We start from the raw sequence: 72,089 nt of genomic DNA on the forward strand, positions 1-72,089 counted from the left end.
TTCGGTTTTGGTTTGGTAAGTTGTGTTTCAGTTTCCTGCGGTTAGTTTGTGTTGATGTGTTTTCCTGTACTATAAGTGTTGTTGTAATATTTATGTTTGTAAGACTTATGTTTATGTAATATAGCTCCCGTTTATGCGAAAAAAAAAAAAATTATTATGCACTTAACAAAATTTTGGTTTATAAACTCAGAGGTCATCTTCATTATATGATACTTCCATCTGTTCAGTTTATGCTGAGTAGAGGGTTTGAAAGGAGGACTAAGAGGCTAACTAAAGTTTTATGCAAGTGCTCTGTAATCATCATGCTCAAGGCATTTTTGATTTTGAAAAAAATGAAATAAATAAACATTACAAATGGTATGAATAAAATTAAGTCATCAAAATTCAAAAGCCTTAACAGAGCTTCAAAAAGACTAAGCTAGCTTGTGCCTCTCTCTGACATGTCCACATTTAGCCAAATATTTGGTGATCTCCATATGGTGCAAGGTCAAGAGATCTCAAAGACTCTTTCACGTTTTTGCATGTCATTTCAATTATTCTGTACTGGAAATTGAGATCTTCTATATCTGTTGCTCCTGTGAAGTTTAATTTGTATTGGAGATATCTTACGTGAAACTGCTTCCCAAATCATATTCACAGCATCACCAGGTTGTGATGGATACTGATATTCAAAATGATGTGCAATCTCCTTCAATTTTCCCCACATTTTAGTCCACTTTTCTTGCTTGATTCCTCGAAGAAGATTCAGTAGGTAACCCTTCTTCACAGCATCAGATGCAGGGACAAATAAGCAAAACTGTGTGTAGTCTATGACATCTTCAAATGGTAGCTCAATCTGATCACTAATAATCACAGGAACACAATGACTTGCAATGGCATCAAAGAGGCGATTTGAGGAAGGGGTGTCTCCGGCAATATTCAGGCAGAACTTGGATGATGCCATCCCTTTGCCTGCGGTCCTAACCCCATTCCCTCCGATGCTGCCAAATGTGAAGTGTACATCTTTCTCATCTTTGAGAAGGTAATACAGTTCCTGGCGAATGATTCCTCCCTGAAAAAAAATTTAAGATGGAGATTAGATTGATCAATATGGAGCAAAAATCATCAAGCAATTAAACAATAACTATCCTCAAAACTATATGGTCAGACATTGCAAAGAGAGAAGGAAAGCACCACAAACAGCTTGTTTGTTGAAAGATGAGCAATGATGACAAAAAGAGAGCATCATAACTAAAACAAAAAAAATATAGCATTTGAAGTTTATTATGTTAATCATATCTCCCGCAACTGATAAAGGGCATTTTCCATATGTGGTATGTAATTGGGAGGAAAAAAAGTAATTAGGATAACTTGTACGCATCAACATATGAAAGTAAACTAAAGCAAAAATTGGTCATTGCCAATAGATTTTTTCCCTCTCCAGATGATGAAGTGTAAGCCAAATACAAACTGCCATTGCTTGGGAACCTAGAAACATAGTAACCAAAAGGACCAAAACACTGCCTCTGCTGAGGGATATGCGATCTGCAAATAGTAGCCATCCTTTTCTTCTTTGGCTAGGAAGTATGCATCTCACATGAGCTATAATAACAGTACAGTTGCTAAATCTACTTCAATACCTACTGTTGCCAAGAGCCTTATTGCTCAGTGGCATTTCTCAGTCTCCCATGGGGGAAAACCTGTGCTCAATTCTCCCCCCTTCCCCCAACTTGTTATAAGCAAAAAAATCAATTCCCGGTGCCAACTGCCTGTTAACCATTTGATATGGGAGATTATATGCCAAGTAAAATTTTAATGGTGTTTATTTATGAAGTTATGACTAAATTGATTAGTAATACCAAGAATACCAACCCCCCCCCCCCCCCCCCCCCCCTTTTTTTCTTCTCATTTTTGGTATTTCACAATAACTAAAACCAACTAGGAGAAAAGTGTACGCAAATGGTAGCTTGAACGTGAATCAACAAATACATTTTTTACTGTCTTCTTTTCAACTTATTACCAAAATTTGACACTTCACTGTTACTTTATCATAAAAAAAAGGACAATTTAAGTTCTTTGCTTTGAGCTGCAGTTAGTCTGAAACACATTTAAAGTCATTCCAATTCCACATTCAGGATGGAATCAGCAAATCATAAAGCATTTCATCATACCATTGCATCCTTATCAACTGATTCCACAGGAATAAAATACATAAATGCATGTGGTAATTAATTCCAAAGCTGGGGGATAGCATAAGGCAAAGAAGAGAAGTAAATATATGAAGCATTTTTCCCCAGAATGAACGCAATAATTCACATTTCATAGAAAGAGGGAAAAGAAGAATAACTCACATCTTTCCTATATATTGCCCCTTGGAAATACACCAATATAGGACGTTTGTCAAATGGAGCTGATTCACCATTGGAAATGGTCCTCACTAAATGCCTGTAAGGAGCAATTATATCCTTCCCAATATTTGCAATTTCAACTGGGTATCTTCCAAAATCTGCAAGCACAAACATGGCTGAACCCAACTTGCTTCTTGCATCTAACATGCTGTTTGGATGGTGAGCAATAATTAAATGATCCTTCCCACCCAATCGCTTCCATTCCAACTGACCCCACAAAAACTGTACCAATTTGTTCTGCAACATGCGGTTAACACTAACTTTCCCCTTTCCAGAAACCTTAGAATGCCTGTTGTAACTCAGAGATGAGAAGAATGGCACAAAAATGACGTCTGCTTGGCTTGAATTCTTCACTCTTATGGCACTGCATGGTCTTACCACATCTGGGGCATTTGACGACAGAAGATCAAGGGTGAGCCAGTATTCTATACTGTGTTGTAAATTCAGCCCACCTGGGTGTGGTGGGATTCTACCTGAGCTACTAACATTTGGCCATGTTTGCTTCTCACTCCCCTTCCAACCCAATAATCCAAAGTGAAATTCAGGAGGCAAGTCATACATAAACACCCTCAAGAGTGCCTTAGTCGGGTCACAGTCCATCTTTCTACGCTTTCCTAAAGATTGCATTTTCCTACTCGAATTGTTTACTTGACATGCCAACTTCCCACTTCTCACAGTTCTGTCAGCATTAATTTGTGTATCCACAGAAGGGAGCGAAGGAAGTGTAATTTGTTCACTTCTGGGTTTTAAGTAAACTGAAGTGCTATTAGAGAGAATAATCTTATATACTGATTTGGGTATAATCGAAGTGTTGGTAAATTCAAGAAGGAACACAGATGAAAGAATCAAAATGAACATAGAAAGGGTTCCTAAGTAGAAAAGAAACCTTGAAGGAAGCATGCTCTTTTCCGACATTGGTGAGATTCAGGCAAAACTTTTCTGATTTAAGAAAAGTTAAACAAGAGAGCAACAGCTTCTACACTAAAACGAAGTATTTAAATTATACTAATAATCTCTCTCCTTAAGATCAAATTGCAGTATTAAAATACTACAAATCCAAGCCAATGGATAGTTAGCTTCTACAAGCATCAATTTAGAGGGAATCGCATGAAAGAAGAAGACTTAGCTTCTACCCACTTACAAAATCAACTTGATTTCCAGAAACTCTAAAAGAATTTTGAAAACCACAAGGTTTTCTATGCTATTCTAGTACCACATAAAGTCTCATAAACAACACCTTTGATAATCTCCAAAAGATAATCTTGGACTACATCTATGGTTACCTTGCTATAACAGAAACTTAAGCTTCTCTTCTTGGATTCATCATCAAAAATCTAGTGATAAATCTGCACAAACAAAGTAAGAAAATTTTAGTATACTTTTTTCCCAGCTGAAAAAACAAGCACATATTTTTTGATTCATTGCTAGAGCTAAAACAAAGATTCTAGAAAAACCTCCCAGGAAATAAAAGAAAAACTAAAAATAGCAAGATTAAATTAATATAGTGAACAATTAAGATTTTTGTTATCTGGGTTCTGAAACATGTACAAATTGATCACAAACTGGGTTGATGAGTACCTGATCAGCTGAGCTTGGACTCTGAGACTCCCCATGTACAGAACACACACTGATGTACAGCAAATGACTTTTACAATGCGCATGGACTACCAATTCCAAAGGGTCTTTCCCTTTTTTTTCACGTCAGTGACTCATTGCACGCTTAAACATTTTCTTGAGCTTTCTTAAGGAACTAAACTATGTATTAAAAGTTTCTCAAAAAAAAAAAAAAGAAGGCAATTTTTATATATTTTTCTTGTGGCTGTTCATGTAGAGAAAGAGAGAAGAGACAAAGAGAGAGCAGAGTCAGCTTTCAGCAGTTACAATGCAACTTTCTCGTAATGCAATCACTATCTTAGACTTTCTAAAAAGTAGTATTAAAAAAAAAAAGTATAACTCATTTGGGATTTTATTAATATCCTATAAATTAGCTCAAGAACAGTTCAAGGAGAAAACTTATGTGGAGTGGGAAACGTTTTAATAATGAACAATAATTAATTATTAAAAAAATTAATTAGATAATTTATTATTAAAAAAAAGACTTAGATCTATTAAAAAAAAAAAAAAAAAAGACTTAGATGAAGTCAAGTAACAAACAAAGTCATGGATAAGTTTCAATAGTTGAATTTTACTTATATGTTCTCCTTGTTATTTTTCATAAAAGACTTTTTAACTATTTAATAAGACATTTAAAAAAAAAAGTTTAATAAGACTAATTTTGGTGCGTGATAGTCGTTCACACACACATATGCTTAGATTAAACTTTGTATAAAAAAAAAAAAGACTAATTTTTGAAAAAAAAAAGAAAAAATGAATACTAAGAATATCACCCCTATTTAAATAAGAGAAGTTAAAAAAAGATATGGAGTTTATTTTAAAAAAAGATTTCTATTTAAATAAGAGAAGTTATAAAAAAGATATGGAGTTTATTTTAAAAAAAGATTTGCATAATTTGCATAAAAAAGATATGGAGTTTTGATCAAAGATTTTTATCTCTCTCTCTCTCTCACACACATATATATATATATATATATACTAAGAAAATTAATATTTGAAAGGTACACAATTATTTCATGAGGGTGTCACGCAGTGAAAGTGGGGCCATATAAAGACAGCGGCAAGGACTTTTTTAATGGAAAATGTTCTCAAGAGCTGATTGTTAAAGTTGCACTAATACGAGTCTCATTTAAAAAAAAAAATTAAAAAAAAAAAAAATACAATGAAGTGTAGTTAACATTTAACAGACATCTTACCCGTTAACACAACTCATTGTAATAAATGTCCCCATTTTAGTCCCGTTAACATAACCATTATTATTACTGTTGTCCTTACCGAATACTTATGGTGCAGTTTTTCAAAAAGAAAAGAAAAATGGTGCAGAAATGGTCCCATTCAACTGAAGAGAAATGTCAAAAAGCTTTACCATTCCATCTGTGGTTGGTGAGTTCATGCATGCAGAAGATAAACTAGACACGTGTAAAAGTTTTTGTCCTAAAAGGACAGAATCTCTTTGCCAAAGGCCGAAAGAAATGATGCCATTTTTCACGAGAAATTTATTGCATACTCTTCACGTGAAAGAAAGAGCATACTCTCATTTTCTTGTTCAAAATTTAGGATGATAAAAAAGGATTTGAGACAAGAAAACACTTATTATTTTCCTTTTTTTTTTAAGTATCATATAACCAATCTTGTTAGTAAGCATTGCTTTGAAGTTCCAATCTTGTTAGTAAGCATTGCTTTGAAGTTATTTTAAATAAGAATTTTATTTGAAATATATGTATTTTGAGTCTTTGACTTAATTTGTAATTTCCTTTTGAGTGAAGACTTGATTCTTAATTGATTGTAATTTCCTTTTGAGTGAAGACTTGATTCTTAATTGACATAAATGGTCGTAAGGTGTGATCTATAATTTTTTTTTTTTTTTTTTTTAATGGGAAAGAAGTATTTATTAAAGAAAAAGAAAAATTGCAAAGAAGCAAGATTGTTTGCCTCAACCTTGATAATAGACTCTAAGGAGGAACAACCTATATCAAAATAACCAAATACATTTTGATTGAGAGACTATTTGGCCAGGGTATGGGCAGCACCTGAGTTTCTAGGAACCCAGTTTACATAAATGATTGAGGATTGGGAGACCAAATAAGACATATTAGAGCAGGTGTTAAGAATTCTCTATGGGATTTTAAGCTCTAGCTTAGAAAATATGAAATATGATAGCTTTATGGTCTAGTTTATAGCTCTAGCTTCCAATTGGAGATAAGAGGTTGGTCTTTACCTTCTGGGAGATCGCAAATACCGACTCTCCTCTCTAGTCGGCTAAAAGTTGTATTATTAGATGAGTCCGGTTAATATATGCCCTTAGAGCATATATTGACAAATTCATTTTTGAAAAAAAATTTATCGGAAATTGAAAAAGCTATCAAAACTTTTTCAATTCTTGATAAATTTTTTTTTCCAAAAATGGTATACTATTGTGTGCCCTTAGGGCACACGTTAGTAAAATCCTTGTTAGATTCTAGATAATATATCTCTTAGATGACTTGATAACATTGTGTCATATAAGCTTTTGAGGCTCCATAGTTTTACACATCATTATTTCAATATATATATTTTAATTAAATTAAAATTTTATTCCATATTTATACCTTCCATTAAAATCTTACCATCTCATATTTTCTTTAGATGGTAGAATATATAATTTTATATACAAATACAGTCATAATAAATGCATAATAATATAGTTCCATATACATTCACAATCATAATAAATATATATTAATGACAACCATAATTTTTTTTTTTGGATACAAGATAGAAATTCTACTTTAGCATAATTTAAATATATATGTATGTGAAACTCTCTCCTAAAAACTTGAACCCCGGCCCTTGCCCCACACACCCCATAATAAATATATATTAATGACAACCATAATTTTTTTTTTTAAATTTTTTATACAAGATAGAAATTCTACTCTAACCTAATTTAAATGTATATGTATGTGAAGCTCTCTCCTAGAGACTTGAACCCCGACCCTTGTCCCCCACACCCCATAATAAATATATATTAATAACAACCATAATTTTTTTAAATTTTTTTTATACAAGATAGAAATTCTACTCTAACCTAATTTAAGTGTATATGTGTATGAAACTCCCTCCTGGAGACTTGAACCCCGACCCTTGCCCCCTACACTTCACAAGCACTTATACTTATGGAGTGACTACTGCACCAAGATTTTGCGGTGATATGACAAACATAATCTAAAAAATACTGTTCTTATTTTCATTTGTTTGGTTGCAACCTTGAAAATGTAAATCTTTACTTTTTTTTTTATATAAAAAAAAAAAATTTCACATGGTGTGAGATATAGTTCTTTTTAAAAAATTTTAACAAAAAAGAAGCTATAAAATATATACTTTCAAGTACAAATACAATTATAATAAATGTATAATGCTGGAATATATAGCTTATCATAAATAAATTTCTAATAATAGTTACTATAATTATCAAATTTTATATTTAAACAAAAAAAATCATATATATTAAAATTTTCGATGCATTTGCACATGTTACCCGCTAATTTATTATATAAACTTAAACCCCAGGAGGCAGAATGTCATTTACAAAAATATAAGGGGTTTATGATATTTCCCCAAATCTTGAGATAAATTATTGTAATTCCCTATTTTATATAAATCACACTATAAACACTACTTTTATTACATTAATAACAATATGTCATTTTAATAACTGTGAAATTTTTTGTCAAAACATGGATTTTTCGTGACAAACTAAATCTAACTTTTTAATTTTGATGTTTTATAATTTATACCTCGGACTTATTAGTGAGTCATGACAATTTACACTCTCTATCCATATATGTTAAAACTTAAAAACCACTAATGGACAACTTCAGTTGGTACTCTTCAATTATCTTCTCTTAAACATCATTTTCATTCTTCTTATTTGTCAAATTTTGAACTGTTATGACCCGGCATCACATTACAGGTGTTGTCTTCTCTCTATTAATTGTGTTTTGTGCTTGCTTCCTCTCTCTCGGAGTTTCTCTCTCTAATATGATGAATATAAGACAACTACTTACATCAAATGGTGTCACTTAAAGTATAAAAGCACCAATCAATCAAAATTTCACTTCCCCCAAATAAATTGTTTCGTCGGTAGTTTTTAAACAATATGGGTGAAATGTTTAGATTGTCATGTTTACCCAAAAAAAAAAAATTAATATATATACCCCGCTCAATTACTTGTTATGAAATTAATATTTTGAAAATCTCTTCATTAAATTACATGTTTTATATATTCTTAACATTAATACCAATTTTCATGTTAATTTGATTTTATTTATCATTTAATCCATAAACTCATTTTTTATGCATTATTTTAAATTATAAAAACTTGATTTTAAACAATTGATTGATGACATTGTTATTGATCTTTGATCACCTTGAAATTTTGCAAGAATGAAGAATATATGAAGATAATATAATCTAATGGAGGATTTGTCAAAATTGTATCCAATTAAAAAATATTGAGTAGTGTAACACTACTTAAAGTTACACTAAGTGTAACTTGAACTCAACCCATATATATATATATATATATATAAAGACATTTGTATTAACCTTTTTTTTTCACGGTATTTGGTCTGTTATTGGAATAAAACTACAAGATGGTGTTTGGTTCGTGCCATCTTATAAGATTGTTTGGAATGTTAAAATTTTGGAAATTTTTAATTTTAAAAATTACCCCCAACATTTAAAATTTTTACAAATTAAACTTAAAATTTTTGTAAGTTTCAAAGAAAACCTTGTACTTTTAAAATCATATTCATTTAAACATGATTTTTTTTTGTAGTTTTGATTTTTAAATCGGATAAGGTTTAAATTGACACATATTTAAAAATAATGAAACTATAGGATTTAATTTGTAACAATTTTAAATTTAGGATTTAATTTGAAAATTTTGAAGCTATAGGCATTAATTTGAAACCATCCATTAAGTACACTAGAGTAACCCTATGCATATGCACATGTACGTTTAAAAACAATGGCAATTACATATATTTATACTACTATTTAAGGAGTTTTATTTGTTTGGGAGCTTTTTTTTTTTTGTTAAAAAATGCCCTTATAGTCTTATGTTTAAGTAGAGACAAAAGTAAAAGACAATTTGATAAAAATACAATTCTAATTCTTACTAAAACATTGTCTAAAAAATAGGGCCACTCTCCTATTGATTTTGAAATTGCTTTATCTACTTATAAATTAGATTTTCTGTGAGGATACGATTTGTAACGACCCGTAACAGTGTTGGGTTCGTACGTAAAAAGGCCCAAACAATATCATTTGTAGAGCGTGGGTTTGAAAGTTATCCACTTATAAATTAGATTTTCTGTGAGGACACGATTTGTAACGACCCGTAACAGTGTTGGGTTCGTACGTAAAAAGGTCCAAACAATATCATTTGTAGAGCGTTGGGTTTGAAAGGATAAGCCTTGGACACCAGACGGTGGTTTTTCGTAGTGTTCATACATAGTTAAATGGTGTTCGCCCTAGGAGTTTTTCTCCTGGAGGCGGGCTGGGAGGCTCTGGTTTTTGGCCATTTTTCCCAGCCCCCTTTTTGGTGTATTAACCTTTTCATTATATAGCACTTCTTGGTTGATCTTAGCCCTCCACTTGTTAGTCAGGTAGGTGCCTGCTTTTGTACCTGTCCCATCAGCTGTCCCTCCTTGCTTTCTGTTAGTTGTGATGATTGAAACCATCCTGTCCAGGAGTCTTTTTTCATTAACATGGTCAGGACGCTGGCGAGTGCATTTAATGTGGAGGGGATGTATTTACCCTGAACCAGTTTTGCACCGTGCCCCACGTGGGTCCCACTCCACTCGTATCTCCTTCAAGGAGCTTTTTTGGGGCGCCCTTCGTCGAGAAGTTGCACTTCCCCTTGAAGTCTTGGAGTGCCGAGGATAGGGTCATCCTCAGCTGTTCCCTTTGACACCTCGGCCTTTCACCACTTGTCCTCGGCACACACCCTCCCCAGCATGGGCCCTGAGCCTTAATAGAGTGTGGGCTGGATCACAAGTTCCCCGGCCTCACATTTTCAAAATAAAAATTATATGTGTAAAATAAAAACATAGGTTTTTTTTTTTTTTTTTTTGGTTTTGTTTTTTTTTTTGTTTTTTTTTTTTTGTTTTGGCTACAAAATAGGATCACTAAAACTCGTGACATTCCTGATTGTATTAGTAGTTTTGAATGCGTAATATTAATGAGAAAACATGTAAACTTCAAATTGGAATGAATGAAAAATGATGACACAAATTTTAAAAAAAAAGCCTCATCGCACCCGCGAAGCGTGTGTGATGAGGCTAGTGTGTGTGTGTGTATATGATTTAAAATCTTATCGGATCTAAACTCTTCGTTTTTTCACCCAATAATTCACTAGCCACAAAAATTAAAAAAATTATATGGGATATATGGCGCAAAATTGAACTTCAATTTAGAATCTAATTGATATTTTTTTTTTGGCAAACAATCTAATTAAATTTAGATTCTTTGATTTTTGCACCTAATAATTCACTTGATACGCAAATTTAAAAATTAAATGAGACACGTGGTGTAAAATTAAACTCCAATTTAGAATTTAATTAGATTTTATGATTTAAAATTTAATTAGATCTAGACTTTTTGGTTTTTGCACCCAATAATTCACTCGTCACAAAAATTAAAAAATTAGATAGGACATATGGCACAAAATTAAACTTCAATTTAGAATCTAATTGAATTTATATTTTTTGATTTTTGCACCTAGTAATTCACTTGACACATAAATTTAAAAATTAGATTAGATACGTGACACAAAATTAGACTTTAATTTAAAATTTAATAAGATTTTATGATTTAAAATTTAATTGGATTTAGACTTTTTAGTATTTGCACTCAAAAATTCACTTGCCACAAAAATTAAAAAATTAGATGGGATGCATAATGCAAAATTAAACTTGAATTTATAATCTAATTGAATTTAGACTCTTTAATTTTTGCACCTAATAATTCACTTGACACATAAATTTAAAAATTAGATGAGACACGTGACACAAAATTAGACTCAAATTTAGAATTTAATTAGATTTTCTCTTAACTTTGCCTATTAATATATATATATATATATAGATGATTAAAAATATAATTTTCCCAACTATAAAAGAATATAAGTGATTTTATTTTATGATAAATTGATGTGCCTTTGTATTAAAACTCATTTCTTTCTCTCTTGTGTGTGTGTTTGTTTATCAAAAAGAATATAAGTGATTTTATTTTATGATAAATTGGTCATATTAGGAGAAAAAAAAGGATATTGACCAATTATACTTCTTTTGAAAATGTATGAGGTTGGAGAAAATAATAGGAGTACAAGGAAGAAAGTACATGAACATTTTCCCTTCTTTCTATTAACATTATTTAATATTTTAATTTAAAAAAAATTCCATTTAAAGTTTATTGTCGCTTGTCAACATGATCATGAGAAAAGTCATCTAAAGACTAATAAAAGTAAAAAAAAAAATGATCACGAGAAAGTTTCGCTTGGAAGAGATTATAAATTAATGGGGCCTTTTTTTTTTTTTTTGGTAGACAATGGGCTTCAAGTAATGGTGGAAAAAAAAGGGGGAAATGTTTGTGGGCTACTTTAACAAATGAAATATGGGCCAGCCAGCCCACTTATTTCATTTATATTATTAGTCAAACTACCCATACCATATCATCTAATTTAGGCTTATGAATGGTGATCAAGAATATGTAACCTTAATGAGTTAAATGTCCCTGAATGGCCCAGCACAGCCCAAAATAAGTTGTGATTTGATCTTCTTGATGCATCACTATTTAGCAAGTATAGAACCTCAGAGAAGGGGTTTGAGAAAGTCCAATGGGTCTTCAATGGACCAAAAAGAAAAAGAAAGAGAAGATTCTCTCACTTTTTATTTTCAGCGAAAGACTTGTAATTTCATTAACCAGAAACTGAAGTACAACATCAGAACAGTCCATTATGCAGAAATACATTGAGCGCTAACATTTAGGAGTGGATGTTTATATTTGTGGATATAACCTTGGTACAGTTGTTTAAGTGCATTAAATTATGATTTTCAATTAAATTCAAATATATAATCATATTGAATTTAATTGTTCTTGGAAAAGAATGTCTATTTGTGCTTCATTGGGTAATGCAGTCGTACATTTGAATTTAATTGAAAAATCTAATGTACTATGCCCAAATAGTTGTTTTGTTATGAACCTACATTTTGCCCTATATTTATTAGTATTGATTATTGATTGAAGGCATGTAGCCAACATCAAACCACACACTTTTTTAAGGATTTAAGTTTTCACTAATCTTTGAACCTGGAGTTAAGGAGTTCTTATTATATAGTGTTTTAGATGATGCAATATCATACTCGTAATATGTGGGTTCATCCACATTTTGTGAGTATAATGTTACATGCATCCGAAACATTATATACTTTTTTGTAGCCAAAATTTTTGTTTTTAAATGATATTGCCGAATGCTTCTCGAGAAGCTGGATTTTAATCCCCCTCCCCCATTAGTTGTAAAATAAAAAATTGCACATTTACATTCTTTTCTCCCCCTACATCATATGCATTTAATAGAATCAACCACCTATAATTTTTCATTATTATTGATAAATTAATGCACATTTCATTCATGAAAGAAATGGACAAAAGTACATTGACTAAGTTTGGTCATGCTGCCCTCATAGTCACATGGGGTTTACAAATGACAAAACCCCTTGGAGCAGTGAAATAAATTTCACATGGGGGAGAATAACTAGGTCAATAAATTAATGACCTGATTATAAAGTATAAATAAAACCAACAATAAAACTCGTACTAATTCTTGGTGGGAATAAATTAAGAACATAAATTAAAAAGCTAGAGTTTAAGGGCATTTGGGGCCTCCACTCTTGGTCTTCCAGTTGTTGTAGCAAGGGCACACAGCCTTGTTTCCGTAGTAGCCAGGAGGAACACACAGGCACTTGGCACAACATTTTTGGCAGTAGAACATGCATGGTTTGTGGTACTGTGTCTGGCTACATCTTCTTGAGCATTGTGATGGGCATTCTGGTTATTTAATTTACACAAGGTTAAAAAAAAAAAAAAAAAATCAGAAAAGAAATTACTGAGTGCAAAATTACACTTAACAGTGCTAAAAGAAGACCACATATAGGGGTAAAAATAAAACATTTTGTCGGTGATTACTTACGGTAACTCTTAAGACTCCCTTGTCCATTTTGCCCCTGAAGAACACAAATATTTTGTCAAAAATATGGTACAATGTAAAGTAAAACCATTACTTACAAAAGAAATTGCAAAAATTTCCCAAATGAATTATCATGCAAAAGTGATGAAAAAACTTACACTTTGAAGGTGGTACTGAGCTTCTTTTGCCATGACCTATACGAGAGAAATAAAAGGGGTAGACAATTACAACCAGATTATGAATAGTATATATTATGAAATTTTCTCATTCTAGGACCAGAATCATGGCACATTTTCAAAGTGTGTACTGTGTAGAATGGGAACTCACCTGGGTTGCAACCATGGAAATGCCAAGGAGAGCTAGAAGCAGAATGCAGAGAAGCTTAGCCATGGCCATAAGTACTAGGCAAAAGAGAGAGAGAGAGCTGGTTCAAGTGGTCTAGGTAGTGTGGTGTGTGGCTTAGTTCCCAGAGCAAAGTAGTCCTGGCCTTAAATAGACTTGGTTGAAGAGGGACTGACATATTGCAACATTTGCACGATCTAATCTACTGGTACTATAGTATTATTTTGCCTTAGAAAAAGACATTAGCTGATCTATGTTTAGGGTATATTCCCAAAATGTCCATTAGCTAATAATGCACTAGAGATTTGTGCCTTTACTGGTTTTATTAGCCTTAATTCGAAAATGTTGGAAAGAATAAAGAACACCATAATTTGTAAATATCCTTCTTATTATATTAGTTATTGATTCCTAATTCTAAGTTTGGTACATTATTAGATTAGACCTGATGATTGCATGTGGGAGTTTTACTTTGATTTTATTGGTTATATTTAGGTTTGATGACCACCGTGTATTATATCGATGCACAAAAGGTGGAAAATGGTACATTAGAATTTACTCAATTTAGATATAAAAATCATCAACATATATGCAATTTGTTTATAATGTGGACTTAAACCCAATTGGTCAAATCCTTTGCTGAGTTCGGATCAACCCGGATCCAACTAGTGACACTAAAAAAGAAAAGAAAAAAGAAATCATGTTAAGAAAGCAAACTAACAAAAGTTTATATATATATATATATTATTTTGAATGAATTTAAATGGATTGGCAGGTTCAATTGGACTTTGCCAAGTCTAGTAGTTCCTTAAAAATGCATAACACATCCACGTTAATAATAAAAAAACCAAATTGAATAAATTATGCCTTAGTAAACTTACACTATTTTACAGAATTAGGTCAGTTTAGTTAGGTATTTTGGGAGTTTAAAAGTGCATTTTAAAAAAATGAAAATTATGTTTTGCAATAGCAACTCCTCATAATTTTTTATTTATTTTACAAATACTCGTTTTAAACTAAAAATACTGTTTTGCAACCGCTTATACAAATGCACCTTTAGTTTATTATCTTAAACAACAAAATTAAACAAGTAATTTATATTATCTCTTGTCAAGTTGTCATCAACTATGGACTTTTACAATTAACATGATATCATTTTTCTCTTAGAATTACAAAGAGTTGACTCTTGGGTAAGGATTTGTGATATCACCGAAGGATGATTATATCAAATTAACAATTAATATTGGAATAAAATCTAACTAATTGTGATCTAAATCAAATCTACAAAATGTTAATAAACTTATTAAAAGGGTAGAACTGTAATAGAAATAGCCAGTGCACTGTTGTCTATAACATGGGTAAGTTAGTTTTAATAGTTATGGAGTGGGGCCCCACTAATCCAGAAATCAGATCACATTAATCATAGTTCCAAAAAGTCTTCAACGTCCAGCATTAATCATATACTTCATATAAGAAACTGATTACTCTACTCTACAATTGAGTGCACACAAAATCTCACTCCATCAATCACCAAATAAGCTAATGTCATACGTGGACAGGAAATCAACCATATAGAAACTTGGTAGAGTGACGTGGCGAGATCTTAGGTAGCCTGAGTAGAAGAGCTGTATGTACAAGAAAAGTAGGAGATTAGGGCTAAGGAAAAATAATTGATTGGGGATCTAATAATTGATTGGGGGACCATGGATTGTTCATCATCCATGTGCACCTAACTGAACCAAGCACATGACCAAAAGTTGCGCCAAAACGACAGCACTGCGCTCCTTGCGCTGTAAACCCATCTCCCTTTGTCCATTGTCTATTTTGTGTTTCCCATCACGAGCTTTGGGCTCTTTGTATCTGAGTTTATGGTGGGCGGTGGGCCTTTTCTTTCCCCTCTATATTTATTATCATAAGTGATTGATAGGGTTTGTGTGCTTCAACAAATGTACAAAAAAAACATTGTTAGTGTGTGGACAACAGAGAATTCATGCCTACAATTTCGGCTGAATGAATATCTTTTTGTTGAATTGAGAGGAGAGGGAAGGGCCATGACCATGTGAGCTTTCTATTATTTTTGTAGAAATGTTTTGTGATCTAATATGATGACAAGGAATTGCATTATAAGACAAACTGAACTGAGTGTGAAGTGCTTGATCTTATATTTTTAAGTAGATAAATTATTAAAACGTATAGTGATCATCCTGAATCTTGTGATTGTGCAAGTACGGAAGACCATAGAAGTAACTCATGACCCCCCGCATACGAATGTTGCTTTTGTGAAAATGGATTTTGATGTAATCCATTAGATAGAAGAAGGCATGTCTAGCTACCGTAGGTAGCAACCAAAAAAAGAGAGATCTTTTTTGGGGAAAAACCACAATTCGACTCTCTATAATCACTTTAAAAACAGGCTCCTGGGGTGCAATGTCGAATATCATAAAAGACTTGAATATGTTTTCTTTATTACCAATTGGTTTTGAGGTGAAATGACATAATTCATAATCCAACAAATAGTATCAAAGCTAAGATCATGAGTTCAAGTCATAAGAGCGTCATTGTGAGGGGGCGATTGTTGGAGGGATCATAATTTGACTCTCTAAAACCGCTTTAAAAATAAACTTTTAAGGTACGATGTCAAGTACCATAAAAAAAAAAAAAACATGAGTACATTTTCCTCATCACCAATTAAAATTGAGGTGGAGTAGCACAGTTTACCGTCCGATAATCTTTGCATAGACAGTGCTGACATACAAGACCAAGTTCTACTAAAAGCGGCCAAGCTAGTAGCATCAAAAGCATTACAATTAGGGTGCAAACATGTAATTTGAGAATGAGTTGCTTTAAATGTGATTCTACCGCTACTGAAAGACTTTTCCTTCTCTCATTGGTCGATCAACGTATTATAGATGAAACAAAATTAATTTTGAATTTCTTCTCAGAATGGTTTGTAAATCATACATTTAAGGAGGCTAATTTTATGGCCCATAATGTAACTAAAGGGCACTTTTGAATTGACATAAAGGAATTTATCCACATTTCTTCCTTATCAAATTTTTGTCTTGGGTTCTAAGATAGAGATGAGACTGATTCCTTCCTTTTGTAAGTTGTTTGTTCTTTGAATTTGAATTTGAAGTCTACTTATAGCAGAAAAGGAAAAAGTCTGAGAAGTGAGTTATTACAAAAATAAGCCCATTCCTAAGAATATAAGAAGCTCTATTTGATTCTCTGTACACAGAATTAACATTGTAGCTGCTAATTAAAACTATTACGGTAAAAAAAGAAAAAGAAAAAGAAAAAGACAAAGAAAGGATTACTGTACAAAATAGTGTCACCAATGATGGGTTGTATGGACCATTGAGACGGGCCTTCAAATTGTTTTGGATCTTCAATAAAGTTAAATAGCAAGCATGTGATAATTGCATAACAAATGCTAAGAAGTTAGATGGAGAAACAATCACACATTATATTACCAAAATAAAAGTCACACATAACATAAGAGACAAAAGCCCCCAAAATTAAGAAAAACCAGGAACCTAATCCACCAAAGGTATGCATTATAAGGAAAAAGATTACAAAGAGTGTGTAGACCATTTCCTAACCTTACAAAATTTCATTTTTGAGCAAATTAGTACCCATTGGCAAAATATTAATTTACTCATTCTGAAAATTCCAAAATTGACCTAGGGATTTAAAATTTTCATTGGTCATAAGATGGTATTAAAATGAGAATGCTTGAACTTGGTTAATTTTGATTGGTTCTCAAATGATTGTTTAAATTCAATCAAAAATTTAATTCCCACTAGTCCAAACAAAAAATAATAATGGCTCTTTTGAATATATACCCACTGTTAGTTTTTTTAAGACATTTTTTCTTTCTCCGTGTGTGTGTTAAAATATTTAGTATTTTTTTTTAAAAGGACATTCAAGCACAGGATAATCCTACTAGATAATAAAGAATTTCTTGAATTATTAAAACAATCATTTATCCATCCTTCCATAAATGTTTTATAATTTTAACAATTTTGAAAATTAGTCTTAAAAAGGGCTAATCTAATCATTAAAAGAAACTATCAAAACTTTAAAACTTGAGTTATCTCTTAAAAATATTTTTTAAAGGAACAAAATCGGATAAAAACTCAAAAAAAAAAAAAAGAAAAGAAAAGAAAAAGAAAGAAAGCTAAAAGCTCTCACCATCCTGTAGAGTGCCAATTGGCAGTCTACTCTAAATCAACAACAAATATATATTGGGGACAAAAGATAAGGATCAATTCTCTAAAAGGCACAACCCCTAAGACTTGAAAACTCTAAAAATTACTTTTCATAATCAGGAGAAAGTCATTCAACAAAAGGGGTCCTTTAATTTTTATTTTTTTCCATCTTCTCACTTACTAGTCAATATTGTAGCATTCAATTTCAGCAAACAAACACTTCAAAACACATCCAACAACAATAGCAACACAACTACTCCATGCCATGAAGTGAGTAACAATGGTGGTGGTAATCGTTACAGTGATTGTGAGGCTCGGGTGATCAAGCCATCAACAAGGAAGGTCTATCACTCAAACTCATATGCAAGGGATCATGTGTGTAAGTAATCCCTAAGCCTTAGATAATTAGGCCTTTTCTCATTGTTCACATGATTTTCCATGATTCATCTTAGCCATACCTGAATCAGATTGTTATTAAATCAAAAATGGGGAAAAAAAGAAGAAGAATTGGTTTGTCTTGAATTTAATCTTTCCCTCATCATAGCCCGCCTTTTTTGTAGTGATGGGGAACATGACACTTGTGTTTTAGGTCTTTTAGGATGTCAAAAAGTTATTTTCTCTTGTTGTTATACCTCCAAATCTTGCATTTTATTATGTCTTTTTATCAAGTAGAATTATGATTGTGACAACCGTAATTTGAGGGGGCCAAAATTTTAAGTACACCTAGTTGTTCTTATGAATATAAATAATTAATAGAAAAATGAATTTCATAATTTACAAAATAATGATTTAAATAATTGATATTTCACAAAAGACAAAGTTTGACTACAAGTTTGATTGTAGCTTAAAACTATAACTTTCACTCAAAAAATTAACATTATTATATATTTTAAAAATTAAATCGTTGAATTGCATGTTTTTTATATTTTTAACACACATGTCAAATTTTGTATTAATTTGATATTATTTACTATTCGATCCAAAACTTACTTTTTATGCCTAATTTTAGACTAAAAAAACATGAAATTTAAACATTAGATTGATGATATAATTATAATCTTTGATCTTCTGAAAATTTTACAAGCATGAAGGATTTAAGAAAAAAATATAATCCAATGGTGAATTTGTCAAAGTTCACATAAATTTACAAAATAAGGGTTCCTTTGTTTAGGTGTTTGTGCAGCCTTATATGCATTTTTAAAGACACATAAAATGCGGTTTCAAATATGTAGGGGAGTCTATATTTTTTTTTACAAATGCGCATTTTAAAGGTTTTTGAAATAACTTAAACATATGGGGTCAAGATGTATCTCTAAACATGTTTATGATATTTAGGTAAGAATGCAATATACTTATTTTAGTGAATGTGGTTTTACAAATTAAGGGTGCGTTTGTTTAGGTGTTTGTGCAATTTAAACACACATTTTTAAATCAATTTGAATTTTTAAAAATGTGTAAAACGCCGTTTCAAATACACAAGGAGTCCAGGTTTTTTTATTTATTTTTTATTTCTTACAAACACTCATTTTAAAGGTTTTTGCAACAGCTTAAACAAACAGGCTCAAGATCTGTTTACTATATGTGTATTTTATTTTTGCTAAACTTGTTTATGACATTTAGGTAAGAATTCAATATGCTTCTTTTAGTGAATGTAGCTTTACAAATTAAGGGTGCATTTGTTTAGGTGTTTGTGCAATTTAAACAATCATTTTAAAATTAATTTGAATTTTTAAAAATGTATAAAATGCCGTTTCAAATATGCAAGGAGTCTAGATTTTTTACAAACACCTTTTTAAAAGGTTTTTGCAACAGTTTAAACAAACGGGCTCAAGATCTGTTTTTGAGATTTAGGTATTCGTACATGTGCATCAATATTGTTTTTGCTAGACTTGTTTCTGACATTTAGGTAAGAATATTGCAATGTGCTTCTTTCTTATTCAGCATTATTCTGACCTAATGAAAATGATTAACCTATGAGCTATAGCCTATATATAATTCAAACTTGAGAATGAGACCACTCAAACTGAACTGAGGCATGTCAGTACCAGCTAGTGAGTGTGAAGTAAAAAAGAAAAAGAAAAAAAGAAAGTCACTCTAAAAGTGGGCTGTGGCCTAGGACAGTCCCAAAGTACATCCACATGCACTTACTCACATGTTGATGATGTTACATGCAGGCTGTAATTTTGGTGTATCTGGTTTTGGTAAGACGTAACATTGCAAGGACATAATTCTATTATGGACTTCTTGTACAGCACAGCAATAATTGGATCCAGATTTTTTTATTGGAATTATTACTTTTCCAAGTTCCAACTAACCCTCCACAGTGAGAGGGGGCGGTGTCGTGTTCAAAACAATCTTTCTTTTGATGTTGAAATCACAATACCGTTTTCTTTAACAAAATTCTCCATAGACAATGAAGTTCTACCTATACCTCTTACCTCTTACCCTATCAGGAAATTTTCATTTTATTTTTTTAACAAACAAGTTGTCAATTTCACCTTTCACTTAATCAAGAACCATAATAAAATTCCACACGTCTTTAATTAATCATCTCCTTATAAAAGATTGTTTGAAACACATTCACCTTTTCACCCATAAATTGATAGAAGCTTTTGGTGATGCATTGGCTCTAGTTATGAGTCATGTGGTTCTTCACTTCTTCTTCTTGTTGTTTTCCTTCATTCTCAAGCTAGAAGGGGGGCACCCCCCCCCTCAGCCAAAACAGTATAACACAAACAAAACGTGGCTTGCGGTCCTACGAAGCCAACATTAGAGAACAAGGAGGATTAAAGGCATATTGGGCCGACCTACATATATGTGTATTCTTGGATTTTAAAAGATTAGACTGGTCCAGTTGTTGTCCTTTTTTTTTTCTTTAATTTTGTGGGCTACTACTTCATCTTGTTCTCTTCCTCTCTCTCTTGCTTTTTTCCCCCACCTTTTCTTTTATTTATTTATTTTTATTTTTTAAAAACTTGTTGCCTTATTTTTTTCTTTCAGGAGACCTCTCATCATCTGGCTAAGAGAAACAAATAGAGGAATCTAAACCATAGCATGACTAAAATCCGAATTTAGATGGAAGAAAGAAAGTTGGGCCTACAACATATCTAGGTTTACAACACCTCCTTCTTCTTTTATTTATTTATTTTTATTTTAGATGGTGAGATTTGAACCTTTTGCTACTCTTTTATTTGGTTATAGATTAATGATTATTCAGAAGAAAAAGACTATATATGTTTGCTTGTACATTTGATCATTCATAAGCTTTTTAGTCAAACTAATTAAGAAATTGATTATAATGTATTAGTATTAACTAATATCTTACATTTTAAATGAGAATTACTCAATTTCCAAATCATGAAATTGTTCAGTGCATTTGGTATATTACATCTTCCTCCCACTATACATGAGACTTACGTTTATATAAGAGGAGAGATGCAATACACCAAGTAGAATACTTTCTTGATTGAGGGTCAGACTAAAGTGAAATTGGTTGGAAAATTCAAATCTTATTCTGACTACAAACTCAACTAACACTGCTTAATTAATGATATTAATCTAAATCTTTAGGCCCTTGGTGTTTAGAAAATCCAATATACCCTGCAAAACTTTTACAAGAAATGGAGCCAAGTCTAGCAATTACTTGGTTACCTAGCAGAATGTTTACCCCTCATCCAATATTGGGCATATAATCCTTTAGATTTGTATAATGTAAAGTATAACACAGGAGACTCACACAAAGTTTTAACTTTTAAGGAACAATGAAACAGAAGGTAAATTCTATTACACACAATATTATGTATTTTAATAAACTGAAAATACTAACTCACGTTTTTAGTTATTGAAACACAGTAACACACAGTGTGTGCTATTTGTAACAACCATTGCCCATGGAACATATACACATATGTGGCAATATTTGGAGGGAAAGAAAACTAGCGGCTACAAAGTTGATGACTATTAAAAAAAACAAGATTATGGCTATTAGCGTGAATATTCTGGTATGCTCAATTTACATGTAGACAAACTGATTAATTAACTAACTAAGCCACAGAGTGTCTTATGTTTGCACAGTCATGGAAGAACCAAAAGCTGCTGACCATGTCCTTTGCTTTGAATTTGATATTCTCAAAGGAACTCAACAGTAAAGAGAAAGAAAGAAAGGGAGAAAAGAAGTAAGTCACATTCATATTAATGTAATAGAAGGAACAACAGACAAGAAGGCAGTAATGCTTGCTAGTAATCTCTAAAAACAGACATGTGCAGCTTTAATTACATACCGAGCATTTCTTACTCTTTGTCAATAGGATGAAGAGGTGGGTCAACAATATATTTAGATAGTACAACAATGAGTAAATAAATTGTGATTAATTTGGTTGGTTGACTTAAATCAACTACCCAAGTACCCATAGCCCAGGAAAAAAAAAATGGAAAAGGAAAAAACCAAGAAGAAGAAGAAGATGATGATGTTTCTTATAGTTTGGATAGAATTAAGAAATTAAAAGATGTGATTTGAAAAACTTCATAGTTCATATTGGCTAGGTCAACCAATATATCTACTCAACATTATTGCATGTAATGATTCTATCCCCGACATTGATGAGCGAGTTAATTCTTTGATGCAATAGATTACTGTTCCTTGTCCAAACCACTTTCTTCTCTAGTTGGGTAGTACTGTAAGATTATGAATTCCATAGGAGAAAACCAGTCTTTTCAATGACCGACTGTCTTACCACTTTCTTTTGCTTTATTAGTGAAAGTTTATCTTTGTGGATATATGGATCTCAAAATGAAAATATCCTATATTGTTCTGAAGGAATATACATTAGGCACAACTTCACTTTGAACTAATTTAATAGTGGTACAATATTCTATATGAAATCTTCTATCTTATTCTTTATCTTTCTGATAAGTTCCACTCACCACTAAAACAAAAAAAAAAAAAACTGGGTCACTTCTACAACATTAAAAAATTTGCTGCGTGCGCATATATAGTTGCCTTATTGAGTAATGCTATATATTAAATAAAAATGTGGCCATAGCATGATTGGGCAAGTGGGCCTTCCTGGATATTATATTCCAAATACCAAATGATTGTTGCAAAGAGAAACCATCTTCAATCACGAAAGAGGAATTCTCACAATTTTTTGGCTTCTAGAAACAATTAAAACTCACCGATAGAGTGTTTCATTCAAGTTTGCTAGACATAACTGAGTATCCCAGTTTTCATCACTGCATTTCTCTTAGAACTTAAATTGAGATAATATCATGAAGGAAAATTAAATGGAGTAAAGAAGGATATTGAACTGTCTTATTAACTTAGGGTCCCATGCCTGATATGTAAGCTAGCTACTCAGAATTATTTGCTTTGATAAGATGAAGAAAATTCCATTTGCTATAAAGGACTTTGTTTTGGTGAAATGAATTATTGGCTGACATAAGTTTATATCGGTTGAAGTTCCTCCTTTCCTGTCTATTCGTGTTTCATCTTCCTTAGTTGCATATAAAAAACCAATGGTACTCATTATTAGACAACTTAAAAAACAAAAAAATAATAATATAATAAAGAGGGAAAAAAAATTGACAATTCATGCATCAGACGCTAAAGAATAAAGAACCATATTTAATTTGGAAATTGTACATCTATAATTTTAGAGACTATATTTTGGGTGGAATAGCTAACTTTAACAAATTTAATATAGCCAAAAATGGATATCTCCATCTCTTTCCTTTTATTCTTCACATGTATTCTTTTGTACCAATACAAACAAATCTCAAAGTTTTCATCTTCCTTCTAATATAACAAACAAAATTTGGCTACATTCTTATCCTTCTTTTTCCTTTTCGCTTTTCTTAGAGTAGGAGTTGGGCTAAGATGATAAAAGAAAAAAAAATGAAAAGAAACTATATTCCCCTGAAGAATGAAGTACTTGTAGTTTGATTTCTCAATTGATATCTTACCCATCAAATTATATATAATACAATACTTAAAAAGTTTGATTTTCTCTGACAAAAGAGTCATATGATCTGTTGATGAGGATTTGCAACAACAATTTGTTCTATTATGATAATTAAAATGATAAAATCACACAAAACACCTTCTAGCTATTCACACATACAAAAGGGCTATTATATCTCTATATATAGTTATCTAATCATTGAAAGTAGGTGGTGAATACTCACAAACTACCTCAGTTTCCACTTCTCTTCTATGGAAATTCCGGTGGCAACCACAAGCAGCACACAGAAGCGCACCATTTGTCCCTTCATCTCCACTTGCCATGAACTCTCTGCACCCATCCACAGCATAGCCACCAATATTTGCCGCATGATTCTTTTGGCACTCAACATACCTCACAGTTCTTACCATTGAAGATGATGTGGTAGAGTTTTTCCCTCCTGTGCAATCTTTCTTCATTACTACTTGCCGTTTCTTCATCCTCCAAAACCCTAGCTGATCAATTTAGGAAACCCAATTATTTGATCTTTATAAATAGTGGAAATGGGTGCCTGAATTTTTTTTTTTTTTTTTTGGGTTTCCACTTTATTCATCCAAACTAGATGATAAGAAGGAGAAAATGTTAGCCTTTTTTTTGGGTACCTAACCCTAACCCTAGATGGTATATTTATATGGCTGAGTGGTATACCACTAGAACTTGGAATGAGGTCATGCTCAGGCTATTTTTAACAAATTTTTTTCTTTTCAAGACCTATGGGTTTCACAAAGATGGCATGTATTGACCTGAAAATTTTTATTTTGTTGAACAATAAGGTGTACCACGTCACCAACACAGTGCTTCCATTATTCTCTCAACAAAAGGCAGGTTTCTGTGGGTCCAAACTTATACTTAAAAGACAGGTCTTTGTGGCCCTAGCAACTGTTACACCAACTCTTGTCTAATTTTGTCTAATTACCAAAGAAACTTTGTATAGAAAATTTTGATAAATATTTTAGAGAAGAATTGAATGAAGTTCATGACCAAATGCTAAGAACTTTTTAGCTTTTATTCATGCATAACCAACTCACCAAAACACTAGCTAGCGATCAAAAATACCGCACGGTCAATCACTATTACACATACCCAACAACAAAACAGCGAAACCATCATTCACAGAAGTTGTCAAAACAAAACTCTGAATGAAACACACAAAGGAAATCACAAAATCCACCCAAAAATCCCATCCCATCAAACCCACCCACAGATAAGCCAAAGCACCCCGAGCAATTAAGCTGGAGCTGGACCTTTCTTAAAGATTTTACAGTAATGAGCTCCCTTGTTGCTTTTACCTGTCATCAGCAAAACTATTAAAGACAACGCAAAATCCAATGGTGACCCAATTGAGATAAGAAGAAGGGTGAGGGAGAATTGTGAAGGTTGAGAATAGAGGGGAGGGTAGAGAAAGAAATAGAGAGGCTACTAGTGGTGTTCCTGGCAATGGTTGGCAATACCTACGGTGGCCATGAGAGCTAAAGGACCATAATGCTTTTGAAGAGAGAGAGAGTTCCAGAATGGCAGGGGAGGTGGCTGATTGAATCATAGAAAATGAAAGGGACAGGTTGGGTTTCACCCGACCCGTCACAGTTTAAAAACCCTACCCATTTGGTTTCAATGGACTTGGGTTCAGTGAGTCTAAGTCCAACCCAATCCTGCTGCCTAACACTCGTAAATAAAAAAAAAAAAAAAGAGGAAAAGGTGTCTCATAAGACATTTTTTTTGTGAAACTTACATGCATGGAATTCACACATGGTACGAGAGAGTACTCTTATGAGATGGTTTCATAAAATAGTTTTTGCATCAAAATAGATTTATTATTTTGTGTAATGGTTTGTGGTTATATATAACATTTTTTTTATATGACATAAATATCACATATTTATAGGCAAATCCTCACATGTGAGAAAAATTTCTCATGATTTATTCTCTCCTCATAGAAGAAAAGAAGATATTGCATATAAGTTACACATAATACATTAATACCACATCCATTAAAAGGCCATCGGTTCAAGAACCTTGACCCAATTTTTTGAAATTATCACAATGACCCCCCCCCCCCCCCCCCAAAAAAAAAAACTTCTAGAAATTACCAAACAATCCATAATTTTTAGAAATCATGTAAAAAGTCATTAAAAACCTTCAGAATTACCAAAATGCCCCAAAACACTACTTACATTAAATTAACTCTAAATCAAGCCAAAATGATCAAAATAGCCTTGAGATCATTAAAATCTCTAGAATACCCTAATTTAATCGAGATCAATTTCAACCCAACACAAAAATCCTTGAAACCCTCAAAGGGAGTAACTACCACCAAAATTACTAGATTACGAACACTACCTCCAAACTTGCTAGACTAATTCCAAAACACGTAAATTACTAGATTGCCTCTATTTTTCATAGAAATCTTGCAGATGTCCTAGAAACTTCTTGAAACAATCCAATCACCCCCAATTTCGTTGAAAGTATTGAAAAAAAAAACCTTGGACCATGCTACATTATTTGAATTTCACATTTTTAAAATAGATTTATGAATTTTGGATCACACACACGCCTTTTTTTTCCCCTATCTTTATGATCATTGTATGAATCAAGCTTATGTGTTATGTGGATTAACCCATATGGATATGGGGTTTTATTTTATTTTTTCTAATTTTTTGTTAACAACTGCATTTGAACAAGTTGACCTTTCACTCAATCGAAAGCTAGAGTGGAATTTCATAGCTTTTATCCCCTAAAGATTGTTTTGTAACTGTGCTGGAATATATTCAATTTCAACTCATTAATTGATAGAATTTGTTGGTGACTCATTAATCAAGCTTATATGTCATTTGTTTCTTCTCCTTCTTTATTTCTTTTTTTTTTCATTAAAAAAATGTTGTCTTATTCTTTCGTCTAGGGGGACTTCTCAAATATCTAAGCAGAAATAAATCAAGGTCTCTAAAACCCTAAGAACATCAATGAACAAGATGGTTGAAAGAAAATTAGGGCAATTACAAATCTAAATTTTTTGACATCCAAAATTTAAAAGACTTTATAGACTAGGTTAACAACACCTTCCACTTATACATACATACATACATACATACATACATATATATATATATATATATATTCAATTTTCTTTTAGATGATGAGGTTTAAACTTTGGACGACTCTTTCATTCGGTTATAGATTAATGGCTCTTCATAGGAAGAAGACTTTGATTGTTTGTACATGTGAACTTTTTAGTAATTATCCCAAGCAACAAAATTCATTATAATGTATTTGTATTAAATAATGTCTTGCATGTTCCAATTAGGATGTTGAAATTATTAATGTGCTCTGTATAATATACCTTCTTCTGACAAAAATGTGGACTTTACATGTGAATCTCACATATAGCATCCATCTTTATGCGTAGAAAGAGTAGTACATCATATATATATAGAATAATTTCTTTTTTTTGAGGAACTATAGAATAATTTCTTGATTGGGTGTTAGATTAAATTTGAGTTGGTTGAAAAATTAAAATCTGATTTGGACTTGGTACTCAGCTAACACCCCTTAATTAATAATGTTTGTCTAAATTTTTAGGCCCTTGTTTTCTTTTTTTAAGAAAATCCAATACGACTTGAAAAAATTTTAACAAAAAAGAAAAAGTATGCACATCTAACCATTACTTGATTAACCATTAGGACATTTGCCCCTAATCATTAGGCAAATGATCCTTAAGGCTTGCGATGTCATTTTATTAGGAGGTTTAACAAACTTTTAAAGGACATATAGACATATAAAAATATCTTGAAGGAAAGCAAACTTGTGGTTGCAAGTTGCCAACCATAAAAATCAACATTGATTATTTTTATGGTTATTAATTAATGTTACTATTCCTATATTGCGTACAATTTACATGTAGATAAACTAATTAAATAGCTAAGCCAAATGGGGTTATATGCTTGTGTAGTCTTGGCATGGAAGAACCAAATATGCTCACCAATAATAGATTAAAAAAACGTAAAGAAAATAACTGATTGATATTCTTAATAAGATTTCAGTTGCATGCTTCTACACTTTTATATATTTAATTATTAGCACAATATGCATTTTATTATCTATGTCATTATCAAAATATTTGCTTCAAACAATGCAAAATAGAAAAATGAGTCAATTTTACACATTTATACACAGAAAGTAGGACTAGCAAACAAGGTGTCAGTATCGGTAATTAGTAATCTCTAAAAATAAATATGTGTTGCTTTGATTACATGCTAGACTCTTCATATTCTAAGTCAATAGGATCTGGAGGTGGGTCACCAATATATTAGATAGTACACACTTGAGTACTACTATAAATTATGATAAATTTGGTTGGTTGACGTAGATCCATGACTCGGGCTAAAAAATGTGGTTGCTTGCTTTGATTGTTCTTTTTGTTTTGTTAGTCTCAAGAAATTGAAAGATGTGATCCGAGAATTTTCATATCGCTTATAGATTGCGTTAACCAATATATCTTATTCACCATTACTGCGTGTAATGATTTTTATTCTTGACATTGATGAGAGAGTTAAATAACTCATTTTTTTATGCAATATATTACTGTAGTTCCTTGTCCAGCCCATTTTCTTCTATGGTTAGATAGCGTTTTTTCAAGGAAATCATATGTCCTATTCTTTGTTTTATTCTAATAAGTTCCACTCACATCATAGCTTCCAATATTTGCTACATGATTCTTTTGGCACTTTGTGTACCATACAGTTTAAACTATATATTGAAGATGATGTACTAGAGCTTTCTGCCTGAGCAATCTTTCTTCATTACTACTTGTCACTACTGCCTTTTGAAATTGCTGTTTGTTTGTTTTTTTTCCTCCCCCCAAAAAGTACGTTTTCAAGCTACTAAAACTAATCCAAATGAACACTTATAATGTTTGTATGGCTTGACCATAAAGGACAATTAAGTCGACATCTAAAAAACTTAGAAAAAATTTCAATATTTTATTCTATCACAAGGGGAAGGGGGAACTACTAGGACTGTAAATAAATCAAATTGTTTATGAACAATTTGAACTTGACTTGAGGAAAAATTTGTTTATGTTTGTTTGTTACAAGCCAAATTCAAGCCCAACTTTAGTCTTAATTATTAAATGAGCTAAACTCAAACATAATAATGTGTTCGTGAACAAGCTCATTAACTTGAGGGCTTGAATCAACTATATATTTATATGTATAAATGTCAAAAAATATATTTATATAAACTTAAAATTGGGTTGTATAAGTTTGTATATTGGTTCATATAATATAAAATTATTATTTGTAATTTATTCAAAACATAAACAATTCATTTGTAGTAAAAATTCATAGATTTTTGAAGGGGTAAAACATTTTAATTATGATTTTACAATATATTGGAAAAGAATAAGTTAATCAAATAGCTAGTGAACAAGCTTGAGTTTGCTCGACAAGTAAATAAACTAAACTTGAACGTGTAATCTTGTTTGGTAATGAGTTCAACCTCGGCTTGTGTTGGAAATAAAATCAAATGAACAAGCTTAAATTTTTAATATTGGCTTGGCTAGTTCTTTTTAATTTTTGGTTTAGTGTAAGAAGATTAAACGGCATCCTCAACGCGTATGACATTTTCAATATTTTTTTTTTATCAATTAAAGAGTATAACTAACATAAAGTTTTTTTTTAAAAAATAATTCATGTTAGAATAATAGATAAATCATTAAAATTTTATCATATATTTTGATTATATTTTAAAGATTCTTTTTCCCAACTTATGTCCAATATACTTGAAACAAGCGCATATGATATAACAGTGGAAGGATCAGCAAAATTAGATGGTTCTGTACTACAAATTACCAGTGATGTAAATGGTTCATATGCTTATAATGCAATCACGTTTAGGTGGCCATTGAAATTTAGTTTGGTGCGCAATCACATTCTTAGTTGGAATTTTCCCCCGTCACATGCAAAGTTGCAAACACAAAGGTCCATGTTATGGTTATAGAAGTGTGAAGTTTTCGAATAATCATAACTAACATAGTGGTCTTAATGATTTTTTTTTTTTTTTTCTTTTCAAGCTTTTATTTTATTTTTAGGCTAAAACATACTCTCGGTCTCTAAAATTGGCATAGGTTCAAAATGAAATAACGAGTAGAGGGAATAGTGTGCTAGCAATGTATGCGAAAATATTTACTTCCATAATATCATCATTTTATATATAGTTTGAAATAATTTAGGATTTTTTTTTTTTTGGAGAAGAATTTCGGTGCATATTATTAAAGAATGCTATTTAGATCAACCTAAAGAACATGAAAAAGGTCTGGTTATACATCCTCCAACCAGACTGATCCTATAGAGCTAATAATACATTGATTACACTTAAGATTGCTTGATTATCTATCCCATTTGCTCCCCTAACTATTTGGAGTACAAAATTGTAAACCCATTGGACGGTATTTGGTTGTGGTTGCCTTGATTAATGGTGTTGATAGTCATTTTGGCCTTTCCTCACCCTTGAATGTGGAGTTCATAATTAACTGAGATGAGATGAGATTCATGAGAGAAAGATCTATAAAATCTATGTTGTTAATTGGTTTTAGGATGGACTGATCTGTGTTGTTTTAGTTTTGGACTAGGTTGGCATGTGTTAATGTTTAGTTTTGAGTTAGACTTATCTGTGATTGGGGTGTACAAAATTTAAGTTAGGGTGTTCAAAAATATATTTTAAAGTAAAGTAAGCTAATAGTTTTTTTTTTTTTTTTTTATATATAATATTTTTATTTTCAAGTCAAGGGGTTCATTTGAACCCCCTGAACAACACTTAACGCAGTCCCTAGTAGCTATTATCTCTCCACCCTAAACTTGACCTAAACCTAACCTAAGTATATATAAAAAAAAACATATTTAAAAATATTTATTATTTTATTTTGCTTTTAAAAAAATCCAAAATTTTAGAAGTATAGCTACATCACATGGAAGAAAAAACTACTAGCTAGTAGCGAATTCAACTGTAATGTTAGCCAGAAAACTCTTTGGAAGTAATTTACAATATTGATGTGAACCTTTGAATATGAGTGATTGTTATTTGGAAGGGAATATGACGAGACTGTTTGCTTTTCACCAACCGAACAAAATTTTGTGAGGCCTATATTATGATTTTTTAAGACTCATTAATTTATTACTTAGAATGGCAGATAGGTGAGGAAAAAAATAAAGTCTATATGAGGAAACAGAGAGTTGATTGATGCAACTTATTAGCCTAATTAATAGCTTTCCACAATATGATTTCTCTCACTATCTCTACATAATGGACAGATAATAACTACACGGCTGCTTTTGAATATCTGCACTACAAACAATCAATTCTCTAATACTTTCTAGTTGCTGTCTTTTTCTTCTTGGTTTACATAATTACATCAACTTTATTAATTCTAGAGGTCATAATCCTCATATCCTATCCGATCTTTTATTTTGCTCGTGATGCATGCCCATGTGTTTGGAATTTGTCTCAAACCAAGCCAAAAACTATTTTATTTATTTATAAAAATTAAAAGTTTGCTAGAGAGAAAGATCTCCATTTGCTCCCAATTAAGCTTTGAGTTTGGACTAAATTACACTTTTGATTCTTGAAGTTCAAAGTTGTACTTGTTTTGTTCCTTAATTTAAGAATTTTCATTTTTATTCACCAAGTTAGATTTTGTTTTTTAAATTGTCATTCCATCTATCATTGTTATTGATCTGATGTTAAGTGCCAACATAATGACGTCGTTTTTGTTTTAATAGTCAAAAGTGTAATTTAGTCTTAAATTTCAAATAATTTTGCAATTAAGATATCAACTTTAAGTAGATTTTTTTTGTTTGTTTGGAGGGAGATGGTGTGGGGGCTAGAAGCAGAAGAATAACTTGGTAAAACCAGAAGCATTCAATAGATTTATAATTTCATTGTGAATTGGGTGAGAGGGAGAACTTTCAGATATATTTTGCTTGTAACTTGATATTTGGTAATATATCCTCAAATGTATTTTCACACCCTACAACTTTGTGTATTATCAATGTTATTGAAAAAGCTCTTTTAATACCATGACACTGTCTCTTTTTAATATCTATAATTTCACTGACAAATTAACCATCCCATCTCAATATAATTTGAGATCTAAGGCATTTACCAACAAAAAACAAAAAAGATAGCGATATAAGAGCATTCCCATTAAAGCTTTTAAAAATTTTAGCATTTAACATCTCAAAAAGTCACTTTATCAATTTTAACAACTCATTTTATAATACACCCAACATTAAAGGTTTTATTTTTACCTTCATCTCATTAAAATAATATAAACAACTTATTAAAATAAAATAAAACTTCCAAAAAAAGTTCATAGCAACCAACCACTTTCACCACCACTACCACCACCGTGGCATCCACAACTTACCCGAAAGAATAAGAAAAAGAAAAAAAAAAGAAAAAAAACTCAAAACAAAACCACCACCACAAACGCAACAACAACCACCATCATCAACAACCCACTACAAAACCCATTAAAATAGACCAACACCACTAGCCACAACAACCACCTTCACAATCACAAGCCACCTCCCCAAAAAAAAAAAAAAAAATCCATAAAAATACCCACCATTGCCTACCATTACCACCATGACCTGGAGAGAGAGCAAACCCATTGTGACCCACCATTACCACCATGACCCACCACAACACACCGAACCCATGACCCAAAATCTACCACCACCACCATAGCATAGCAAACCACGACCCAAAACCATTTACTGCCACCACTTTTTTTTTTTAATTTTTGGGAGAGAGCTTGAGCAAGAGTAGAAGAAGAAAGAGAAAAAAGAGAAAAAGAGATAAGAAAAAGACAAATAGAAAAGAATGGAGGAGAAGAAGACAGCAAATAAAGAAATTTTTAGAAGAAAGAGAAATAAATATTATATAAGAGGAGAAGAGAGAGAATGGAATAATTTTTATTTTATTTTTTTATTTTTTTTTAAGATTGTTGCTACAGTAAGCTGTCAAAGATGACAACTTACTGTAGTTTGGATGCTAAATGTTTTAACTTTACCATCATTGATGTAGATGCATTTTATTGTTTGTGTTGTCAAAAAATAACATTTTAGCAATTTGAAAGTTTTGATATGAATGCTCTAAGGGAGAAAATTGGCCTTTGCCCCTTTCGCGCAAAAAATCCAGCATTTTGCCCCATTTCCCAAACTAATTAGGGAAATACTTTTGTTTTGAAACTCGATTTTCTCAAAATCGAGTTTTAACATCGTTATAGGCTCCTTAAAACCCCACTATAGGTATGGGGTGATCAAATTAAAATAAAATTAAAAAAAAAAAAAAAAAAAACTTGCATGGAACTCGAGTTCCAAGACACCACTATAGGGCTCCTTAAAATGCCATTATAGGATTCTAGAAATTTTTATTTTTATTTTTATTTTTAATTTTCAGTTTGTTATAACGTGATTGTCCAAAAATTGAGTTTTAAATTGAAACTTGATTTTTAGAAAATCTAGTTTCAAAATAGAGGTATTTCCCTAATTAGTTTGAAAAATGGGGCAAAATGCTGATTTTTTTTTTTTAAAGGGCAAAAGCACATTTTCTCCATGCTCTAAGGCTATAAATTTAAGTGTTATTTTTTTTTTAATCTTTAAATAATATTTATTTAACTTTTCATATTATAATTTATATTTAAAACGCACTCTTTTTGCGTGTAATATTACTAATTAAGTTTTTGTATTTAAATTTTTTATAAGTCCTGTTTTATTTAATTGATAATAACTAATATATTCTTCTTTCTTTTTTACATGCAAAATTACTAATCATCTTAATCATCGTTAATGATATGGTGCATTTAAGTTACAATATTTTTTATAAAAAAATTAAGATTACAATTGGATTGTGTTTTTATTGGACCAATATTTTGAGAGGCTTAGATAAAGGATATCAAATGATTCAATTGGGTCTTGACAACGAAATGGACGAGAAATTATAAGATCTACATATTGGACAAGTGATATGGTCCATCATTTCACTAAAAAACTTTCACCTGTTTAAAAATGTTAGTTAGAAAAATTTTTTAAACAAAAATTAATTACTGACTCAGTAATTTTAAACAAGTGGAAGTTTTTTAGTGGAATGGTGGACAAGTGATGTGGTCCACCAGAGGACTATAATTTCTCCACACGGTGGGGGATTGGTTGCTTATTTCCAATGAAGACATTGGTTGAATTTATAATTTAAAGAGTACATTGTAAATGACCTAATAGTTACGGATGAAAGTGTAATCAATCCATACTATTTCCATTTATGTTAGTTTCTAACACACACAAATATTTGGATAAAAGTTTATAACAAATCAAATACGGAGAATTTACTACTTTTGGGCTGGAAGGCTTAGGTCGTTTATAGAACTATTTTTTTTTTCCTTTTTTTGAGAAGAATTTATAGAATTAATTTTCTCTTAAGCCTTTTTTCTCCCCCTCAAAAAAAAAAAAAAAAAAATTGAATGAAATATTTTAATAAGGTTTAGTTTTTTGCCAAGAAAAGAAGAACCCCATATAGAGCTGGAGAGGAAAAAAGGGGTGTGAGGTGAGGGTTAAAGGTTCCAATAATTAGCTCATACACAACCTTTTTGTTCGATCTCAACAAAAAGAATATCCCTCTTAGTTCTGATCCAAAAATAAGAGGAACAAGAGACTAGTTCCAACATAATTAGCAAACCACAAATTTGTGAGGACTACTCATGCACAAGAGGGGCATGCTTATTCTTATCAGCCTATAATTCTAACAATATGTATGATGATGCCCTCAATAAAAAATTTAAAAGAAAAAAAAAAGTATAGTTATAAAAATGATAAAGTGAAAAACATTTTTTGTTTCTAATTTATTCTGTTTTTTTTGCTTTAATTCCAATAAGAACTCCTTTGTCCCTTGGACAAACTAAGGTCCACATTTCAGCTAAAAAAGAATAGTGTTCACATTATTTATATTAGTTAAAAGCATATTTTGCTTTGTAGTTGTAGACAGATAGCATCTTCTACTTCATTATATTGGGTGGTTGAAGGCCCAAATGCCCATCAATCAATACATGCCACCACTCTAAGTCCATCTTTTAGCTTTATGTGTCAGATTATTGAGGTTCTTATGATGGGCTAAGCTTTTGGGTTATGACCCCAGTACAGATTTGCCTATAACCCTCCCTTTCTTCTCATTGAGAGGACCATACACCCACCCCACTAATCATAATCTTTTCCTTTTCAAGTTTCTTTTTGTGGGTCCATATGGGCCCGACCATGAACTGCCCTCATATTTTGGGCCCACTTGGGGCAGTTTATGGGTCATGGTCATTGGCCAGATTAAACCATAAATCTTACTTTTGTGGTTTCCTATAAATGAAGATCCCCATATGCCAAAAACAAAAAACTTGAATTCCATTCAATTAATCCAATTAAGCATTATTATTATTATTATTATCTTTCTATAATTTGTGTTCATTTGATAATATTTTCAAGGATTATAATTTCCATAAAGTACTAGAAAATATCAATTCACGCTGATCTTATATTATATCTGTGAGAATTTGTTGATATAACATCGGTATGAGTCTGAGAAGTGATTATAAGTTGAATTTTTTCTTATTTTATGTATTGTTTGCAAGTCCCATGTTACTTTTTGTTTCAACTTTATTTAAAAGAATCTAACTTCCAATTTTTTAAGTTACTGTAAAATGGGATTCATATCTCTCATCAATAGATTGTCAGCCGATCAATTTCTTTTTATCTCTTAAGCAAAAAAAAAAAAATCCACATTGCCTCCTTAATATGGGATTTTCAAAATTGTCTGCATCAATTCAGAAAAGGCACCTACACTCTTCGAACTTATCTTGTTTAACTTCAACTTCTTTAAGTTGTTTATCTTCCAATTTCTCAAAGACTAGTTTGAATTTTATTTCGTCGAGTGGAAGTTTAAAACCTTCATTATTATTTTCAACATTGTATTTCCAACCAACCCCCAAACGAGATCTCATTCTTGGAAGGATGAGTTTGCTCGACAGCCATCATATGACTTTAACTATGATTTACGGCTATATGTCTAATTGATATTATTACTAGTCTAGAATAAGAAAACGTGAGGTCTCCTATCCTAGTTTAGGTAATAATTTGACCATTATGGATAATCTTTCAACCATAAAAGTACTTTAAGACAGCCAATAGACTATTTTTTTCAAAGTTTATGAATCCCATATTAAGGCGACTTTGAATCCCATATTAAAGTTGAAAGTTTACCTAAATATTAAGGTGACTTTGAATCCCATATTAAGGTGGCTTTGTCCCGAGAAATTAAGAGATGAACCTGGGATCAATGAAGAACTTATTAAGGAGGCAATGGAGAAAAAATAAGGAGTATTTTTTTTTTTTTTTTGAAGTGAGAAAAATAATGAGTTAAAATCAGATATTACTGAAAATCATAATGTGGACATTTTTTTTTTTTTGATTTTTTTGATTTTATAGATTTAATGTAAGTCAAATATTACATTGAGCTTATTATAACCTTTGAGCCCAAGGATATTATTGATTTATTGGGAAGCAAGGTGTCAAAATCCATTGATTTTCCAAGTGTAGATAATTTTGATTTTTTTTTTCTACTTCAATTCTTTCCTGACTAATGTTGTGGATTAGTTGAAGATGATTGTCAGAGTAATACTGGGTATTCAATTCATAATTTATTTGAGGAAGCAATTGAAAATTTGTTGACATTTAAAGTATCTATTTACTGAAGATTTCAGTTTCTAGTAAAAAACTTAAGATGGGTTTCAGCTAAATGGAGGGATCTGATATTCTTTATTGGAAAAGGGCTTTTCAAAATGGTTCTTCCATTCATAATATTGTAAGAGTAAACGCATCAACTCATGCAATCTTTCCATCTATTTTGCATAAAAAAACTACTTTTTCTATTTTACACACCAATTTTTTTAAAACAACCACATCAGTCTATTTATTCTACGTATCTATTTAATAAAATATTTATTCTTTTATAATTTTTTATTATTTCCTCACTAACTACCCCTCTCTCTCACAAACCCAACACTACCAAAAAAATACTAAAATATTAAATGCACGAGTTACAGTAACTGTGCATATACTGCAACATTTATGCATTTATACATAATTTTATACCTACTGATGTGGGTGTTTTTTTTTTTTCTCAAAATGTATAAAATTGACTATTTTTTTTTTCTATTTTGCAAGATTATGTATGGTCTATGCGGTCGCTCTAACATATGTTCCAATTAATCCTAGTCACAATCCCAGTCACAATATATAAAATAAAATAGTAACTTTGCGACAGCATCAACCATCACCGCCGTTTGCTCCAACGTCGGCACCAATAGAGTGAAGCTTCTTTACCTTATCTTTCATGAGTTTGAGTTTGAATTTTTTTTTTCTCCTTTTAACTTTTTAGCTTATTTTCTGATACACAACTTTTTTAGCAACCTTAAATTCCTTTAATACAACAATAAATTTGCCACCTTTTATCAGATGAGCTTATCAGAATCTCAGATAAGCAAATAAGCTTTCATTAAACATCTAATTCAAATTCACACTTGTTTTATAGGCAATTTAACTTTATATATATATATATATATATTGTATTGAAAAAGATAAGAAAAAAAAATCTTAGAAACTATGTTAATTCTGATGATAAAGTACTATTATTAGGAGCGGACGCCATAGATTGAAACTCTCACCAAAAAAAAAAAAGAAGTTTAAAGGTCTAGTTATGCTTAGGAAATTTGTTAATAGACCATTTAGAAAAATTTTGATACAATTTTTATGAAAAATATAAAAAATTATCAAAAAATCATTTTTTATTTATTTATAAATTTCTAGAAATACTTCATAAAGAATGCACTTAAGCCATTTTCCTCTGGTTTAAACTCAGTTTTGGCATTGTAGCAGTAGGCAGATAGCATCTTTTCCTTAATAATATTGTGTGGTGGAAGGCCCAAATGCCCACAATCAATCCATGGCACGATTGGAAGTCCATCCTTTAGATTTATGTGTCAGATAATTGAGGTTCCTATGATAGGCTAAGCATTTGGGGTTATGGACCCCATTACAGATTTGCCTGTTAACCTTTTCTTCTCATTGAGAAGACCATGCACCCACCCCACTAATCATCATCTTTTCCCCCTTCAAATTTCTTTTTGTGGGTCCAAATTGGTCCGTCCATGAACACCCTTCATTCAAGAAAAGGAATTATTATTATTATTATTTTTTTTCTGGAAGATTTAGGAAGCCTAGTACATACTGGCATGAAATAAAAAAGAGGAAATTTTTATTTTAAGATTTATTTTTGAGAAAAGTTAATAAATGCCTTTAGTGAACCATTTAAAAAAAAGCTTTTATAGAAAAAAAGTAATTAATATTTTGACAGTTTTTCTAATTTCTCATAAATGTAGTATAAATTTTTTTCTAAAATAATTTATTAACAATTGTCCTAAGGGCACTCATTAACGTTACTCTTTATTTTTTTAACTCATTGTCTTTTTGCTTGAGTAAATATTGGACTCAAAAAGCTTAGACATGGGTGAGAAGTTTTTTAGGCCCAGTAGCCCTATGTAAAGAAATAAGTAAGTGGGCTTTGATGGCCAACCCCATTATCTTGCTGAACGAATAGGAAAAACAATCCTTCTCTTTCAGCTGCCACCTATGTTCATCCTTCTCACAATTGTTAACCGAGTGCTCGTTCAAAAGATGAATCATACTTAAAAAAACAGCAAAAAGTTAAACAAAGGGAAAAATATGGGGCTTCTTGTTCCTTTACCCTCTAATCAATATTTGTGCACTAGATATAGAGGTAAAGAATTTGGGTTAAGTTTAGTGCATTCATTGCACTAGACCCGTTGAGATTGTGACACGTGTTTATTTTGGACACATGTCATGATCTCAACGAGTCGATGCCATTGGACACTGGATCCAAGCCTTACCCTAGAGATAAATGAGCAAAGATTGGGTCTAATGCTTAAGTGTATTGGATTCGTTGAAATGATGATAAGTGTCTACTTTTGATTACATGTCATTATTGCATTAGAGGCACTAGACCCAAGTTAAGTTCGATATAAATTTACTCCATTATCTTTATAACCACTAGTACCTATCACCTACCAGAACATGAACAGTGTAACATTACTTCTTACACTTAATAGAGAACAAGTTTTTTTTTTTTTTTTTTTGGAATAAACAGGAGAACTTCATTCACTAAGAAACATAAAAAATAGAGTATTTTTGCTCATACACAGTCCCAACAACATCAAGACTAATCAAAAGAGAAACATCAGATGGGGGGGGGGGGGAATGGAAAATTACAAAATCTTGGAAAAGAAAGGTGCCTCTTCTAGCAAGGGCATCAACACACATATTTGCCTCCCTAAAGCAATGTTGAACTCTCACTCTCAGAATCTTCTTAAGACCCTCTCTACATTCAGCGATAATAACCTCATTGCCATTTTTTCTTCCATCTTCATTTTGCAGTAGGTCCACTACAAGCTTCTCGTCCAACTCAATTATGACATTGGTCAAGCTTAGATCAATACATAGTTTGATCCCATCCCGCAACACCCATAGCTCCGCTACCACACTGGTGGAGTGTCCAGTGGCTCTAGCATAGCCACTCACCCACTCCCCACGAGAATTTCTAATAATCCCACCTCCCCTAGCTCTGCTAGGATTTCCCGATAAGGAGCCGTCTATGTTCAGCTTGAACCAAATCTCAGGAGAGGGATACCACCGAACTTGGATAATAGTTTGTAGGCGTCTCGACCGTTTATTCACACCAAGGAAAGCAAATTCAGTAGCTTTAGATAGTGTTTCCTCCATTAGAGATTTACGAGTGGATTGCTCCCTAAAAATCACTCTATTGCGCCTAAGCCATAAGCACCAAACCATCAAACGAGAAAAGGGTGCCCTAAGGAATGCTAGAGATGGACATTTGATGAGAGCTATAGTTAATACGAAACCAATCCAGCAAGTTTGCACTTTAAAATATGTTGGGAGGGATAGGAGGGGGAAAGGAGTCCCAAAAAACCCAAGCTTGAGGACAATCCCTTAAAATATGAATGATTGACTCTACCTCATTACAGCAAAGGGGGCAAGAGAGAGGAGTGTTTAAACCTTTCGCACCAAGAACCTCTTTAGCAGAAATGCTTCTATGAAGGCATTGCCATAAGAAGCACTTGATTTTTGGAATAGTAGGTGTTTTCCAAACCTAATTTCCCTTGAAAGCTTCACATTAAGGAGTGTCATGAGTCTCACAAGCCAGATTGTACGCATCTTTAAGATCAAACTCTCCATTGGGAGATGATGCCCAAGAAATTCAATCCACACCTGAAGCAGCCATGGGATGACGCCCAAGAAATTCAATCCCAAAAAATCCATTTAATACCTTTTTGGAATATTGGTTTTCCTTTCTTAAGAGCTGCCCACGTGGGTGAACAAGATCTGGGTTTAGGCAGAGGTTGCCTTCGGCTTCTTGAGTATTTGTGGGAAAGAACTCTGACCTGAATAGAGTCCTTCTCCTGATGGAAACGCAAGTTAAGTTTGGCCAGTAAAGCTAAGTTTCTCTCTTTGGCTGATTTGAGACCGAGCCCTTCATCTTTCTTTGGCTTCGTGATTTTCTTCCAGCCAACTAAATGGAGCTTCTTTTTGCTATCCGTAGTGCCCTAGATAAAGTTAAGGCAAAGTCTATCTACACTTTGGGCAATCTTCGAAGGGAGGGCAGCATAGTGCATGGAGTAATTTGGGAAAGTGGATAAAGTGGCTTGTGTCAAAACAAGGGAGTAATAGAGAACAAGTTTCTTTGATAGATCTTGTTATGTAAATATATACTATTATTTTTTACATCCAATAGAGAAGTAGGTGGTTAATGGAGTTCGTGTGTGTGTATAATAACCATATTTGTTATTATGTGAACCAATTGAATTGCCTCATGAGTCTCTTTAAGTTGACATAATGGGTTCAAAATTTTGATTGATCAAGCTCCAGTATATTATGATGCTATTAGGCTTCGTGGTAATATTTGTATTGTTGCAAATATTCTAGTTTATAGATGTTGGAATTTTGGGTTTAGCTAAATGGAGAACTTATAAAATTGATGCTAATTTTATAAAATAAGTGTGTAAAAATGGGTTTATAAAAAAAAAAAAAGTGTGTAAAAATGGTTTTAGCAATTATAGTTTTCACAAAGAATCTTGTGCAATGAGTTAAATTTTATTAAGTATATGCATGTGTTCATGCGGCATTTCTCTTCTTCCTCTTTTTATTTATTTCTTTTTTTTTTTTAATTTTTTTTAATTTTTTAATTTTTTAATTTTTATTTTTTGGTGAGGAAACAATGTGACATTTCAAGTGTGTACAGGTTTTCTAGAATCTTATTGTTAAAATCATCTATGAGGAATATTTTATTAATTTTACTAATGATATTTTGAGAAATTGTCATTGTTACCTTGTTGGGGATTATGAATACTTTACAATTGTTAAGATGTAATAGGTTATGGGCTTTAGACCCACCTTATTTACTTGTATAGCACACATACTTGTACTATACATTTTGCCTCCTATATAAAAGCAGTCATGTATATTTTATTACTTGAGAAATACAATACATTCATTCAGTATTTCTAACATGGTATCAGAGTCACTGCTCTGACTTTCTTGTGTCTTGCAGACTTGTCTTTGTTGGTATTTTTCGCTGCCTCATCTTCTTTGGCCAGTAAACCTTTTCGGTGCCCTTTCCTGACTGCTCCGTTGTCGTCAGAGGTCCTCAAGTTGAATCTTTGCCGCCAAAAGCTTGCTATCCGCCAATAAGACCACTACCTTCGTCGGATCTATCCCTTCGGACCTCCGTTTAAAACATAAGACATATCACCGTATAGATCGTCAACCGATCTACTCAACATCAGAAGAATCGTACTCATTGGACGCCGCATGTGCTTCCATGCTCGCCTAAACTTCCGAAAAGTTACTTCACGCGCCGCTAGAAAGACGGATTACGTCATTTGGCTATCCGCTGACGTCACTTGTTGACGTCATCTGCCACGTTAACCTTAGTTGACTCACCTATTGATGTCATCTTCCACGTCATCTGCTGATGTTATCTATTGATTCTGTTGAAGTCACCATTGACTTTCTACTATTTGACCATTGACTTTTTGCAGTCCAAGTGCTTATTACCTAGGTTTTTTTTTTTTTTTTTTTTTTTTTTTTTTTTGCTTGCGTAGATTTCATTTTTGCAATCCATTTTTGCATATTTTGCTTCTAAATGATGAATAAGGACATGTCTTCTTTTTATTGCAACAATCATCGCGGATAATCTAACAAACGTTTTTGCAATTTTTGCAAATGTCTTGACCATAATATTGAGACTTGCTATCAACGTAACAAATCAGCTATTTCCATTTCTGTTACTACTGTTGCTTACACTGAGGGTATCCAACTAATGGCTCCCATCTCCGCAAAGTCCAAGTCTTCTAGATCCACTATCACCATTTCCACAGTTGACCTTCAAAACATCATTGCTAATACCATTCGTATGGTTGGTAATGCATCTTATTCCTCTTCTTTTTTGTTTCATCTGGTATGTCTCCTTCCTCTTGGCTTATGGATTCTACTTGTTGCAATCACATGACACTTCACTTATCCTTATTTTCTCAACTTGAACCTACACCACACCCTCTTAATATTCGCACAGCTAATGGTTCCATAATGTTTGGTCATAATATAGGTTTTATCTCGACTTCCAACCTCTCGGTTCCTAGGGTCTTTAATGTTCCTAACCTTTCTTACAATTTATTTTCTGTGGGACAATTAGCTGAGTTAGGTTATTACATTACCTTTGATTACTCTGGGTGTATTGTGTAGGACCCGAGAACGAGACAGGAGTTTGGGACCAGTCCCAAAGTTGGGCGTATGTTTCCCGTGGACAACTTTCGTCTTCCACCTGTTGCTTCTGTTTCTGTTGCTATTGCAGCTACCATAGTTTCTTCTATTCCTTCCCTCACATTATGCCATGCCCGACTTGGTCACACATCTTTCTTTCAGGTACAACATTTGGCTTCTAGAGGTTTGTTAGGTTCAATGTTCATAGAAAATTTTGATTGTGTTTCATGTCAATTAGGAAAACAACCAGCTTTGCCTTTCAATACTAGTGATTTGATGTCCATTGATATCTTTAACCTAATTTATTCTGATGTCTGGGGGCCTTCCCCTGTCTCTAGTATTGGTAGATCTCGATATTTGTTGTCTTTATTGATGATTATTCCCACTACAGCTGGACTTTTCATATGAAACATCGTTTTAAATTATTGCAAGTATATTCAAATTTTGCGAAAATTGTTGAAACTCAATTTTCCAAATGTATCAAAATTTTTTGATCTGATAATGCTCTTAAATACACTCAATATGCTTTCCAAGTTATTTTGCATTCCTATGACACTATTCATCAACTAACTTGTCCAGGTACCTCTTAGCAAAATGGCAGAGCTGAATGAAAATTTCGTCATATTCTTTACATTGTTCGTGCTCTCATTCTCTCTGCCAAAGTTCCTACTCATTTTTGGGGCAAAGCTGCTCTTTATGCTATTCATGCTATTAATCGCATTTCCAGTCCTGTCATCCAAAATCAAACTTCATATGAGCGCCTTTTTAGGTCACCTTCAGATTATCACCACATTCCCTCTTTCGGTTCTATTTGTTTCGTTCTTCTTCAGCTGCATAAGCATAACAAACTTGAGCCTTGGTCTAGATTTTGTTGTTTTCTTGGCTATGGAGAAACTCAAAAAGGGTATCGGTGTTATGATCTTGTCTCTCATCGTCTTTGTATCTCCCGCAATGTTGTCTTTTGGGAATATTGCTCTTTTGTTGAGCTCTTTCACTTCTGTGTCTCCCTATCTACCTCCTCTATCTTAGATCTTTTTCTATATGAGCCACATATTCTTCTATAGTTGCTCTTGATCCTCCTTTAGACTTCTTTGTCCAACCACTAGATATTTTTGATGCCTCTCCTAGATCACCCTCTAATGAACAGGTGGAAGACAAGCCATCCAACCGTGAGCTTGGGTCCTTTGCTCCTGCTCCGTCTGAAGATCTTGCACAAGACATTCCACCTCATCACTCAATTTAGATAAGATTCATTCCTACACATTTACTTGACTATCATTGTTACATTGCCCTTGCTACGCTGTACAAGCCTTACACTTATCGTAAGGCCTCCATTGACCTTTTATGGCAGATTGCAATGAAAGATGAACTTGATGCATTATCTAAAAACCATATTTGGGATTTGGTGACTTTTCCCCTTGGAAAATCTGTAGTTGGTTGTAAGTGGATTTACAAGATCAAGACTCGCTCTGATGGGTCCATTGAGTGATATAAAACTCATCTTGTTGCAAAAGGTTTTATGCAAAAGTATGAGATTGATTATGAAGAGACCTTTACTTCGGTTATTCGTGCCCTCTTAGCTATTGCTGCTACCGGTAAATGGGACTTTTTTCAGATGGATGTCAAAAATGCATTTTTTAATGGGAATTTAAGTGAAGAAGTTTATATGCAACCTCCTTCTGGTTTCTCTATTGAATCGAACAAGGTTTGTCACCTTTGATGTGCACTTTATGGCCTTGAACAAGCTCCACAAGCTTGGTTTGCCAAATTTAGCTCTACCATCTCTCGCTTGGGTTACATTATCAATCATTATGATTCTATCTTATTTCTTCGTTGCACTGACAAAGGCACTATTTTGCTTCTCCTATATGTGGATGATATGATCATAACTGGTGATGACCTTAGTGTCATTCAAGAACTCAAGGATTTTCTCAGTTAGCAGTTCGAGATGAAAGATCTTGGACATTAGTTACTTCTTGGGTCTTGAAATCACTTATTCTACAAATGGACTTTATATTACTTAAGCCAAGTATGCTTTTGAACTTTTGTCTCGAGCTAGACTCACTAATAGCAAGATTGTTGACACTTCAGTTGAACTTAATGCGCACTTGACTCCCTCAGGAGGAAAACCATTGTCTAATCCCTCTATTTATAGACGCTTGATTGGTAGCCTAGTTTATCTCATTGTCACTCGTCCAGAAATTTCCTATGCTATTCACCATGTGAGCCAATATCTGTTTGCTCCACAATCAACTCACTATGCTGTTATTTTGCGCATTCTTCGATACCTAAAGGGCATTTTTTTCCATGCCTTTTTCTACTCTACTCAATCTCCTCTTACTCTCTGTGAATTCTCTAATGCTGATTGGGCAGGAGATCCTATTGATCCCAGGTCTACCACTGGTTATTGTTTTCTTCTTAGTTATTCTCTGATTTCTTGGTGAAGCAAGAAACAAACCCTTGTGGCCTGCTTCAATACTGAAGCAGAATATCGTGCCCTTGCTGATACTACATCTGAGCTCCTTTGGCTACGATGGCTTCTTAAGGACTTAGGTGTGTCCACATCCTCTGCTACTCCTCTTTATTATGACAACTAGAGTGCCATTCATATTGCTCACAATAATGTCTTCCATGAACGGACTAAACACATTGAGATCGATTGTCATTTTATCCGTTATCATTTGGTCCAAGGTGCTCTCAAGCTGTTTTCAATCTCCTCTAAAAATCAACTTGCAGAGATCTTCACCAAATCACATCTTAAAGGACACCTTTGTGCTTTGGTTGACAACCTCAAGTTGGTCTCACACCCACCTTGAGTTTGAGGGGGGCTGTTAACGTCTAATAGGTTGTGGGCTTTAGGCCCACCTTGTTTACTTGTATAGCACACAAACTTGTACTACACACTTTACCTCCTATATAAAGGCACTTATGTATATTTTATTACTTAAGAAATACAATATATTCATTCATTATTTCTAACAATAATATTATTATATGAGGATGTTTACCTCGAGAACTTATTGTTCAATTGCTCATGATGTTTTAAGGATTTTAGTGCTTACGTTTCTTGCAATGTGTGGAAACTATCATGATATCAATAGTATTTGTGTTGCAAAGGCTGTACGGAAATACTTCAATAAGATTAGTTTATAACATACTTATTGTGAGCAGCTTGAGAAGTGATTTTAACCCCTAGGGCAAGTTGTGATTAGTGACATGGTGAGATAGCTATGTCCAAAGAAGTGTTGATGCACTTACAATAACTCTAAAGAGGGAACATTTTTTTATAAAGGTTCCAATAAATGAGCTTTTATTGGTCATAGGTACCAAAGAGGGGCAAAAATCTTGTATGCTCTTGGTGTAAACAATCTATGTGAAATTGATATGTGGGCGCCAACATGTCTGTCTCAAATAGGTCTTATATAGTTATACCCTAAGCGTATAAGATACTTTCTCCTAAGTTACTGAAAAGAAGGGGATCTAGTCCCATAGAATGGACCACACAACCATATCAATAGGAACGTATTGTTGACCATGTGTAATGTAGCCTTGGAAAAATGACCATAAATTTTAGAAAAATGACATCAAAATTTTATTACACTTATATAATTAATGCACCACTTAAAATAATTAATATAACAAAATAAATGTATTTATCCTATTATTAATCTTTTTAATTACATAGTAAATACTGAAAGGAGTTAGGAAATATAAATAGTGAAGATAGAATTTAGTTCATTAACAAATGTTTAATTATTTATGGATTATTTTTATTATCAATTTTTTTCAAAGGACTCAAAGCAACCAAACATGAGAAAATTTGTCATTTTCTAAATCTATTGCTATTATAATTCCAAATAAAAATTGTTTCCTATATGAAATTGATAAAAAGAATCATATAAATTTCTTTAATATAAATAATTAATTCACAAATATAGATAATTAATATATACATTTACTCCATTGGCTAATTAATATATACATTTTCTCCAAATGTGAGTGATGAGTTGAAGGAGGAAATAAGTGAAAGGTTAGGCATCAGGTTGACCAATAATATAGGGAAGTATCTTGGGTTTCCTCTTAAACATCGAGGAGTCCCTAGAAATCCCTATAATTTCACTGTGGAGAGGGTTATGAATAAGCTTGCGGGATGGAAGGCAAAATACCTTTCCTTTGCAGGGCGGGTTGTGCTTATTAAGTCAGTTATGTCTGCCATTCCAAATCATGTAATGTAAGGGGTTGTGTTACCTATGCATGTTTGTGAAAAGTTAGAAAAAATTAACCGAGACTTTTTGTGGGGGTCCACGAATGAGAGAAGGAAGATGCACATGGTGGGTTGGAGTAAAATAGTGAAGTCCAAAGATGAAGGGGGATTAGGAATACAAGAGCCAAGAGCTAAAAATATAGCATTGTTATCTAAGTTGAATTGGAGGATGTATCATGAACAGGACACTTTGTGAGCAAAGGTTATATTGAAAAAGTACTGTGCAAACTCGAGAGTAAGGTCGAGAGATCCTGGAAAACTCCCCTTTTCCCTAATTGGAAAGCCATCAGTTTGGGTTTCCCTATCTTTAGAAAAGGGATTGCTTGTGGGATTTGTAATGGATCCGGGGTGAGTGTATGGATGGATAATTGGATTAATGGTGATTCATTACGGGGTATGATTGAAGGTCCTCGTAGGCAGGAAAAGCAAAATTTGAGGGTCTCAGACCTGTGCTGTTGTCAAGAATGGAAGTGGGATCTTATTTCTTTCAACCTACCATAGTCCATCAAAGAAAAAATTAAGGCAATTCCAATCCAAATGTATGGGAGTGGGAGAGACACGGTGATGTGGAAGTTCTCCAAGAATGGAGAATTGACTACAAATTCAGCTTACAGACTTGCAAAACAAGGTGAAGAAAATGCCACACAGTTTAGTGGGCAGTGGATTTGGAAATTGGACATTTTACCAAAAATTATAAATTTTCTTTGGTTGTGTTTGCAAGGTAGCATCCCAGTTAAGGAAGTGGTAGCGAGTAGGGGTATCAATTGTGATAAGTTGTGCCCGATATGTAGAGAACAGAATGAGTCCATTATTCATATGCTTTGTGATTGTGTTTATGCTCATGATTTGTGGTGAAAATTAGAGGTCCCTCCAACTCACATTACTTCCTTTGCTAATGGTCTTGAGGTTTGGTTAAAGACCAATTGTTTGAGTGCAGTGTTGCATAAAGGATTCATTCCTTGGAGCACGATATTCCTTTATACTATTTGGTCCTTGTGGAAAAATAGAAACTTTGTTGTGTTTGAAAATTCTGTTCCAAATCCAACACTTGATAAGCTGTGCTTAAGTCAAGCTAAGGAATTTCAATTTTGTGTCAGCAAGGCTAAGCAAGTAACTCCTAGGACTGCTAATCCTATTAAATGGTCCAAGCCTCTTCTGGGTTGGCATAAGCTCAACACTGATTGAGCTTCATTGGGGAACCCAGGTAAGGCAGGTGGTGGAGGGTTGATCCGAGACAGTGAAGGGAGATGGATTAGGGGGTGTTCAAGGTCTATTGGGCACACAACAAGTGTGATGGCTGAATTATGGGCATTGAGAGATGGTTTAAATCTTGCTATTCAGTTGGGTATTGGATGTTTGGAAGTGGAGCTTGATGCTAAGGTTATTGTGGAGATGTTAAAAAAATACTAACAGGACTAATATTAAAGTTTCTCCATTGCTTTTTGATTGCAGATCCCTCATAGCAAGATTCACACAGGTTCAGGTAGCTCATGTGTATGGAGAAGTGAATAGGTGTGCTGATCTTTTGGCAAAGAAAGGTTGCTATATGAGGGAGGATTTTGTTATTTTTGAGGTTTCCCCCTCTGTTGAATTAGATAGACTTCTTATATCTGATGTTAATGGGTTGTACTATTTTAGGCAGGCAGCCATTGCTTTGGCCTCTGTGGCCAGTTTGTAAGTTTCTTTTGTTGTTAATATATCTTGCCTTCTAACCAAAAAAAAAAAAAAAAAACCCTAATATTTTAATATAAAAACATTGTTGAGGTAAAAGCTTAAATAAAAAAGATCTTAAGGAATGTGTCACATCGCATAACTTCATGATTTTCCACAAATAGGTTGGCATTTCTAGTAAGTATGCAACAAGTTCAACAAATAGTAACCTTTTGTGTGTGTGTGTGTTTTCTCCTTTTGTGGATTGGGCTACCTTGACTCTTTCTTAGGTTAAGGGTTGGAATGTGGGCCTCGTAACCCAATGGCCTAATTCGCCTTTTGAGTGAAGTATGGCTTCTATAGACAAAGGATCTTGGGCTTTGATGAAAAATGTTGTAGACTTCTTAGCTTGATCTTTGTGGTGGAGAAGCATGGTCTTTTTGGCCCAATCCGTGAAACAATAAATTTTCGTGCTTTTAAGCCATCTCTTCTCGTGATGTATTTGGGGCTTTCATGCCCAACTCGTGTTGTGAGGGATTTTTGAGCTATTCAGCCTGTTTTGTATAGTGATGAATTCGGGCCTAATTTTTTGAAAATGTGAAGACTTTTGGGAAAATGCCCAACCCATATTGTCCCTAAAAGTCCTCTTGGTCTCCTCTTTTGGTCTTTTCCCAAAATCATTATTATATTCATTTTCCTTTTTTTGGGGGGCTCCTTTGACCATGTGGCATGATTTGTCCAATAAGGCTATGTCAAACTTTGACTCGAGGGTAGGGGTAAAAAAAACCATAACCAAGTTAAAGTGGGGTAAAACTCGTGTTTAGTGCCTTTTTGCATTGGACAAATTACAATTTGGACTTGTGTTTAATTTTAAATATATATATCCACATCTTAGCTTGTTTAGTGTAAAAAAAAAAAAAAAAAAAAAAACTTGACACAAGCTATATCCATTAAAGTACTATAAATTTGATACCCAAGACAGACAATGAAATATGAGAAGTGAAACTCGTTATTATTATTATTTTGGGAAATGGAAGTCATTATTCATAATGGGTCCATAAGGATTCCACAGTTTCACCTAATGGAGCGGTCAAAAAACTTTGAACAAGTCTTGGTCATTTACCACTTGAATCTTGATGGCCATATCATTACAAAATTGCGCCTAAAATATGGGTCGTCAGTGCTTTCTTTCTTGCTTTTATTTTGAAGTTTTTTATGCGAGCCTAGCCCAAGATACGAAGCCCATTTACCACTTGAATCTTGATGGCCATATCATTACAAAATTGCGCCTAAAATATGGGTCGTCAGTGCTTTCTTTCTTGCTTTTATTTTGAAGTTTTTTATGCGAGCCTAGCCCAAGATACGAAGCCCATTTACCACTTGAATCATAGAAAGAAAGTACCAGTACCTACTTTTTTTTTTTTTTTTTTTTTGTTGTTATTGTTTTTTTTTTTTCGGGATAGGGTACCAGTACCTAATACCTACTTGTTAAAGAACAGCAACCAAATTACGGTTGAGGAGCAACTAAATTTGATGTTGAGATTTCCACTAAATTAGGACCTGCTGATTTTATGGGCCCACTAAATCATTTAGCACGCTTCATAAATAATCTTAATTATATATACACACTTTTTTTTTTTTTTCTTTTAAGATAGACAGATAATGGAAGAAAAGGAGATGGAATTCAAACAAAAAACAGTGTACAGTGTACTACTATATAAAGGATGTCATTCCAATTAGGTTATAACTTTTTCACTTGAACCCCTTAGTTTATAAAAGTTTTAGGCCTTTTCTTTACGCTTATTGCTATTTATTTGATTTATAAGTTATAGGTAGTGGACACAAATTAAATGTGTAGAATGAAACCTCCAAAAAAAGAAAAAGAAAAAAAAAGTTGTTGACATTATTTAAAAGAAAAAAAAAGAGAAAAAAAAAAAATAAAGAAGGATAGTAGTTGGAGGTAGTTCTATTTTTTTTTTTCAAATTTAATAGTTGAGAGATGGAAGATTTGAATCCTAACCATTTTTATTCGAAACATTAAAAAGTTTTATTTTTTTGAAATATAAAAAAGTACCAATTGAACTACAAAACTTTTCACCTAGTTTCACATATTTGAATTTCAGAATCTAACTTTCTGATCACATGGTGATATTTAGTTGGAGAATCATTTGTAGTCAGGGATAATCAGCCGTTACATTTTGATTTTTGCTTGACAATGACTCAATTACAAAGCAGTTTCATTTTTCTTTAAGATATGCACGAATACTCAACGAATTTAAGATTTATTGTTTCTTTATCTACCTCAATGTGTGTGTGTATATATATATATATCTATATTTCATTTAAGTTTGCTTGATTTATGAAGTGAGTGTATTTTCTTTTTTCCTTCTAAGTTTCCTTTTCTTGCATGATACTATCCATTAATACCCAACTTTCTGATAAAGATAAGAAATGATTTGTCAATTAAGCTGACACCCACACGGTCCTTTAATTTACATGCAAATGGGTCAATCGATTTCTTGCAATCAATCCAATTGGAAAAGTAAGCTAGGCCCAACACATGCACGACGATTCATGTGGTCCATATGGGCGTTCTGCCATCCCTTCTACCAAATTGTTAGACTTTTTTCGACAACTTGTGCTGTGCCTTCATTTTCTCCTTTAAAATATGTATACAATATACATATATTTGATTGAATTAGGTTGGCAAATTTCATTTTGTTTTAAATATAACAATAATTCTAGAATCACAGCTCGTCACATGCTGAGTTGTGAGAGGTGAATTTATATGGATCCACAATTTTTTTTTCCACAACTTATAACTCGTCATGTGACGAATTATGATACAAATTGTGAATTTTATTGCAGTCCTAGCATTTTTCAAAATATAATTAAGACTAAAACTTCGTTAAAATCAGCCCAATACTTCGTGAGACTATCGCATGGCCCTTGATCAAGCTAGATTAGGGAACCTGCATGGTCATTTTTTCTTGAGTAAGAGTGCATCTTTTCTTGAGTAAACAAAAAAAATTTCTTGATAAGTGGTAAATTTGAGAGACAAAATTTGATAGTCAAATTGATTTCCTTTGAAGCCACAGGAATTGTCTACCTTTGTTAGTGAGTTAACTAACAAACTGAAATTCTGAATCGATACAAACAAAGTTTGTTTGCGGTGGAGATGATGTAAAAGAACTCCAAAGTTTTGGAGCTTCTATGGTGGAAGCGAACAAGTCATTAGTTAGGTTACATATATATGTTTGCAAAGGTTTTGTAAGTATGTTGTTGTAACAAACTTTATTATAGTGAATTTTCTTTGCGGTAGGGTATCCCTGAAGTGATTTTTCTCTTGCAAAGTCTTGTGTTGATTTTATGGCTTTTTAGTTTTTACATCAAAACTTTTCAAATATCATAGCCATTTTCGATGTTGAATTTATGCTAAAATTCTAGTTTTCTTGTTTTTAACATCAAAACCTTTTCAAATGCTAACACCTTTTTTTAAATACTAAAATTATGGTTTCCAATTTTCCATATATAGAAACCTCTTCAAATTTAAAATACCACCACTCAATGGACTTCAAAATCTGGTTTCAGTTTTCCATTTCAAAAACCATTTTCGGATAGAAAATCTTAATCTTTGGTTTTGGTTTTCCTATTTAAAAAACCCGTAAACTCTAATTCTGATTTTCCATTTCAAAAGCCATTTTCAAACTTTATATCTTGGTTCTGGCTTTTCCATTTCAAAAAACTATTTTCAAACTTTAAAACTTGGTTTTGTGTTTTCACTTCAAGAACCAACTTTTCAATGATTGAACCATGATTACGTTTTTCTCTTTCAAAAACTACTTTTCAAAGATCAAGCCCTAATTTTATTGTTTTCCATAGTAAAATCCCCTTTCAAATATAAAATGATGGTTTGAAGAAATAATACAAAGGACAAAGTCTAGTTTTACTGTTTTGTTTTCCCTATAAATTAAAAGCATATATATCATACCCCATGTATTAGGGTTAGTGAATGCATTATATCATTTGATATATTCCCCCAAAATTTGGTCAAGTATTTTGTTTATTTTGTTTATATTACATTACACATATTTTTTAAGAAATAATACAAAAGACAAAATTTAGCTACAAAATTTATTGTAACTTAAGGTTATAACCTTACTGAATAAAATAAATATTTTTACATATTTTGAAAATCTAACCGTTGAATTGTATATTCTTTACGCTCTTAATATATATGTCAAATTTTGTGTTAATCAGATATTATTTATTATATGATTTATAAACTTATATTTTATGCATAATTTTAAATTATAAAAACTTACAATTTAAATAATTTATTGATAATATAGCTATTGATCTTTAATTTTTTAGAAATATTTGCAAGTATGGAGGATATAAGAAGAAGATGTAATCTAATGGTGGGTTTGTCAAAATTCATCTCCAATAAAAAATGTTGAGTAAGGTTGTAGCCTACAACCTTACTTAATAAAATAAATATTACTATATATTTTGAAAATCTAACCGTTGAATTGCATATTCTTTATGTTTTTAATACACATGTCAAATTTTGTGTTACTCAGATATTATTTACTATATAATCTATAAACTTATATTTTATGCATAATTTTAAACTGTAAAAACTTGCAATTTAAATAATTTATTGATGACATAACTATTGATCTTTAATTTTCTAGAAATTTTGCAAGCATAGAAGATATAAAAAGAAGATGTAATTCGATAGTGGGTTTTTCAAAATTCATAATCAATAAAAAGATATTGAGTAAGGTTACTATAATAAATTTTGTAGCCTAATGCTACAACCAATTTTGTAACTAAATTTTGGTCTAATACAAATTAGGTACTATTTATGGTTAGGTATCATTTGGTGCTTTACACATTAATTTCCCACATGCAATCAAATTCTTAAATTATCTTTTCTCATTCAATCCACGATATTTTTATTATTAGTTTAGGCTTAGAGGAGCAAAATTTAGGAAAAGCCACCTTGACATGTGCTAAAGTGATTTGAGTGCACTTTTATATTACACATTTCTCTTAAATAAAGGTAGATCCTATGCACTTTTGTATCTATATATATGCACCAAATAATTTCTCCTAAATGCTATATATGGTCATTAGATCGAGCTGTTTCTCTAAAATGACACATGATCCATTTAATGTGATGTCCTAAATCATCCAGAAAACACTCTAAGAAGTTTTTTTTTTTTTTTTTTTTTTTTTTTTTTTTTTTTTTTCGATAAACTCACATGGGAAGTATTCATATTAGATTTGATTGATCATTCTATGGCCATCAATAGATAGAGCAATTGAAAGCTCAAGACCCCACTATATTATCTCAAATGATACTGTGATTAAGGGCACGGTCCCAATATAGGGCCAAGCCACCTTGTTTTGCCTTCTCGTTGAAGGTGTGCAATTTAATGGATTTGCCACAAGATTTACTTAACCCAATATTTTGCTGGGACACCAACGGCCAATTTGTGTTGCACATGGTTCTGTCTAACAGGTTAGTATGATAGTGAAGTTTTAGTCTCATTTATTTATTTGTTTTCCATCCTAATTGATGGAGACATATACAAGGAGATGAACAACAAAACAAATAATATCCCTCTGCGAATATTAAAAGGAAAAAGGCAAAAAAGCTAGCTAGCTGTTTTTGTCATTCTAGGGAGGAACATGAAGCTCTCAAATTCTCAATACCTGCCCTATGGACAGCTCAAAACCCATGAGTATGACTGTTTGTACTGCATGCATACCTAAATTTTGTCTCAAAGGAAGCTTCCTTTCTATTAGGGGTGTATGACTTTCTTCTCTGAGAAAGTAGCAGTAATTTACTAGTTTTAAGTTTCCAACCAATTTACTACAATGGAGTAAAAAGTAGGCATATTTCAACAATTTTTGGCAGTGTTTTGACAATTTCAAAAGGGTAGCAGAGATGAGGTTATTCATGATCATGAGGAGTTTAATTATGGTTCATCATCCAATGCCTTTACAGTGTGGATTACACGGACGATCAAGCAACTCCAACTTGTTAAAAACCAGGCTAAAGTCAAGCTTTCACATGTTATGCATTTAATACCAGTTGCCTATTTCCAACGCAATTCCTGGTCGTCGATTTTCTTCTCTCCCTAATTTTAATACACCAATTGACAATTCATTTGATATGATTAGGGTGGAAAACGTAGGTCCTCAAGTAAACACACCATGGCATAGCCTTGCAATTCATCGTACTGATATTTTCATACACCAATTGACAATTCATTTGATTTGTTTAGGGTGGAAAACGTAGGTCCTCAAGTAAACACACCAGGGCATAGCCTTGCAATTCAATGATATTTTCGATGTTTTTAATAAAGACGTTCAAAGTTCACCGATTCATCGACAGGACAGCTCAAGGTATTGTAAGGCCTAAGGCAACAATTTTAAGTGAGATCTCTTTTTATACTTTGAATATTAATAAAATATTTATTTAACTTTTGGTTTTTTTTTTGTTTTTTTGTTTTTCATTTGAAATCTATTTTTTTAGAAAAAAATTACAAATTAAAACGAGCCCATCGTATTATTCAATGACTATACTACTAAAATAAACACTATTCATTGAATAAAGTAACCAAATACTAAAGAATTATGATTGAAAATTTTAATAAAGTTATATATTTGATATTTCTAAATAGAATTTGAGTATAAATTTATTTACTAGTGTAAGATTAATAAGTTATTTTAACATTTATGTGTGAGGGATTAAATGATTGACCCATCCAATGAAAATATTTTTCTTTAACAGGTTTTTCTTTGATAAAAAATAACTACTTTTTATTTATTGGTGAATATTTAAGGCTTAATTAATTCTTCTATTGGTACAAGAATATCTCTATTGGTAAAAATTTAGGGGTTTTTTTTTATTGGGGTCTTAGGTGGTTGCTTATTTGGCTCACCCATTGAGCCGGCATGGTTCATTGTACTAATATTTTCGATATTTTTAAATGAAGACGTTTAAAGTTTAAATCTTTCCTCTTCGGCTATGAACTATGAACCTTTAAAAGAACACTAAATGTGCCTTTATCCTTCTACAGAAACTGAGTAAAACTTTTTTTTTTTTTTTTTGAGAAACAAAACTGAGTAAAACATTAGGTTGGATAAAAAGTTGTTCAGTTTATGTATTTGCAATGGCTACAGTGTTTGTCTGACCTTTTTTGTTTAAATGAACACAAACTTTATACATGCAAGGCCTTGATATGTATGTTTGTAAATGATCTGTTGGCTACAAATACAATGAGATGTCTACAACTTGCTTTATATGCCGATCACTGTGGAGTATGCTGACGACTCATCATGAAGTGTTAATTTGTCGATTAGAATTGTCAATATTGAAATTAATTAAAGAAACAACTTGTGTCATGTTGGGGATAAATAATAATATAGTCTCTTCGTTAATAAGTAGAGTGGTTGTCTTAAAAGTCCAACTAATTTAGTCTCTGAAGCCGGAGTCGCTTGTCAATCACCATTCTATCTAATAAGGACGATATATATTATTATCTTTTGAAAACTAAGACATGGACTCATGGATCAATATTACTTGACAATAATGAACTTCAATCATGAAGGATCTTAATTATAAAGTGTACGTTATTTAGAAACACAATAAGTATGTAGGTAGCTAGTCAGCCACATTGTGTAGAGGGTGTCCACATAAATGGTCCTTATTATTACAAATATGCTACAAATTAGAAAATTTTCTTTTATAAGTTATTCGCAACAAACTTTTTTTTTTTGAGAATTATTCGCAACAAACTTGATTCTCTCCAAGAGTCTTGGAAGACATAATATAAAATAAAAGAAAACCTAGATTTGAATCCCCTCGCTTATTGTAAGCTAAACCTAATCTTACCTACTAATACTAGACCTAGGTTCACAATAGGATGAGCCAACAAATATGAATCCATATCTTAAAAATAAAATTTCCATGTCACCTCATGATTGTAACCTTAAGTATACCAATATTTGTCTTGGCCACCTGTTTTTACTTTATGTGAATCATATGCTGAAAATCCATCAGCTTTGATAGCAAGGTTTGGTGAAAATCTAATCAATCAATTAAACTTGCGTTCAACTTCCCAACAACTAGACTATAGAGGAAATTAAATTCTTAGAGAGTGTCATGACTTATTATATGGACACTAGCTTGTAATCTTGTAAACCGATAATGTGTTTAAATACAATTAGATATATATTAAACACAATCATCATAAAGCGGATGTCATGCATTGAAATTCTATCGTATTTATCAAAAAAATAAAAAATAAAGAAATACATTAAACATTTTATAATTAAGTTTGATACTACTAATGTTCATTTTAATTTTAATTTTTCAATTCTAGAAATAAAAATTAGAAGATATTATTTGTTAGATTATGAAAATTATTCATTCTAAATTACTCAATTTTATGACAATAATTCTTAATTACTCAATTTTAGTTTTTTTTAAGAAGGTAATTTTTTGAACTATTTATGTACTTAGCTTTTACTTCTTAATGTAATTTTTGTTATAATGAATTTTTTTAAAGTTTACATTATAGAAAAAAAAAAAGTTATGTAAAACTGTAAAAGGAACATTCAATTTTTTCATAAAAGCTTGTATTTGAATTAATATTAAGTTTTGTTAAGAAAATGGTTTCAAATATTGGATTAGAATTAGTTTTAAATGAGCTTGAAATAAATGTGCTAGAAATAGTTTAAAATGGAAATCAAGTAATTTTAAATGAGCTAAAAGTAGTTTAAATTAGGAGGAAACTTGGCATATAATTTAAAGAGTAATGCTAAGTCCACAATATGTTCATAATAATTTCACAATAAATTTTATGCAATAAGTTGCTACTGGTTCTAATTTGAGCCTACCATCAATATCACTTTTTTACCAATCAATCACAACTCAAAAAAAAAAAAAAAAAAAAAATAGTTAATACCTAAGATTTGTTATGAAATATAATTAAAATGACATTTTGCCTCACATTAAAAAATAATTATTATTTAATTTAAATCATATATTTTTTGAGAAGAGGTCAGAAGTCATTTTTCCCATTTATTGTACTTCATTATACGCATTTTCGGTTCAGCATGCTAATATCATATCTCAATTTGTTTTGTTTTGTTTTTTGAGAAGAAGCATATCAATTTATTTGATAGAACAATGTAGTTTTTGTAACAAACATTTATGCATCAATATCCTAACATGCAATTTCATTGTGCCATTAGGATAGAACAATGCGCTTTAATATTATTACATAAATAAATAAATAAATATAAAATTATGGCTTTCAAATTATATATATTTTTTACTTACTTTCAAATTATATTGAGACTTTATCACCAAATTCTTGCCATAACAGCAATTATTTCGCTGGAAGAGACCTTTCGATAATGCCTATGCTCTGGCGTTATTAAAAAATAGGCAAAGACAAAAGTCGCCGCCTTTACCAAACAATAGACACCACATTTATTTGCTTTTTAGATAGTAGAATTTTACCTTGGGATAATCTGTGTGTGAACTTTTTTCTATGAGCTTGAATCCATGCTCTTGCCATCTCACCCATTCCATAATAACTTATACTTGTGAAATGACTATTACGCTAAGCGTGCATGGTGGCGATACTGTATTTATTTCTTAATATCACCACAAATAATAAAACAATCAATATTATTATTACTTTGTTTCTTCTAATGTCTTTGCGAATTGATATTTACCTAGAGTGGCAGTTGAATTGGTTTTTCATTTAACAAATTACACATCGCCTTTACAACTAAATTTTGAAAGTTTTAATTTCTTATATTTTAGTTTTTTTTTTCTTTTTTAAATTATTCTATCCCTAGTTCTAATTACAAGTACTGAAAATTTTAAGAATTCATTGATTAAATTCCATCAAATAAAGAAGTTGGTTTTTTGTATAGTTGATTCTCAATTGCCGCACTTAGAGGGGCATGGGTTGAACCAATAACCATGACCGACGATGTGTGTTATTGTAGTTGCTAAAAGGCTGATGAGTGATGAGTACATATCATTTCCACGAAAAGCTATACATTTAAGTCAAAACCAGCTAGCGAAGATGTTTTTGTTTTTTTTGGCCTAATCATGGCCAATTTGTTTGTTGCACCGACGTACTTTGCCAGCTCTCGAATGTATGGTCCTTCTCAAAAATAAGTGACAAATTAGAAATCTTTAAGTCGCCCTAATAAACTCTGTCCTAACTATCAATGCAAGTGTTTATATCTAAAAATATATTTTGGAGTTTATAAAGGAAAGGAATGGATAAAATAGAAAAGAATGGAATGATATTAAACAATGATCTTATTGTTGTTTGGAAGATTAAAAAGAAAGGAATGGAAAGAAAAATAACTTTGTTTGGGAGTTGAATATGGAAAAGAATCATTTAATAACACTACTACCATATTATTTCTCTAATAGGGGTATAGACATTTAAAAAATAGATAGATAGTATTGGGACTTCAATTTTAATTCATTAAAACACATTACATTCCCTCCGATTCCTCCTATTTTTTTAAAGGATTGAAAAATGGGCTCATATGGGAAATGAATGAAGCGTGGGTTCATTCCATTCCCTTTTATTAAACTTCTAAACAAGAATTATTTTCTTTATCTTTTATTCCCTCTTATTCCTCCCATTCAGATAAGATATGTGACGAGTTTTGGCTTATACTGGCTTTATATATTATCTGTAACTTGGGAGAAAATGCTATCAACTTCAATGTAAGTTTAGGGACAAAAGGACAATCGTGCAGGAGAAAATGGGCAAATGCCCTTTCAAAAAAAAAAAATCCAACATTTTGCCCCATTTTCCAAATTAATTAGGGAAATGCTCCTCTTCTGAAACTCAATTTTCTCAAAATCGAGTTATAAAAAAAAAAAAAAAAAACCTGGAGCCCTATAGTGGCGTTTTAAGGAGCCTATAGTGACGTTTTAAGAACTTATAGTGGCGTTTTGTAACTCGATCTCCATGAAGTCGAGTTACATGCAATTTTTTTTTTCTTTTTTTTTTTACCTATAACTTGAGTTCAAGGAGCTCAAGTTACAAAATGCCACTATATGTCCTTAAAATGTCACTATAGGCTCTTTAAAAACGCCACTATAGGACTTAACTCGATTTTGAGAAAATCGAGTTTCAAAAGAGAGGTATTTCCCTAATTAGTTTGGGAAAGAGGGCAAAATGCTAGATTGTTTTTTTTTAAAAAGAGCAAAGGCCAATTTTTTCCCAATCATGCATGTAGTAAATGCTTAGATTATATTTACAAGCACTTTAGGTGCATTTAGTCTCCTCCTTTAAATTGTTGGAATATTCATATGTGAGTAGTATGGTTAGTTAACTAGTAAAATCCCTCATTAGATATTGATGGCAAGAGTGGGTGTTTAATATAAACAATTGGGCCCAAACTCATTAGTTTAAGCTAATGGGGTAAATGGTGTCTCCATATATTATATTAACCCCTTAATCGGAGTAACCCCATAGTGTTATCTACTTAAAAATGTTGTATCAGAGTTTAAATATTACCACAGTTTTGGTAGGAGATTGAGATTGTGTTCTGAATCAAAAGGAGCCACTAATACGAAATGTTATGAAATATGGATTATGGATTCTTCTTTTACCTTTCATATGTGTATCCTAATAGGGAATGATTTTACAACCTCAAAGAACCGAAAAGTGGTTCCTACATGGGTAATGACCAAACCTATGAGATGTTGGGGATAGGTAAAATCAAGCTAAAGTTGCATGATGAAATAATTTGTTCTATGATTGAAGTTTGGGATGTATAGGACTTGAAGACAAATCTTATCTTAGATAGTTTGTTACTAGAATCCAAGGGTTTCAAAAGTTGTATAGAGAATGGAACTTTGAAGGTATTTGTGGGTGACCTTTTTGGAAAACCACCTAAGCCCTAAGATTGATGGAGATGGGCTTCCAAGGACAGATGGTTGTTTGTTAGGAGGACTGGGTTTGGCTCACCACGGCCTTATTAGGCCGTTTTACGAACCAATCTGTGCACAAAACATGAACCCCTCAACACAAAATGTATAAATTAGGTAGATAATAAGGAACAATAAGTACATAGCACAAAATATGCAAAATAAAAGGAAGGGGATCCCCGAATAGGGGTGATATTATACTTTATTAGATTGAAAATTAGAGTACACTGGGCCTCACTTTGTGAGGATTTACCACAAGGCTCAATTAGAGCTCAAAAGTCACAGACTTGAGTAATTCCACCAGAACTTTCAAGACTTATGAGGTTTGAATCTCCTTGAATCCAAGTGACTCCCTCAAGTGCTAAATATTGACCCTTTTATAATGCTTCTAAACTTAATACTTTTCTTATATTTTCTCTCCTAATTACTTGAATTTTTGCTCTCTAAATGCCCCCGTTGGCTTGGATTCCTCCTCCTTTTATAGTGCTCTTTTAGGGTTCTTTAAATTACTATTTTCCCTTTCAACCCTTTTGGATACTTGAAGGGTTGAAGGGACATTGGTGGCTGGTCATTTCCTATTCTTCCATATTTCATTCTCTTGAGAACTAATGGCTGAAAGCCCACCTGTTGGCCTTCCTCTTGTGGAAGATCCTTGTGAGGTAAACCTAGATTCTTTTCTGAGTCCCCAGATTATCAATCCCCCTCCCAAAGCTTCAAAAGGGACTTATCAAAATTATGAAGTCTTGAGGTTGACTTTCCACAATTTGTCTCTTTTCTAGGAATGGGGTGAATTCCCTTTTGCAGATGGTGTAGTCGGAAAGGGTCTTGACCACTTTCCTCTTCCTCCTTGCTTGCCCTGCCGGAGGTCCCTTGGTTTCCTTAACAAGCATTGAACCTGAAACTATCATCTATCCCTGTCACTCTCCTCTGGCTCCTATGAGCTGACGTTAACAGGCCCTCCTTCATTCTTCGTGCTTCCTTTGAGAGATATCATGAGCTGTCCATATCTTGTTCAACATGCTTTGGTCTTCCACGAGGATTTGCTTCCTAAGCCTGGTAGATTCTCATGTATTTTAGGCCCAGATTATACTTGTTCTTTCTTTTCTTTTTTTTTTTTTTTTTTTTTTTTTTTTTTTTTTTTTTTTTTTTGCGCTTCTTTGATCATCAGGATCTCTTCATGTTGTTGGGCCAACTCTTCATTTATCCTTCCTTTTCCAAGGCTCAAGACCAGTCCCCTTTTACCCTTATAGGTCGGGCTCCTCTTTATTTCATCATCTTCTTTGTATTTTTTTTTTTCATTTCTAGCGGGCTGGGCTTTTCTTACCTCCATGGGCCTGGGTCTTGATCACATTTTTGGACCTCAACAGTATTATATAGAGCAATATTAGTTGTGATGAAGGTCATACGTCAATAATACTTATCCTCAAAGGGTGTAACGTCACAATTTTTTATAAAGTTAGGGAGATTGCTTTAGAAACTACTAGGCTTTGACACATGCATTTGAGACATATCAGTGAGAATATTTTCCTAAGGCTCATAAAGCAAGGCTTTTTAAAGGATGATAGGACCTACAAATTAGAATTTTGTGAACATTGTATTCTAGGGTTGCAACTAACAAATCAAATTTGGCATAATAGTTCATCAGACTAGAGGTTCTCTTTCTTATGTACACACAAATGTATTAGGGTTTGCTAAGATTGCTTCTCTTGGAGGTAGGAACTTGTAGAAACTCCATTTTGCGCCTCTCATAAACCTTACTTGCATTGCATTGCATATTATCACCATTTCATGTTTCTAAGGCAAGACTGTAATTTTTAATATTTGATCTCCAAATAGTTTTCATAAAATAAATCATGAGGTTATAATGATCAAAATGATAGTTTATGAGCATCAATCGGGTCGCCAGATTAAAAGATATCAATGGATCAAGTATTAACAATAAAGTGTACTTGCATGAATCCGGTCTTGAGCATAGGTGATTATGATATCTTACTTCTAATTGATCTATTTTTAGTCCTATTTAAATTAAATGATATGTCATATTCCCATTGGCTGATGAAAGGGTTTATGGTAAAGTTGCATGCTTCTAATTTAATCCAAAGTCAAAGCATTTATTGATTCCCAAAAAAATAGGCAAAAATTGATTAATTAGACAAATTATTAATTAATTGAACTTAGAATTTGGAATTAATTTGCTAACTTGAGGACCAAGAAATTTAGAAAAGGAAACTAAAATTTGAAGGAAATAAGATCTTAGTTGAAAAAAAATATGGATGGATTCGAAATGGAAAAGATCCAGGAGGATCTAGACCAAGTGCCAATCGACACTTGGAATAGAATCCCACAAATTTCCTTCCTTTTCAGTTCGTCTTGCTCCTCATTCAATTTAGCCTTGATTCCTATGTTTTTTCTTTAAAAAGCCTAATTTTATAGGAGTCCTACATTGCTTAGAGAATAAACCTTAGCTCGGCACATCTACAACAAATACCCCTCACCTTCGGTCCAAAAACACACCGAGTATCCAAGAAACTCTCAAAGCTTCCTAGTATATTGAGATTTCTCTCTCTTTCTCTCTAGAGTTAGTAGTAAGAAGGTGTCTTGGACTTCCTCATCTCAATTCTTTAGAAGGGATATTTTGGACCTCATGATCTCAAGCTACCAACTTCTTACTTACAAAACCCCCTCTATAAGTGTTGTCTAGCTTGGAGTGCTTAGAAGTGCTGGTGTATGCAGGTGAGGTTTTTAAACATTCCCTTTATTTTATGCCCTAGATTTTTAGATCTAAGCATGTTTAGCTTTGAGGTTTTTCACATGTTCTTTGTCTGCTAGCATGTTAGATTTAGTATGTTCATAGCCTTTGCATGAATTAGGGTTTTTCATTTTCAAATAACATGTTCACATGTTCTTAGATTAGGGTTTTTCAATTTCAAATAATCTATTCAAATTTTCTTAGATTAGGGTTTTTAATTCAATAATATGTTCAAATGCTCTTAGATTAGGGTTTGTCTCACATCACACACATATTCACCATCTCTTTCAATATCCAATATATGCATGCCTAGAATAGGGTTTTATTATGTTCATATCACACACATATTTACCTTGCAATCACATGTTTTGGATGATATAAACTCTTAATGATATGATCTAATCATTGGCCATCATAGTTTAGAAGATGGTTTCACCCGATAGATTAGGTGCCTAACAATTTTCCAATCCTGTAACCTAGCCCCCGAACTTAGATCAATGGTTAGTAGATTAGACTTTTCCCTTGTAATCTTCTTCTTTTTTTTTTTTTTTTTTTTTTTTTTTTTTTTTTAATTTTAAGATTGTAACTAGGAATCAAAATGTTGTACTTTTTTATTTTTTTATTTTTTTTTAAAGATTGTATCTAGGACCAAAACAATATAATTTTTTTTAAAAAAAAATTATCAAAGAGATGTACAATTTCAATTCATCAATAAGAATGATAACAACAATAGAACATCCACTATCTCTTGAGAGGCAATAAACATGACTCCACCCCCATTCACTTTAGTTAAGTGCCAAAACCTTGTTTAGGTTGAGGGGGGGGGGGGGTGTTCTCACAGAATTATTTTATTACTTTTGTTGGTGACTATTCCCATTGAGTTTGAGTTGACATTGTGAGGAACAAGGACAAGTTTCTTGAAGTGGAACAAATTTATTGAAATTCAAATAGATTGTAAGATAAAATGGCTTAGATCTAATAATGGTGATGAATACAAATCTTATTCATTTTTGAAAGTCAGCAAAGATGAGGGTATTGTTTGTCATTTCACTATTAAAGGTACCCCACAAGAGAACGGACTGGTTGAAAGAATGAACAATACCTTGCTGTAAAAGGTAAGGTGTATGTTATCTTAAACAAACTTGGATATATAATTTTGGGCCGAAGTCGTGATATATGCATATCATATCATCAAATGTTTGCTTATAGTTGTGAATTAAGGGAAGACTCCCTATAGGTATGGTCTAAATTTTCTAATATTGATTATGACTCCGTGCACATATAAGGTTTTTCCACATTTTTTATATCATGTGAAGGATTTGAAATTAGATCCTAGAGATAAGAAATCTATTTTCATAGGTTTTGATTCGAGTGTGAAAGGATATAGGCTTTGGTGTCCCAAGTCAAAGAAGATAATTCATAGTCACGATGTTACAAATATGAATATGAGATTGTCAAGTCTACCAAGTAGGTGGAGGTTAGCTCATTCGAAAGTGGTTTGTAGCAAATAGAGTTTGAAACTAATATTGTTTTTCTTCGAACTATGTTGACACATACAATAATTTTAGGGTTGATCAAGGAAATAATTTAGATGAGAGTGGATCTACAACTTTAACACCTTCCCGATTGATATAGTCCAATGCAGTGAAAAGGCCCAAACAAAAATTTCATGTGCATCTTTTCTAACCTGGCTAACTTTAATAAATTCTTATATACAAGTGGTGTGGAAAAATTTTGACCACCCTCAAAAAACCCAAACTCCAATACACTTAAATAACTCTCAGAAAAGGCTTTTGTTAAAGGGGAGACAAACCAAAGTTTAATCATAAGTTATTATGTAGAATACTCACACATGAATGAGGAGATTTGTTGGGATATTCATGTGTGAGTTGTGTGTAAGTAGTAAAGTCACACATTAAATAATAATAACAAGAGTAAATTGTTAATATAACATAACTGGATCCAAATCCATTAGCTTAAGTTTTTAGGTCAAGTGGTGTCCCCCATATGTTATATTTCAATTGAAATATCCTCAAGTTCTTATTACCCCAACATAAATATCTATTAGAATCTATTCCATATGCTTATTTTAGACTATAACATGAGCCTTGGTGAATATAATAATAATAATAATAATAATTGAAAGTTCAAATAGCATATAAAACACCAATGAACGTTTAGACCCCCAAATACAAAATTACCAACACAAGCTTATAATCAAACAGTATATGTGCAGAATATGAAATATAAGTTATATCCAAATTGGTAACACACTCTAAACCATAATTAATTACCAACACAACAGCAGTTAAAAGGTAAAGAGAAAGGAAAGAGAGATGCAAACACAAAGATAACACGGCGATGTGTTATCGAAGAGGAAACCGAAGTACTTGGCGAAAAACCTCTCTGCCGTCCTCCAAGCGGTCAATAATCCACTAGAAAATGAAATTGGGATACATGAATAGCAGAAGACCCTCCAAGCCTAATCTACCTAGTACACCTAAGCTCTTCAAGCTTCTTGCTTCAACAGGGTTACGCCGAACCTTATCTTTTCTAGCTTACCGGATCCCGCAATAAGCTTATTGCATCAACCAAACGAATTAGTCTTCTCTGAACTGCTTCCTAAGCACCAAAACACCTCCTCATTGATATAAGTATGGTGAGATAAGGATTTGGCAAATGTACATCTCAAGGATATGTCAATGGAGAGGGTGAGAGTAGAGGAATTTGGAGAATCAAATGATAAAGATTGTGGATGAGTCAATCTTGTTTTCTCTAGGGTTTCTCTCTCAAAATTCTCTATGGAATCACTTTACATTTCGTGGGTATAAGGGTATTTATAGTAGAGTGTATGAGGAATGCGAAAAGTTAGTTTTCATCCAAACAGGGCATTCTGGAGACTCAACCTCACGATTGGAACGAATCATGAGTCTGAGTTGCGAGCTAACTGTCTGGCCAAACTGGAATTTTTTTCCTGTATAGTGCTCCAGCTGTCGTGACCCTTCAGCTCCCCTGCATGCTTCACACATGTGCCACTTTGGCAACTTGCCAGTCGCAAGATCCAATCGCGAGACTCCTTTGATTGCACACATCTTGAGTTTTCTTCACACTCTCTCACACACAACCCTTACATAAATCCCACCTAAATACAGGGTATCTAATTGCTAAATTACAAGTAAATTTGGCACGGAATAAAACCAACACAAGATTGAATAAATTCAACCATACAATAATAATAATAATAATAATAATAATAATGAATCATGCATTTTAAATTTTATTTGTACGAATGAAAGGACTTAAACCAACGATATTCAGTATATAATAGTTTTAAAATACTTGAAGGCATTTCTTTACCATAAAAGGTTTTTTGCAATTCATTATTTAATTAGTCATACTATTTACACGTGAATATTCTAAAATCTCACGCTTCTCCCTTGAATAGAAACTTTTTTTCTTTAGTATTCAAGTGTCATGTTACCATCACCAATAGTGTGCCTTTTACTCAACCATGGGTGAGGCAAATATAGGAGGCTTTCTTGCACAATTATGAAAATCACTAAAATTCACCTAGTAAAACTTTTACTCAAACATAGGTGGAGTAAATGTGGGGGTCTTTTGCTTTCTACTTGGTGGAATCCACTAACAACTACTTGCCCTTAATATCAGCTTTGATACCTTTTGTTGGGAGAAGAGAACACCTTCTTTGACGTGAAAAAAAAAAAAAAAAAAAAAAACCCTTTCATTCCACGCTAAGGAATAGGAATTTGAGACAATTTCTACAAAGGTGTACTAGTAGGGTTGTAAACGAGCTGAGCTTTGTCGAATAGTGTATGTTCAAGCTTGGCTCGTCAAGAAAAATAAAAAACTCGAGCTTGGCTTGAGCTTGTGACAAACCGGAAAATAGTGTTTGAGCTTGAGTTTGTGGAAAAGCCAAAAAGCTTGAGCTTGGCTTGGCTTGATTAATTAGTCAAGTCAAACTCAAGCTTAATATTAAGCTTAAACTCGAGCTTAGGTCAAGTTTTTGAGCTTGAGATCTAAAAAAATTACAATATTAAATGCTTAAATCTCTAAGATTAAGAAAAAAGAAAAAGAAAATAGTATGCTCATTTTATCATGCATTTAGTCTTACTTATGATTAGCTATTATTCAAATTAATAATTTACATAATTAAATTAATTCATTCATCATTCATTGTCTACAATTTCAACAATTGTTCAAAATACAATTTTTACATTCACGTTAGATGGTGAAGGACTAGAAAAATACTTATTTGTAATTATTATGAATGAGAAAATACTAACATGTTCATAACTTTACTTTAAATGATTGATAGAGAATGATCATATGTGACCTACTTAATTATTTATTTATTTTTAAATGTAATTATAGTCTAAAGTGGTTATTGATCAGTTTAAAGGAAATGAAAAAATTAAGGTAATATAGGTAGTGATCTCATGTTGGCCATGTTATTATTAAGATATGTGTAATTAATATTTAGCTAACACATATAAACTTATAAATGAGTTTATGCTTGAATTGTTGTGTATCAAGCCTAATAGCTCATGAGCTTGTTCGTGAACAAATTTTTTTGCTTAGGTTAGGCTTGTTTATTAAACGAGCCTAAAACTAAGGCTCAAACTTGGCTTATTTATAAACAAACAAACATGAACAAGCTTTTTATCGAGCCGAGCCTGAATTATTCATGATTGACTTGGTTCATTTACAACCCTACGTACTAGACTCTCTCCTTGTGCCTACAACATCACTAGAAACACCCATAAATAAACATCCTTTAATAAGTATTGGGACCCAATTATAGCACCTAATTTTTCCCATTGGTGTAATTCTATTAATTATCTCTCATGAGATTTATCACTCCTTTATAAAATCATGTATAGTGACTAATAAAGATAAAGGAAAATACACCCCCCTGAAAAATCTTTCACCAACAGTGCAATATTCTGGAAGATAGATAAGCCTGGTTTGTTAACCTCATTCATTAATATGCATTAACAAACTGGGGCCCACTCTGAATGAAATCCTAATCCTTAATCAGCATCTTAAAAAATCTTCTAGATTATTATTTTTATTTTTTGCTGAATAAAAAAAAGGGGTCTCTAGATAAGCCTGGTTTGTTAACCTCGTTCATTAATATGCATTAACAAACTGGGGCCCGTTCTAAATTTGATTCACACGGGGCACAGAGGAAGTAATGGTATCATCATGAAAATGATGACTACATGATCAATAAGACAATAACCGCAATAATATCCTAATGTTTTGGATTCTATGATTCTGAAATCAAACCCTAGTAATTTTCAATATTCTTTAGATATACCAAAAAACAGGAGCACAAAGTACAGTTATCAGCTTAGCTCTAAGAAGACAAGAAGAGGTTTATTACTATTTTCCAGTACACATAGCGTATAATATAGATGAACTTATTAATTTACAGTTTTACTTCCTCCAGTGAGGGATTGTTATCTTTCTGCTTGGGCTAGAAAGGAGTTATACAAAAGCTTAAAGACCTAAACCACAAAAAACAAAGGGGAAACCCCTAAAAACCTAGGCAGCTGGACTTCATTTTAGAAAAACACTGCATTGTCCTCTAGTGGCATGTTAATTAGGTCATCTTGCCCCTGAGTTGTGCCATCATCAAACAACCACTTCTCTATCAATTGGAGAGGGACTTGAGTCTCCATATTTGACTTGCTTTCATCTTGGAAGAGGCTGGTTTCTGGTGTCAAATTCGCTGTCTCATCCACCGACACAGATTCAGAGGTGGAAGAATTGAAGCTCAACAGTGAGTCAAAAGCTTGATCTGGTGTTGTGGCACTTTGTGCCCCTTCACTAGAACTGGAACCAGTTGCCCCAAGGTTGTTGTTTGAGGAATTCTGAGTGGTTTCTGAGTTTGTCTGAGCTGATTTTGGTGATGAATTTTTCTTCCAGTTCTCGAGCAATCGAGCTATGTTGTCAGCACTTGATGCATATGTGGATGATGCTTGATATGGTTTGGTAAAAGGGTGATAGCTATTATTAGAGGGCTTTGAATCAGGCAATTGGGTTGGTTTGTCAAGGGACAAAGCCTCACATAGAGCTTGCTTAGCCATATGGATATCTGTCTGGAGCCTTCTCTCCCACTGACCCTTCGGCTGTGAGGATAAGAACCCATCTTGTTTTTGGCCATCAGGACCAGAATTAAGCTTGCTGAGTTTCTTTTTTAAATGGGTGTTCCAATAATTTTTTATATCATTGTCTGTTCTCTGTGGAAGATAGGATGCTATGGCTGCCCATCTGCAACAATTTATAAAAAAAAAATTCACATCAACATATGGAAATAAAATATCTCACTTTCACTCCCACAAAAATAATTAAGCAACTTAAAAAAGCACATCTAAAATCATTACTTTTCATTAAAAAAATTAACAATGAAGGAATCTTCCTGTTGGGATTTGGAAACCTAACAAATGAAAATCATAACCGAAAATTTTGGAAACCATGAATTTCCACTTCACCTCAGCTAGGGAGAGAGAGATTTTTTACCTATTACCCAAAAGAGCTTGGAGGTGGACTATCATCTTCTCCTCATGATCAGTGAAGTTACCACGCTTAATACCAGGCCTGAGGTAATTAGTCCATCTAAGTCTGCAGCTCTTACTGCATCTGAGCAAACCTGAAAACCAGTGAGTAAAACCAGTGAGTAAAGAATACAAACCAGTGAGTAAAACCAATTCTACCATAGAAAGAAACTAAAAACTCTTCAATATATTACAATTTACTACCAAGAAAAAGAAAGAAAAAAAAGCGACAAAGAGGACAGTAAGGAAGGTACACGGGAATTAATTACTTAACTTTAATGATCAAACCAACCCAAAAGCAAACAAAAAGCATAGAAAACGGGGTAAAATTTACTATCCCAGAAGAAGAAACTTTAAATAGAGAGAAAAAAGTAATTAATTTTACCTGTATTGGTGGGAACTGATCTCCAATTTCCTGGACCATGTTCTTGAATGTAAGAGACCAATATTATGTCTTCCTCTGGAGTCCACGGACCTTTCTTCACTCCAACTTTGTCACAGCAAGGTGGCCTTCCCATCTCTCTCTCTTTCTCTCTCACTCAAAGTTTTCAAAGATTCCTCAACAAATAGTCTTCCTTGTGATCTCTATAAGGTCTCCTTTCTTTCTAATAAGAGATGTATAGACAGGAGTCCAAGGTAGAGTGTGCCTTTTCTAAAGGGCATACCTAATACTGAATATATATAGAGAGCGCGCGAGAGAGAGAGAGAGAGAGGAGGCTAAAAAACTGTTTATTACACGCTGACCAACAAAGAGAGGTAAAAGGGTTTGCAACAAGAGTCAAAATGGACAGCAAAGGGCATTTACTCATTGCTTGTAAAAAGTCAGCTATGCCAACACACACTCTCTTTCTCTCTGTCTAAACCGTGTAGCGTTGAATATCGATGCAGTGGCGGCACCGAAAAAAAAAAAGGAAAAAAAGGAAAGAACCCTAATTTACTGTTCTCTTCTTAATCGGATATGTATTAATATGAAGTGGGGAAGCGGCTAGCTTTTCTAGCAAAATCCTTGGCATTTTTTACACAAATGAAGTTGTTTTCTTTTTTTTTTTTGGTTAAAGAGAATGAAGTTGTTTTCATGGATTTGAACTTCAATCCTCGTGAAGTGTGCAAAATGTTGCTGTGGCCTTTTTAACTTCTCATAAATATGATGAATAAAAACTATTCCATTTGTATTATTGTTCTGGTTCTAGGATTATGTGTCAAAATTAATCTTGTCTTTCTAAATTATTGACTGTGTTAATTCAAAAAAAAAATATTTAATTTTTTTCCCATGGTTATAGAAAATGCTAAAACTTAAACTATTATAATTTTTACCATATAAAACTATCATTTAATTTGTTTTGGTCAGTCATCAGTGATGGAGTCCGAATTCTTTTTGGGGAGGATCATGGTTAACCTTAAGAGAAAAAGAATGAATATCACAAAACTGCGTGCCTAATAACAAATTTTAGGTCATTATTATTTTGATTTTATTAACGTATATCCTTTTATATATATTATCTTGTTAGTCTATATCTCATATCAAATTTAATTTTTTTATTAATGAGTTTCATGATTTACATATGTTAATATGGAGAATGTGATACTTTTTCAATATATTCGTAAGTATACATCGTAGCATGGATATTCTTAAAAACTGTTTTTTATTTTATTTTATTATATATATATATTTATTTATTTGAGAAGAAGTTAGAAAATTCATACCATAAAACTTGTGTACTTTGATCTATAAGAAAGTGAGCACTTTTTATGATTTCCTTTAATGGTTTATATTTTTGTGCAAGTCCTCCAGTAAGTTTATAGGATTTAGAAGAAATATTTTTTAAATTTATTAGTAAATGATAAAATAAATTATGAAGTAGTATATAAGACATAACTAAAATTTACCCACCTAATTTGCTGAATTAAAACTGCCCAAATTTTCAACCACAAGAATTTTTCCAACCCACTAATTATAGCTTCATTAAAATTTTTTCCCTCAACCCATCAAATCCGACTGTACACCCCTAAGACCAAGTGGTATGTTTTTAAAGGTCTACAAACAAATACTTGACTTTATCACAGTAAAAATACATAATTTTAAAAGAAATTAGGAAAGGGGGAGGGACATCACAATAAAATAGT

General features: G+C 32.5%; 4 protein-coding genes across 4 annotated transcripts; all 4 read right to left on the reverse strand.

Annotated features, from left to right (window-relative positions):
- Nucleotides 1-287: 287 nt before the first annotated feature.
- On the reverse strand, nt 288-4,207 carry LOC126702067 (probable arabinosyltransferase ARAD1). Its single transcript, XM_050400680.1, has 3 exons — nt 3,966-4,207; nt 2,331-3,733; nt 288-1,051 (listed from the first exon to the last, which is right to left on the reverse strand). Exons 2-3 carry the CDS (start codon nt 3,300-3,302, stop codon nt 530-532), a joined length of 1,494 nt encoding a protein of 497 aa, XP_050256637.1. The 5' UTR covers nt 3,303-3,733; nt 3,966-4,207; the 3' UTR covers nt 288-529.
- Nucleotides 4,208-12,615: 8,408 nt separating this feature from the next.
- LOC126702821 (gibberellin-regulated protein 6) lies at nt 12,616-13,728 on the reverse strand. Its single transcript, XM_050401681.1, has 4 exons — nt 13,561-13,728; nt 13,392-13,427; nt 13,237-13,270; nt 12,616-13,094 (listed from the first exon to the last, which is right to left on the reverse strand). The coding sequence occupies exons 1-4, from the start codon at nt 13,627-13,629 to the stop codon at nt 12,913-12,915; spliced, it is 321 nt and encodes a 106-aa protein (XP_050257638.1). The 5' UTR covers nt 13,630-13,728; the 3' UTR covers nt 12,616-12,912.
- Nucleotides 13,729-23,692: 9,964 nt separating this feature from the next.
- On the reverse strand, nt 23,693-24,909 carry LOC126702774 (mini zinc finger protein 3-like). Its single transcript, XM_050401625.1, has one exon. The coding sequence runs from the start codon at nt 24,220-24,222 to the stop codon at nt 23,935-23,937; it is 288 nt and encodes a 95-aa protein (XP_050257582.1). The 5' UTR covers nt 24,223-24,909; the 3' UTR covers nt 23,693-23,934.
- Nucleotides 24,910-68,758: 43,849 nt separating this feature from the next.
- On the reverse strand, nt 68,759-70,638 carry LOC126702485 (myb-related protein 306). Its single transcript, XM_050401188.1, has 3 exons — nt 70,351-70,638; nt 69,931-70,060; nt 68,759-69,681 (listed from the first exon to the last, which is right to left on the reverse strand). Exons 1-3 carry the CDS (start codon nt 70,481-70,483, stop codon nt 68,973-68,975), a joined length of 972 nt encoding a protein of 323 aa, XP_050257145.1. The 5' UTR covers nt 70,484-70,638; the 3' UTR covers nt 68,759-68,972.
- Nucleotides 70,639-72,089: the final 1,451 nt, after the last annotated feature.

The sequence above is a fragment of the Quercus robur genome, chromosome 10 (genome assembly GCF_932294415.1).
Source record: "Quercus robur chromosome 10, dhQueRobu3.1, whole genome shotgun sequence".
Classification (NCBI taxonomy): domain Eukaryota; kingdom Viridiplantae; phylum Streptophyta; class Magnoliopsida; order Fagales; family Fagaceae; genus Quercus; species Quercus robur.

Bases quoted from the DNA above. Each gene is read 5' to 3' on its own strand.
- LOC126702067 (XM_050400680.1), bottom strand. From the start codon at position 3,302: ATGTCGGAAAAGAGCATGCTTCCTTCAAGGTTTCTTTTCTACTTAGGA. The intron at 1,052-2,330 runs GTGAGTTATTCT...ATTTTTTTTCAG, and splicing joins GGGCAATATATAGGAAAGAT to GGAGGAATCATTCGCCAGGA.
- LOC126702821 (XM_050401681.1), bottom strand. From the start codon at position 13,629: ATGGCCATGGCTAAGCTTCTCTGCATTCTGCTTCTAGCTCTCCTTGGC. The intron at 13,428-13,560 runs GTGAGTTCCCAT...TCTCTCGTATAG, and splicing joins TTTCCATGGTTGCAACCCAG to GTCATGGCAAAAGAAGCTCA. The intron at 13,271-13,391 runs GTAAGTTTTTTC...TGTGTTCTTCAG, and splicing joins CTCAGTACCACCTTCAAAGT to GGGCAAAATGGACAAGGGAG.
- LOC126702774 (XM_050401625.1), bottom strand. From the start codon at position 24,222: ATGAAGAAACGGCAAGTAGTAATGAAGAAAGATTGCACAGGAGGGAAA.
- LOC126702485 (XM_050401188.1), bottom strand. From the start codon at position 70,483: ATGGGAAGGCCACCTTGCTGTGACAAAGTTGGAGTGAAGAAAGGTCCG. The intron at 70,061-70,350 runs GTAAAATTAATT...ACTGGTTTTCAG, and splicing joins ATCAGTTCCCACCAATACAG to GTTTGCTCAGATGCAGTAAG. The intron at 69,682-69,930 runs GTAAAAAATCTC...AAATTGTTGCAG, and splicing joins CAAGCTCTTTTGGGTAATAG to ATGGGCAGCCATAGCATCCT.